The sequence below is a fragment of the Thalia democratica genome, chromosome 2, assembly GCF_965202585.1.
Source record: "Thalia democratica chromosome 2, ktThaDemo2.hap1.1, whole genome shotgun sequence".
Lineage (NCBI taxonomy): Eukaryota > Metazoa > Chordata > Thaliacea > Salpida > Salpidae > Thalia > Thalia democratica.
Genome location: NC_139166.1, coordinates 86,771,062 through 86,843,150, shown reverse-complemented (window position 1 = coordinate 86,843,150; position 72,089 = coordinate 86,771,062). Strand labels below are relative to the sequence as shown.

Sequence of the window (72,089 nt, the reverse complement as noted above, 5' to 3'; positions counted from 1 at the left end):
TTTAATTTGACAAAAAAATCTATCATATATTTAGGATTTTTTGTCATCATCAAAAATTTTTTTATTAAGAAACACATTTAAAGTAACTTTGCAGTATCTTTTCAATAGTTTTAAACCATTTAACACAGTTTCTTAAATAGAAATTAACTTAAAACTAAAAATAGACCTAAAAATGTGTACTTTTAAAAACCTGAAAGAAATTTGGAAAACATGGGAAAAAATTTGAAAAAACGAGTGGCAACCCTGTATAATCATTGTTAAATTGCATATAGTGTATATATCAGGGTTGCCACTTTACCTGGAAACCTGGAATTTGACAATTTAGGAAAAAATACCTGGACTTTGACAAATTTAGAAAAAATCCTGGAATTTCAGCAGTTTTTACATGTTTAGTAATAAAATTTTGATTTGACTCAAAATATCTATCATATAAGTAAAATAATTTTGTCATCATCAAACATATTTTTATTAAAAAACTCATTTAAAGTAGCTTTACAGTATCTTTTCAATGTTTTTATAGTATTTAACACAGTGTCTTACCTTTTACTTAACTCTAAACTATAAATAGACCCAAAAATGTGTACTTTCAAAAACCTGGAAGAAATTTGGAAAACCTGGAAAAATTTTTGAATAAACAAGTGGTTACCCTGTACAAGGTTTAAAATAATGTAATTATCTTTTACATTTGGTGGTGTTTTTAGGAATTTTTGAAATACTTTTTATGGACTAAACTAAAATCATCTTTCATGGTAACATTATCAATTTCCCTTCTTGTTTATTATTGAATAATATTTTTGTGTTATTTTTTTGTTTGCACTTGTAGAAAAGGCAACTAAAAATGTGATCGTAAAAGTTTAAATATAAGGGAGGAAGCAGTGTTGTGGCCATTAGGGTGCATCTATTGCTCTTCAAAAATCACATTTTTAGAATTTTGCTTAGTCAATTTTTTTGTAGGTATGAAATCACATTAATAGAAATCAAAAAAAAAATGTGTAGCTTTTACCTTAATCACGATATTTATATTTTCTGAAAACAACCCCTATGTAAGTTGTATGGAACCTTAAAACTTCAACCTTCAAGTTTTTGGCTGAGTTTTTTTTACATGTAGCAATCATTCCAAAAAACACATTCTTCACACTTATAGACCATTTGAAGAAATTTTAATTAAAATATTTTTATATTTTCTGTATTTTTTTATTATTTTTGGTCATTTTTTAGTTTTTTTGAAGAAACCAAGAAATTCCTCCAAGAAACTTTCTTAAAATTGTGAAATACCTAGAATGTGTTTTTGTGATGATTTCAGTAAAATGTAAATAGCGTGACGTTTGTAAAATCTAGAAAGCTTTTTTTATTTGTTTTTTGTAAGTGATTTGCCACACACAAAAAGTTAGACTAAGCTTAACTCTAAGTTTGGGGCAACAAATGCACCCTAGTGCCAATATTACTTCTTAGTCTATATGGTCAATATTGACTATAATAGGTTTAAATTTATACCATTTGCCATTTTTTATTTCAAAATTATAATAAAGTTTTTCAAATACGTTTATAGTATTTATGTTCATTTGTTTAATTGATGTATAAATTAATAATGCTCAAAAGAATGTTTACAAAGTTTAATAGTCTGTAAGTGCATGGTTAAAAGGTCTTTCTCCATACCAATCAATTGACCATAGTTGTGAAAGTTCGTATTTTCTTTTTTGGCTTAAATAATTAGTAAATATTGACAATGGGTTAACCTATAGTGGTTGTTTTTATATTGTTTAATTGTTGGTAAGCACTTGCTTTGGTTTTTGATCTTCATGACCTCCCCACACTTTGTGATTTTTAACATTAGAATTAAAACTTTGTGAGTGTTTTCCAAATGACTAGCCACCAATATTTTTACTTTTTAAATATTATTTTTGTTTATTGGATAATTTAGAGCATCAGAGATGCCACAAGCTCTGGATACTCAGGATATTCAGATTTTTTTAAATCTCAATATGACTCCTGATACTCAGGACATTTAAGTTTTATTTATTAAATCAGGATAGTTTTTGTTTTTTTGATAAAAACAGATCAGATTTTTTCTAGATTTAAATTAGATCTAGTTTATACACTTTCAATATAATTTGTTTTTTAATTAATTTTGTAATTTTTAATAAGTTAGACCCCAGAGTACTTATGCTACTTTTCATAATTGTGTGTGCAGTAGGGTGTTTATAAAAATAAGAACCTTTTAACTTAAGATCAATAGTTTTGTATTTGGCAAATGCCACAAAGCCACCCTTTGGTATTTTTGGTGTTTTTGTAGTATTTGCCAAAATATAAAATTATTTGAGCTAAATACTTAAGTGGTGTTGTTTTTATAAGCACCATTTTGTGCAGTAGCTTAGGTTATTATTTAGGGAACACGTTCAAAATCCACCCACGATCAAAATCCACCCAATCAAAATCCATCCAGTCAATTTCAAGAACCACTTACCAAACGAGGGTTAGGGTAACAGTGATAGTAAAAAATAAATAAATAAAATGCAAAAAATATATAAAATAAATTAATAAATAAAGAAAGTATAAAAAAAAATGGGTGGATTTTGAACACAGTGGATTTAGAACTGAACTTTAACAGTCCTCTAAAAAGGCTTTCAAATTTTTTTTTATTAAGATTATATTTTTATAACTGAATGTTTAAATTGAGGTTTTAGTGAGTTAAGTTTAAAATAAAAAGGTATAATTTTAAAAAAATTTCCGAAATTCAAATATCCAACAAAATTTAATCCACAATAAGCTGCTTTAAATACATTTTTACAGAGTTTCTACTCTGCATTGTTATTTTTTAACTTTCAACAGTTATTGATAAGTTCTAATGTGATTTATATTTTTAAAAAATGTTAATATTTTAGCCTAGTCTAATAATATCTTTTCTAAGAAAATTTAGCCTGCTATTGCTTTTAAAAATTCTATAACCATCTGTTTTGGTTTAAGTCTTATATTTTTTTAATATTTAGATTAAACAGTACTTATTATGTATCAATATTCTTAACAATATTTTTAGTTTTGCTAAGGTCAAAAACAGTTGATGTTTTCATTTAACTTTTCACTAAACTAATATTGATCTCAATGTATACTAAGTATTACCCAAATTAATAAAACTATTCTTATAATCAGAAATTTTTTACAGTAACCTATTGCATCTTTACGCACTCTTGTTTAGTTACACATTGTAGAATTCTAAAAAAACTCAAAAAAAAAATTTTTAATATTGCACAAAGTAGGTTTATTGTACATTTTTAATTAAAAATATGTTTTTAAATGCTAACTTACCTCTCTATTTCTTTAGACTTTGTAAACTTATGTTTCTTGAATAGTTGATAAACATTTAGTTATACCTCAGTATATCAGAAATTTTGTTAATAATAACAGATTAATTTATATACTTTTGTTTAAAAGAAGAAATCCCATTACAGCACCAAATGCATATTTTTGTATAAGGCTATAGAAAGAAATTTTAATATAGACACTACACCATTTCTTAGTTGTAAACAAATGCTTAATTTCAAATTGAAATTGCTAAGTAGAATAGAATATAAATGTTAAATATCAAATAAGTCACATAAAAATAAAGATAAAGATAAAATCTACTTATTATTAAAATAATTAAAATTTTTCTACAAGTATTGTTGTTTTATATAAATTCAAATTTTTTTTTAAATATCTTCATAGTTTTATTTTTTGTTTTCATATTTATAAATAAAGTAAACAAATTGTTAAAAGTGAGAAAGTCCCCAGTTTTCTTTTAACTAGAAGCAATATCAAAAAACAGCCATTATAATTAGTATATTTGGTACTTCTTGTATCTTTACAATCTCTGGTATCTTTACGCACTTTTTCTGTGGACACAATGTGCGTAAATAAGCGAGAGGTTACTGCAGTTTGGCTCCATCTTTTTCCTTAAATTATGTGCTGGCATTATCATTCTATTTACTGGCACAAAGTGGCGTTTTTGATGATTAAAATTTTTAAGTATTATTTATTTGTTTTGAGCTGGGTTTCTTCTTTTTATCACTGTGTTTTTAGTTTTTCTATTAAGTTTTGTGAATTTAAACAAGTCTATGCTAAGTATTTATAGTCAATTTTTGTAATTTTTTGTATAAAAGCTACTTAAAATATTTTTTTTAATAATATTAAAGGTGTATTTTATTTATGAAATTTAAGGGTGTACACCTTTTTTGAGCTAAAAGTCCTAATTTTAACATTCCCATATTAGATTTTTGGCTTTAATGGGTATAACAAGGAAACTAAAACTGAGTTTTCAGAATATTATTTTGAGAGACTAAACTATTTAAAGGTTTTTGCAAACAATATTATGTTCTTTAGATTATTATGATAGTTTTTTCAATTTCTACAGCTTTTAGTTTTTAAGCAATCTATTTTGTTTTCAAATAGACACTATACCTTATTTAAGAAACAAATACTTACATGAGCTATAAATTGCTACTCAAGTGTATTTGTTTAGTTTTTACAAGCCTTTTTTTCACAAAACTATAAAAAACTTTAATGATTATTGAATTTACAAGTAGCAAAAACTTGTTGCTTTTGAATGTACACAGCTTCTAAAATATAAAAAAAAAATTAAAGTTAAAAATTCTAGTTTTATCCAACTAGGTGAAATACCTGGTTTTATTTTTCAGTCATTAAAAACATTTTTGTAGTAAAATTGCAGCCTTAACATTTTTTCAGCCCACTGTTTTGTAAGCATTGTAAATAGCATTTTTTAGTTTAGTTACATTTACTATAAAGTGTATTTGTGAAACACTGTAATGTTAAATTACATTTAAATTTTTATTTCAGTTGTTGTTTCTAGCTTAAACTAATTATAGAGCAATTATTTTTAATCACCTGATTTGAAATATTTTAATATATAAGGAAAAACTTCATAATAATTATTTTTTTTGTTCTTATTGATAGTTTAAACTATTAACATTCAACCAAAAAAGCAGAGATAAATTTTGATATTTTAACCTAATTAAATTTTATGTTGTTTTAATTTTATGTTGTACAAGTTTTGATTAACTTAATAAAACAGATAACAAGCAATAAAAAATCCAAGGTTCAAATCAAAAAATATATATTTTTATTGGTTATAGGAAAGTTAGTATTTGTTTTACAATAAAAATAAACCATGGATAAAATGTGTATAATAAATTTAAAACTATAAAAAATAGTGCTTAGTAAAAAAATTAACTTTATTGACTAAAAATTAATAAAATTATAATTTAATGAGTAACCTTACTTTTAACCAAATGATTAATAAAAAGTTATAATTTAGATTTTATTGTTAATGTTTTAAAAAAATTGAATCCTATCATATGGAAAGAATGAGACATGAGACTGAAGCTGATGAGAGTATGTTGTTAAACTAATAAATTATTTTTCAAGATTATCTAAGCTACCTACTATTATTGAAGTCATAAGAGCTTGAAAATTAAAAATGTATTGTATAGAAAATCAATGTCATGTAGTTAAATCAAATAAATTGTAAGATTAAGCACATTTATTATCTATTTGTTTCACAACTTATTTTAATAGATATGAACCAAGCTCATATGTTACTGTCTGGAATGAAGCATTTGATTGAAAAGCAAAATTCTGAAAAGTTACATCTTCAATCAGAAGTAACTAAGCTCAATAATACAAACGAATCGTTGATTAAAACAATTGTTGAATTATCTAGTAAAATTGAAGTTATTGAAAAGGAATTAAGATTAAGGTAGTTACTTAAGTTTTAAAAATACTGTAATTTTAATAGAAATACGTAATGTTAACTTAATTTAAAGTTGTAGAGAACTTTTCAAGTTTTATATAAGAATATTATTTAATTGAGCCATTAAATTTTAATGTAATGAACTCTGTTCTCTTTAATTATATTAAAATACATTAGCTATAACAAAAGTAGCTGTTTTACTAGCAATTGTCTTAATAAAGATAATTTATTTTTGTCCTGTTCAGGTATCAAATTAGAAAATTTGAAAAACAAAAGTTTAAATATAAATCTACAAAATTAACCTTAATTTGCACAGCACAAATTTGTATGCATATAAAATGTTGCAATGCATACTTTGTTTAAAAAGCACCAATCTAAAACATTAAATTTGAATATAGGATTTCATTAACCATTAAACTATTTAAGACCAGCAAGAAATAATACTTGTTCTATTGAAAAAGTAGACAAATCTACTCAGACAAACACGAGTACTATTGGATTAGTTGAAAGTAACGAAGCTTCAAGTTAGTTTTTGATTTAAATCATACATTCATGACTTTATTGTAGTAACAACAATCTTAGTAATATGTGTTTCAGGTATTGTTAGAAAATCATTGAAAAGGAAAAAACAACGTTCTACTAAAAATACTTCATCTAAAATAAGAAAACAACAAGAAGCACGCCCAACTACAAGTGAACAGACTAACACTCCGTTAAGTGGTTTGACTTTTAAATAACCATTTAGGTCCTAGTAAACCTGCAAAACTATATATATTTTCTAGTTTTTAAACATTGTTTTAAAATATTTTTAGATGGTAGAAAATTTCATACGAAAGTCATCAAAAAAGTTCTTAAGGGAAATAGTACAAAATGCTTAACAATTAACAAAGAAGTTGTTAACAATTATGGTACAATTGAAGTAAAAAGTCAGCCACTCGTTTGTTCAGGTCAGCTGTGATTAGTTTTAAATAATATTAAAATTTTATTCATTTTTAAAATAAATATTAGAAGTTTAGTAAACAGAAATTATTCGAAACATTAATTCTGTTAATGGTATAATTACACTCAAGCATTATAATGATTTAAGTTTACTTAATAACATTTTGTTTGGTGTGTATAATTTCTCAGTAAGACAAAATCAAATCAGTAAGTAAACTTACAGAGAAATTTTAATTCAGGGTACAAAAACAATGAAGCTCCTTTAAACAGTAGTTCTGCTAAAGTAAGAAAACAGTTAGAGTGTTGCTCCGTTGTAAATGATTCAGGATTTACTAACAGTCCTTCAAACGGTAATTTTTTTTTTAATCTGTGCTTTATAAAAAGTGGTAAATAAGGTTTTGTTTTGTTAAACTCTGTAGTCTGTTGTAAGATCTCATATTCAAAACTAGTTTTTGGTTTTAGTTTATTCAATTATTTTAGATAGTGAAAAAGTTCATAGAAAAATTGTGAAAAAGGCTGTGTATAAATCTACTGAGATTGAAGTCAAAACTGAACCTGTTGATTTAGGTAATTTTTGTTTGAATAAAAACATGCATAATTTCATGAGTAAGTTGTTTTAGAATGTGTGAAGAAAACATGGTTAGTTTAGTTGTGTGTTTTTTTATATAAAAGTTTTAATGCACAAGTTCTATGTTACTTAAAGTTTTTGTAATTTGTACTTAGTTTAATAAAAACTGTTATTAAAATATTTTATAAATTTTTAAAAATATTTTAGTTTCATGGCAATAACACTTTAATTCTCAATAAAAACATATTTAAAATAACTTTATATAACAGGACATGCAAGTAATCAGCTTAATTTTGGAGTTGAAAATCATAAAAATTGTGAAAAAGTCCAGGATCAAGCATCTACTCTAAAAGATAAAGGTGAGTTTTGTAAAGTTATAAATTTTTTCAAAATTACAATTTAAAATTCTTAAAAGTTTCATAATTTAAATTATTTATCATTTGAGAAAATGTAGAGTTTATTTTTTGTTTAGTACAACTGTCATTTCATTGCGAAAGCATGAATCATTGTTCCATTTTATTGTAACTGGTGTATGTTGCGAAGCATTAAACGGTTGCTAAGTTTTAAACTTTATAAAACTTTTGATTCTGTTATATATTGGCTCCCTATATAGTTGTATTTTTATCAACTGTTTTTTTCTACTTAATAGCATGCAGTTTTTCTCTATCTTAACAAAACTATATAAAAAATATCCAAATTAAAAACAGGTTTAAGTGTTAAAAGCATTGTATATATTTTACTTGACAAAAGTAGTTGGTCTTAGTTTTTTAATAAAAATTAAAATGTTAATAAATAAAAGTTATGAAAATAGCTGTATAGAATTAAGAAAAACTAATTTAAACAAAATTAGCTTTATTGTTTGTTTTGTATCATGAATTAGGGTTGCAAAAAACTGGAAACTTGGAATTTTACAGTTTAGACTTAAAAACTTGGAATTTGAGAAATTTTGAAAAAAAAACCTAGAATTTTTAACAATTCTAACATGTTCAGTAGTAAAATTTTAATTTGACACAAAAATCTATCATCATATAGATAACATATTTTGTCATCATCAAATTTTTTTCATTAAAAAACATATTTAAAGTAGCTTTACAGTATCTTTTCAATGTTTTTTATACTATCTAACACAGTTTCTTAACTTTTAACTAAAAATAGACCCAAAAATGTGCACTTTTGAAAACCTGGAGAAAATTTTGAAAACCTTAAGAAAGTTTGCCAAAAACGTTTGGCAACCCTGTATGTATGTAATTGTATAGTTATTAGTGTTTACTTCAATTACTTAAATTTGATGCAATGTTAACAGTCATAACTATATTATTTAGTTAAAAATCTGTGAAAACACTTAATGAAATATTTTGTGTTCTGAAATTTAATACGTAGTTATAACAAAAATGTAATCTGAAGTCATATAGATTAATAAAGTTTTTTGTAGCATTACAAACTAAATCTTAAAGTAAAGTTAAAATTTCAAAAGTAAATGAGACATTTAACTATTTTTTGAGTAATTCTTTACATTTTGTTAATATATTTGAATGATAAATTTTTTGATAGTTAAAATTTTTTTTTTTTATCGGTTCGATTTCAGTATGTAATCGTTTTAAAATAAAACATTTATAAGTTAAATAAACTGACAGCTTACCAAGATTCTTCTTTATTAAAGTTAATACCAACTACTTGCAGTTAATTACTAACTTAATAAATAACAGATGAAAAAAGTAGCCAAGATATCGGATCATTCAAAAATCGAATTTGCAGTAAAAGTCCTAAAGAAGTTACATCAAACCAAGTACCTTTTTCTAACACTCCAGGTAAACTATTTTTGTAAAGTGAATAAAATAGTTTGTCTATACTTTTACTACATTATGAGTTTTAGATATTATTGTTGTCGAAAATATATTTTTAAAACTATTAAGATGAGTAAAACTTGAACAAAAGTTGTGTTAACAGTTTTAAACAGCAAATTGTATTATAAATTTTGATAAGTTTTGGTTATATAAAGTTGATTTTACTTAAATTAAAAACGCCTAAAATCTGTCTAGTTTCGAATGGTTGTCAGTTATTACATTTTTTACTTAATTCAATATTTTGTAATTTTTATATAAAGGAAATAAAGTGGTTAATATATATTTTGTCCTTTAGTAAATATTATTTTACTTTAGCCAACATTGTCATTAAAGATTTTGAAGAAATATGTTACTTCAGATATTTAATACTCAGTATTTCTGGGTATAGTTTAAAAATATCATTTCAGAGTTATGAAAGTTTTGTACTTTTGAAAACAAGTTTGTGATTTAAGCTTTAATCTTAAGCTTTTACTTTTATTTTAAGCATATGAATATTTTCATTTTACATAAATTAAAGTTAGTTACAGATTTTGAGGATAAAGCTTGTATATAAAGTCAACAAAATTATTTATGCTACTTAATTTAAAATGCTGCTTGAATTAAGCTTGTTTAGTAGTTTGTTAGGGCTATAGAGGTAAAGTAAAGAAGTCATAAGGCTATAATCTGAAACTTTTACTAGATATTTCGGGGTAGATGATGAAAAGCAAACAAAAAGGATTTAGGCGTATTTAAAGTTTTTTTTTTTATGAGATCTTTTGTTGGATGAGGATCATTGCATTATTAGTGTTTTAAAGGTGACATTATGAAAAAAAAGTTGGAAATTCCCTGATCTAAGCCTTTTACATATCTACTTCAAAAAGATGCAACCATGTAATGTATAAATAATTTTATTCACACAGGATTATCCGGTTTGAAAGATGAGAGTTACCTGTCTTCCATTGACGATGTGGTTGTCGATGCGTGCATCAAAATTTCCAGCATGTGCAATCAAATTGATATTGGATCTGATATCGAGGTAGGTGGTAAATTTTACTTATGCTTTTAAGTGCATGGAAGAGTAAATCATTTTTTTTACAATTTTATTTTATTTTACTGAGTGAGCTACAAGTTGCTTTTTACATACTTAAAAAAATCAAAATAAATTTTGAGGTATAGCCAGTCAAAGTCGGAGACTACAATAGGTTCTTTAAGGGAGGCGCAAGCAAGAAAGGCAAAAAGACTTTTTCACTAAAAAATCTCTTCTCCTACGTGTTTTCAGATAACTACTTTTAACTTTAAGGAAGAATTCATTGCAATATTTAAAAAGTTCTGCTGGAACAAAGTTAAAAAATTTGTTTTTTGATTTTTTGTCATAGTGTTTTTATTTCAACGTTGTTCTGAGATAATTTTATAAATATTGCAAGGAACATATTCTTAAAGTTTGAGGTAATTGTCTCAAAAAATGTAGTATAAAGATTTTTAGTGATTTATAGTTTTTTACAATTTTAGTTTGCTCCCCCAATAAGGATCCTGTTGTATTTCGACCGGCTATAGCTCAAAAAGTATTTTGAATTTAAAAAATTAAAAAAATTAATCTTGTAGGTTAGTTAAAACTTAATAAAATAAGACTAAGTTGTGAAAAAATTATTTACTTTTCCCTATGTCCGTAAACCTTGAATGTATTTTTATCATATTATTATAATAAATACATCTTTGCCTCTGTTCTTTGACCGACATTATAATTCTCTGCGTGTATCAAAGTTTATGTGCAGTCAAAATAAAATTGAAACTGATTTTGAAGTAGGTGATACACTTCACTAATGTCAAGTTGGCCATTGAATCTTAAAAACTATGGAATTAATACTTTTAGCGCAACCCTAGAATTTAAGAAATTTTTTTTAAAATAATCATTGCAAATTCAGAAGTACTAAACTTAAAATAGTTTTTTTCAATGTCTTACATTGTTACTGTTATTATGTTTTATAACTGGGGGTTGGAAGTCTAAGTAATTTAAAAAATTAATGAAGATAAACCTACTTTAAAATAAAAAAACACACAAATATAGTTATTTATCACAAAGTATTTCTTGTTTTAACTTAAAATTTTTACAGAAGCGGAAAAAAAAAACTTTTCTTGAAAATAAAGTACTACATATAAAATATTTAAAAATAATTTCAGGGTTGCCACTTTACCTGGAAAAACCTGGAATTCGACAATTTAGGCAAAAATAAACTGGAAAAACCTGGAGTTTGAGAAATTGTGAAAAAAACCTGTTAAAACCTGGAATTTTGATCAAAAAACCTGGAAAAACCTGGAGTTTTTAATAAAATTAATATTTTCAGTAGTAAAACTTAGATTTGACACAAAAAATATGTCATATAAATATAATTTTTTGTCATCATCAAATTTATTTTTTAACATATTTAAAGTAACTTTACAATATCTTTTCAATGATTTTATACTATTTAACACAGTTTCTTATGTAGAAATTAACTTAAAACTAAAAATAGACCCAACAATGTGTACTTTTAAAAACCTGGAAGAAATTTGGAAAACCTGGAAAAGAAATTTTAAAAACAAGTGGCAACCGTGCAATTTGACCCAGACAACTTATTCTATTGTTTGTGTAGAGGTATAAAACAATAATGTTTATTTCTATAATAGAAAAATAGTATATAAAATATTAAATATGCATTGTTCCATTATTACATACTAACGTTTTTCCAATTAGAGTTATAAAACTAGTAAAATACTTTAAGGTAAATAAAAAAATAACAAAAAAAGTGAAGAAAGGGACTAGATCAAAAATTTATGAGAAAAAAAAAGAAACTTAAAAGGTTAATCCAAATTATAACTATGTAATATGACTACTAGTGTTACACCAGAGTTTTAAAGCAATCCCATAACCAAAATGATAATCACATGATTTAATAAACCCAAATAAAAACGTTGTACCAGCTTACAGTTGATTAGAACAAAGGTAAAGCTGCAATATAGTATATTTTAGTAGTTTTAAGCTTGTAGATCACATTTTAAAGCTAATGGAAACTTGGAATAAGTTCTAAAGTTATGAAAAAAATTCAAAAAATAAAGTGGCCACCATGTTATACCTTAGTCCAGTGGTTGTCAAGCTAATCAAATTCTGAGTACACCTGAGTACATCTGCAAAAAATACAATCGGTGCATCGCAAGATCTAATTTTAATAAACGCGGCTAGTTGTGGGACTACGTAAACACTTTTATTAGTTCATTTCTCCTTAAAAGTCATAACTCAGTTTGTATTTACATGCAAACCATTTAACAACTGAAGCTGAAATTTTTTAATTGACCTCTTTATTTGTTTTACCTTATTTTCACAATAATATTTTAGTTAAATGGCTTTGTCTTACATACTTATTAATTGAACACTTCTCCGCAATTACTACAAAATCCCTAGTTCAGTATACTTTAAACATTTTATTAAATATTAACTACATACTTAATCTAACTCTATATATTTTTGTGTAATCTAAAAATTTCATGCACCCCTAAATGAGTTTTATGTACCCTAAAAATTTCATGCACTGAAAAAAATGTTTAGTGTGCACCAGTGTACACCTTAACGACCACTGCCTTAGTCTATGAAATATATGTTAAATGTTTATTTTACTATAAAACTTTTGCTTACAGTAATTGTTATCAGGCAGCAACGTACAAGCTTTACAAGAGAGTTCACGAATCGAAACGGTTCAAGGGCCGCAGCAATGACAGCATAACTGCAGCTTGCCTTTACATAACATGCTTGCAAAATGGAAAAACACCGGATATTTTTTATGAGGTTTATCTATAGTTTTGTACTTTAATTTTTATTAATTAAAATTTCGACATAAATAAGCTTTAATAGTTGTACAATTAATTAAAATATAATTTTCTTAATAATAAAGCGTGGAGAATTTTTTTAGGTGTCGGCTAGATTTACTAGAAATAAAGCTTTTGTGGGCCAGACTTCTTAAAAAAGTTTTAGCTAACTGTGAAATTTGAAAAAGAAAGCCAAAAAAAAAGATAAATTTCATAAATAGTAAATTTTTAATGAAATGATAATTTAATAAGCACTAATGTTTACTAAAAAGATAGATTTAAAAAAAAGATTTTTTTATGTGTACAAGATGCTTTCAAGCTAAATCATATGTTGCGAAAAGGTATTGGTGCTTGGCAAGCCATACTTAGCTTCAAATATTTTTTGAAACTGTTTTTTTTAATAAAATTACTCCTAGCATTGATGCCACTTTTTTTCCAAAAATTTATAAGTTTAGTGTTTTAATGCAAAGTACTTGAATTTTTTTACTTCGGTGTTTTATATTTAGTGTTTCAATGAAAAATTATTAAATTTTTATCTAATTTTAGAAATACGTCACTCTTGACAAAGTAGATTGTTTCACTAATTAAAAAAAATATTTATGAAAAATCAAAATGCAACTTTTGTAATGATTTTTTAAGAAGAATAGTTTTAAACAAATCTTGATCTTAGATGTTAATAATTTAATAAAACAATTTAACGATTCTAAGTGAGCTAGAAAATTTCTTTATATTCAAAAATCAAATATTAAAACAATTACAAATTGTTCTATAAAAAAAATAGAAATATTTGGCATGGCAATGTTAAGGACTTTTTGAACAAAAAAGAACTTAATAACCTAAAATTGATATTTTATTTTGATCAATTAGAAAACAAGTTTGTAGAACTTTTTATAATTTGTCAACTCGTTAACAAAAATTTTTGAGAACAATTTAAAAATATTTATATAAAGAAAAATAAGTTGATTAATATCGACAGCAAGTACTTTCAGATAGTACTGATAATGTTAATCAATAAAAAAAAACTTTGAATTTGCTCAGAAACGAAAAATCAAAAATTTAAAGAGAATATTTTAGCTGGTAAACTTTAATAGTTTTTTATGACTAAAATTCTGTAAAACATTTTCTTTAATTCATACATGCTCTTATTGGACTGCCCGTGGTCTAAGTACTTCGGTTTCTAAAAACTGTTATCTTGGGTAGAAGTTATGAATTTTAGAAATTATGTAAAACAAGAAAACATTTGTAAGTATAATTTTTAGGATATCTTATTTTTAAAATCATGTTCTATTAGCTCCTAAAGATTAAGTTTTACACTTATTGCATTCTATAATAACAGTAGGTTTTAAAAAAAAAACTGTTTTTGTCAATAATTAGGTCTGCAAATTTTTTAAAATTTTTCTAACCACTGTTATAAGAAAGTAGATCAGTTGAATTTCCGTTCAGTAAATTGCAACATATTTTGTGTTTTTGGGTGTCAATTTCGTACTTATCAGTATTCATCTAGATGTAAAGGCTGTGATCTTAATGCTTTTAAACAGATTTCTACAGTTTCCAGTGTTAGAAGTCCTCGGCTTAAAAAACTAAGCAAATATATTAAGGACAAACTTCAAATCAACGTAGAACTGATTACAAAGCTAGGTATGGAAGATATACTCGTTAGTTAAGTTAAGTTTATGATCCGTTAATTGTAAACCTAAAATTCAATAGATATCTAGAAATTAATTTTTATGAAATGAAACAATTTTCAGAATATTTATTGCAACAAACTCGAGTTTTCAGATGAGTCAACTAAAATTGCAAAAACAATTGCAAGAAATATAACTGAAATGAAGTTGATCAACCAGCCAGAAAGGCCTATTGCCGCTGCTATTGTGTTCCTCATGTCAAAATCCACGGAGAACAAAAAGACTTTGAAAGGTTTCAATTTTACTGACCACTGAAAAGTGTTATAAGTTAAGCTGTATGAGCTCATTAGTAAAAGTCACACCTAAAGACTTAAAACTACAACTTTTTTGTATTACATAATTATGAGTGTTATATGTATGGATATTTTTGGTGTAACTCATTTACATATTTTACTTCATCAGAGTCGCGAAATTAGAATATATGTATTTATATAACTATTATCTATTCTATTATTACGTAATACCTAATTTTGTAAAACTTTATTGCTGTACTTACAAGTTTGCTTTTTATTGAATAAAACTTGGCTGAGGACGCGTATTAAACGCAGAAACAGCTGTCCCAAGCAAAAGTTTATTTTGTGTATTTTAGTTCTATATATATATATACAAACACTTAAAGTAATATTACGTGTTAATCTAATGTTGTATCTTATGAGACACTGTACTTTTTAAAATACAGTGCTTCCTCGCTAATCCGGTTCCTCGCTAATCCGGCCGGTTTTAGTCGAGAAGTCAACTTATTTACTTAAGCGTTAATTTCATTTTACTTTGAAAAAATATTCAATTTAAGTTTTGTAAGTATGCAAGCAATATATTATTACGTCATAATAAAGTATCATTTGTATAATCTTAAAGTTTACATTTGGTTTCGTCAGGAACGTGAAAAGGGTTGTACAATAACTGGCCCAATACAATAAAAGCCTCCGAGTTCCATCGTTTAATTTACGGTGAACACTCAAGGCCCTTTTCAGCAAGTACGGGGTTTCAATGGAGGTTTTCCAGGAGATTTGGCTTGCGTAATCTTAAGATATGTGGCGAAAAATTAAATGCAGATAGTTCAGCTGCTAATAAATTCATAAATGAGTTTTCTGTCATACCTGAGGGCTATTCTGAACACCAAATTTTTAACTGCGATGAAACTGGGTTATACTTCAGAATGTTGCCTGGTCATACATTAGCTTCAGTTAACGACCGGCCAGATGGGACGAAGAAAGCAAAGGATAGTGTAACAATAAATGCATGTGCTAATGCAAGTGGCACAATAAAGCTACCTTTATTGTTAATTGGAAAGGCTAAAAACCCGCGTTGTTTCCGTAACCTCAACAAGGAAGCGCTGCCAGTTGTCTATCGTAGTCAAAAAAATGGTTGGGTCGATCGTGAAATTGTTCGCGATTGGTTTTTTAATTGTTTTGTTCCCGAAACAAAACAAAGACTAAGTGAACTTGGCCAAGAAAAGAAGGCAATTTTGTTCCTTGACAATTGTTCTGCTCATCCTAGTGAAGACGAACTTGTATCAGCTGATGGAAAAATCACTGCAAAGTTTCTGCCTCCAAACGTTACTTCACTCGTACAACCAATGGATCAAGGGGTACTCGAGTCCATAAAAAGGGTTTATAGAAAGTCGATTCTTAGAGATCTTATATCGCAATCAACTTTCACAATTGAAGATTTTTTAAAAAGAATCGACATGACAAAAGTTGTCGACACCGTTTCATCTGCTTGGGGTATGGTAAAGCCTTCTTCCATTAGAAACCCATGGAAGAAATTAATGCCATTACAGCAAAGCTCTTCCATGCAAAACATAGACCCTTCAGAAAAAACTCAAGACAACGAGTTTGTACAGCAACTTGCGAGATTAAATATCACATTTACAGAAGATGATATTAAAAGATGGATGAGTTGCGATGGTCCTGGATATTAGCATATGGACGAGCAAGGAATTGTTGAACTGGTTACTGGGAATAACGAAAAAGAGGCTGTTGAAGTTGTTGAAGATGAAATTGGTGTTTCCCAGCCTTCTAAGTGTCCATTTTCTCATGCTGAAGCCATGCAGAAAATGGACGATTACTTAGCTTACTATCGTTGCCAACCAGAAGCCCTACCTGAAGATGTGTCAAAACTCATCCAATTTCGTGAGTTTTCTGCTAAGAAACGAGAAAGCACTGTAAAACAATCTTCCATTCTTTCTTTTTTCAAAAAAATTATTTTTTATAAAATTTTGTTTTGTTTAGTTTTGTCTGTTTTAATTCTTAATTCTTTGAATAAAGTAAAATAAATTAAATTAACAGAAATTTTATAGTACGTTTTGTTATATACATTCATAATATAACTAAGGTAGATATTTTGTAAAAAAAGCGATATTTTGTTCTTATCCGGCCAAAGGCAAATCCGGCCGTATTTCCAAAAAATCTTGCCCAACTTGGCCGGATTAGCGAGGAAGCACTGTATATGAATTTAATTTGATAGAATGCTATACAGTTATTTGTATTTACTAAATTCAGCTAAAATTTGGCTTACTACTTTTATGCAAATTATTTACGAGTTTTTCAAGCTGCCCGTTTTATTGAATGATTTGTAAAGCTTTGCTTTGCGTTTTGACTTTCCAAAAAAATCTATTACTTTAAAAGCCATTAGGCAAATATAGGGGTTTATTACAATTTTTAGTTTGCATTTGTAATTATATTTCATATACATTTGCTGTTGATTCAAATTATTTTTTATGTTAAAAGAGTTCTTCTATATGTAATTAATTCTAAACATTTTATCACAATAATTGATCTAATCCAAATGTTATTTACAGATGTAAACGCAAAGACTAAAGTATCTGAGAAAACGATAACCAAGATACTGCATGAGATTTTAAACAACTCTGAAAAACTTTTTCCCGAAGACTTTAAGCTCGGAAGTTTTCAAATTTATTAGAGTTGATTTTAAATAGTAACTATTAGCTGTAAATTTTTTATACTGTTACATTTTTTTCAAAAATTGCGCCTTATAAAGTTTTCTTTATTTAAACACACAGCTTTTTGCTACTTTTAGGACAGGTTTTTAAATTTTTATTTTTTTATATAATAGAATACTTATAGTAAATGTTTTATAACGTAAGGTTTTTCTGGTAGTAGATGTAAGATTCTTAAAAGTTTTTGATAAAATTTGTGTATTTTATTTCATGTAAACTTTGTTCTGTGTATGTGTTTTTATTTATAGTTTTTTTTTTTTTTGATGAAATTTGACAGAAACAAAATCTTTTAACAACCATTAATTTATTTTTGAACAACTTTTATTAAAATATGTACAGATAAAGCTAAATATAAAATATATGCTGTTAAAATAAATGTTATTTTTAATTTCTCTAAAATAGTTTAGTAAGTAATTATATTTTTGAATTTTTTTAAAGTTATAATTCACTATAAGTATTATGCTTATTCATTATGGTGTTTTGTTTTACTTTTTTTTTCAATTCAGTTTGAAATAAAGTAACAATAAAGTTTTTTATTTCGTTTTTATGCACTTTTATAATTATTTGTTGTTAATTTTAGAGGAAATTGATTGTTTGAAAGTGTTTAACTAATTAGATAAAATTAAGTAAAAAAAAAATCGTTAGGTTAAAATTTAATCTTTTTAGTAAATCTAATTTGCTGTTTGAATTATATCAAAAGATAGAAATTTCAAGGAGGAATTATATATTATTTGTTTTATTTGTCATTGAAAACTTAAAAAGATTAAATTAAAATCTGTATAAAAACTTCTTAAATCTAATTGTTTAGTGAAAAGTAGGAAATCTATACTACTTTTCATTTATAAATAGATTTAAATTATTTATTATAAATTTAGATATGTTTCATATTGAAGATTTTAAACTATGAACAACAATATAAAGTTTAATTCCAACATGGTTTCGCAAAGCAAATAATAAAAGACAAAAACTTTGTTTATTTACACTAAATATACTATAAAAAATGTTCTGGGTATTCTTTTAAACTAGTGTTTTTAATTCGTTCAATTTTCAATTTGTAAAAAGTAGTTCTAAATTCAAAACTTTTGGATTTGGCCGGATCCGAATCCAAGTCTTATTTTCAGATTCGGCAAAATCCGAATCTCAATTTTGAAATTTGGGTTCGGCCAAGTCCGAATATTTAAATAATTGGAATCCTAAATCTTTTAGCTGCTTGTAATTAAAATATAATACAAGTTAATAGATAATAAATACTTATTATATTATTACTTATTTAGTAAACTAAGTTCGAACATTATTTTTAACGTGGAAATAAATAACTACATGTTTAATTAAGATAGTAACAAAAAACAAATGTCTCGCTGAAAAAACAAGCTAAATACACATGAACTTTGTTTCAGTATTTCAATATTCGTGCTAGCAACATCAATAACTAACTCGTAGTTTTGTTATGCAAAATAAACAAATCATCGACTTTAATAAATGCTCACAGCACAAAACAAATCACAAAAAATGTTAAAACATTTTACGTATAATTTAAGAGTTTGTTTAGAACATAAACTTTTGCAAGTATTCATATCTATAAAACAAAGAGCAATTGAAAATACATGGAGCCGTAATGAAATAAATTATAAAACTAACTGTAGAAACGGCCTAAGAAAAAAAGAAAATACAGTTGTAACAAAAAGTTTTTAAATTCCCCTTATGATTACACTTTTACCATTACAAAAGAGAAATATAAATTAACCTTAGCACCTGTTTGAAAGTTTAAAACGAACTACAAATACAAAAGATGTCTTTTTTATACTACAAAAGACTATTCTTGTTTTTTCAAGTTGTGGTGGAAAAATAAAGTTTTTCGCTGGTCTTTGGAAGCAATCACTTACGCCTTCCTGGTACAAATTACCATGTTCAGAAAATAGTTCTTCAGAATACACATAATAGGATAGTGCAGCAAAATATTCTTTTCTAAAGTTGGCAAGATGTGGGTATTTTGTATTGTTCAAATTCAACCAGTTTATTACTTTATCCTCTTCAGTTTCTGCATTTAAAGTCTCTGTAATAAAAAATATCTTTGTTTCTGCTTTAATTTCTTCATCAATAGAACCCTGTTACTCGTCCTCCTGCGTAGCTGTTTGATTCTATTTTAAACAAAGTAAAGTAAGTTAAAGCTTTTTCGGATCGACATTTACAGAGGGTTGTGGTTTTGGTTTCTCTGGTAGGAATATATGAGAATCAGCTTTTTGATCAGCCTCGAAAGTTAGCCTTTTTTAAAATTAAATTGTAGCTGCTCTTTAATATCATTTTTGAAGTAAGAAAGGAAAGCGGAAAGTCGATATCGTGGATCGAAAGCTGTTGTGACTAGTAGTAATTTGTTGTCATTCATGTTTAAGTTGTTGTTATTTGTAAGAATAGGGGTGGGCAATCTGCGGCCCGATCCGGCCCAAGGAGTTAAAATGGTCGGCCCACGACCGTTTTTTGAATTACAATTGAATTTGGCCCGCAGATGAAAATGACCGGTCCGCAATAAAATTTTCCAGCCCGCAAAGTTCGGGCCAAATCCGAAACTTTTATTTAATTTAGAATCCGACGGTATCTGGATCTCGATTTAAAATTAGTATCCAATCAGATCCGGATAATATTTCTAAACTAGGATCCGGCCGGACTCGGATTTTAAAAGGCATTATTCGGATTCTGAATCTGGTAAATCACTAATTCGAAATGCTCCGGCCTGCCTAAGTCAAAAAAATCCGGATCTTGCCCGACCTAAAACGTTTCCCACCCGTTGTATAGAATCTTCTTTCGCAAGCCTCTCTTACATTTTCGGCTAAAGTTTTACAAACATTTGATAGTTCTTCTGAAATTTTATTAGTGCTAACAAACTTCGTCAGTGATTATGCATGCTTGAGAGCAATGCATTGTTTCTACTACACTCCTTTGTTACACAAAAAAATGTTCGAGCAGTAGAACAATGTGATTAACCAGTTGCCATTCTTTAGCTGTAATAACCGAACCTATAGTTATCCACATAGTACCTGACAACTGATTTTACCTTTTCAGTTTCTCTAGTATAAGATACGTTGAGTTACACAAGTTGTATCTTGAAAAAGAAGGAAGGCCTTTTGTTTTGTTTGTGCTTTTTAATGTTTCTTGCAAGTTCTCACAAAAAAACGTGAACATGATCCAAGGTAAAATATAATTACTAAACATATCCTGAGTGTAATTAAAAATGTTTTGGCCAGATTGCTCACCCTCCATTTGCCCCGGCAATGCCAAACACGATGTTTTTGTTTTGCTGAAGAGAATGATATAACTTCAATTGTTTAAAGACTTTGTTTTTATAACAATCTTTCACTCCAAAATTAGAACACAAAAAAAAAAAATTAATAGAAATTAATTAAAATTTTGTTATTAGCAGTTTTTTTTACTTTAGAACATTGTTTTGAAAAAAAATTACAATGTTTGAAGTTATAAAATATACAACATAAATTTATATTATCAAATAAATATTTTAAAAAATTTTAACATAAAAGTATATAACTAAAAGTGTACAAGCATCTAATTTAATGTTACATATTTACGTTAGATTTTTTTTCTTTGTATAAATGGTTGACTTTATACGAAAAATCTCAAAAAAGAAAACATGTTTACAACTGAGAATTACTATTTTAAGTAACAGGCTCTCCAAAAAACAGGAAAAAAAATAAAATAAAAAATTAAAGTCTAACAATCTTCTGTGCCACGAGTCATTTATGACACAATTAAATAAATAATCAATAACATCTAAATGGAGACTTGAAATCATGTTAACCAAACAAAAGATGCTTTAAGTAGTTGCATGGTCTTTGTAAACTAGACCTTCCTACTAAAAACTCCATAAATTTATCTATAAAATATTTGTCATAAGTTTTATGGTTAACCTTAATAGAGGTGTTTAGAAAAAAAATCCTGGTAAAGCCTGAGCTATGCAAATAAAATTTCACTTAACTGAGGTGACCTGAGGAACACCTTACTAAAATGAAATAAATTAATTTACGTACAAGTGTTTTTATTTTTTATATTCTCCTAATAGAAAAGCCAAAATTTTATTTGAACCGAAGTAGGTTCACGAGCAAATATAAAAAAACTAAACATATGGTCAATAAGTAAGAAAGGTTATCTAAAAAGCTGACATTACACATCCTAACCATGTACTTGATTTTATTTGAGAGTCTAAAAAAATTGTTTATCATAGCTTTTATACTGTGTGAAAAACTCTAAATAAAAGTTAAAAAAGCTTTTACAAGTTTGAAAAAGCACTCTTTTATTAAATCAAGCATGAAATCATTAGTAAGTTTTACATTTTATTTAACTTTTGACAAACAATAAATTAAAATTCAAAAAGCTTAAAGTGGTCCACTGAATCCGAATCTGAATCTTATTTTTAAATTAGGATTCGGCCGTATCCGAGTTCGAGTCTTATTTTTAAATTTAGGGTTTGGCCGGATCTGAATCCTAATCTCATTTTGAACATAGGATTCGGCCGAACCCAAGTCCGAGTCCGAAACTTGGATTCGGTAGATCACTGATAGAAACTTTAGTTTAAGCTAGATAATGCATAATGAAATTAAAAATATAAGGTTTAATAGATAATTTAAGTTTTAATTATATGTAAGTAAATTACTTACCAACAGTTACAGTCAAGATAGTTTAACTAAATATCAAATTTAAAGCAAAAATTATTTTTATTTTTGAAAACAAACTAAAAGCAGGCGTGAAAATTGTTTTTACAACTTGATGAAAATTTAAATTGTACAAATACAGTTTTTCTAATGTTTAAAAAAACAATTATATTATTTGTTCAAAAGTTTTCAAATTAATAAAGAATCCCATTGAATAATTAAATCAATAAAAAATAAGTATTGAAATTGCTTTTGATTTACTACTTTTGAACGAATTATTTTCTTTTTTAGTTGTGCTTCGTTCACAATTATAAAATATTTGTATAATGTATTCATTTTTTCTACAAAAGACTCACAGAACTACATCATTTAAAAAATAATTTCAAAAAGAATACGTTTTGCTATAGTTGAGATCAAAAAGTTAAATAATATGAATTTTCTGCACATAAACCGTTTTAAAAACCATATTCAATCGCTTTTTTATTACGTTTCTTCAAGTTTTTTTTCTTAGAGGTCGTACAGGGGAGAGAAAACCTGTCACAACACCTGCAACAAACGAAAAAGTTCTTATAGCTACAGCATGTGAAACATTTATACTGGTAAAACTACGTCTTGTTTAATTAAACAGGTTGACATCGACCGATGCTTTTAAAATGAGAAACAATAAACAATATTGATCAATATTTTTATTCACAAAAACAAAATTTACAAAAGGAAAACGCGTTTTAAGTCCTTTGGTCGAACAAATTTGTTTTTGAGCTAAAAAGTGAGCTATTCAGTCATTAGATTTTGGAAACCTTGGTATTAACAAGTGCATTTGAAAAATTAAATTGTATTTTTGGTAGTTAGTAATTAAGCAAAAGATAAAATTTTGATTAAAAATTAAATAAAATCTTGAATACTTTTATCTTAAATGTTCAATTTCTAAAGTACACTTTTATCTTTATTGTTCAATTTCTAAAGTACAGCTGCTATGCTGTGTGAAAGTACTAAGTTAGTACTTTCACAAGTTGTTACCATGTCTGTTACTAACTACTACTAGCTTATGATTTTACATTGTAAAGTCTTATGAGTCATAAGTTATGACTTTTCATATTTTTACCAAAACAGACAGTTTAATCAAATACAAAACTAAATCTAAAGTTTTATTGTAAAAATGTTTGTTACTTATTAGTTTAGCTAAATTGCTAATGAGTGATCTTATAAAATTATAAAAGTTGTTTTGACCTTGATATGCTTTTTTGTACCTGACAACTTGCTGTATTTATATTTTTGTTTTTTTGGTTTTACTCTATGAAACAAAACAAATAAATAGGAGTTTGGACAACTCCAGTTGCTTACAATAAACAGATGTATATTTTTCTATCTTTTTTATTAAAACAGGTATTTGCTACGATGCGAGCTGAGCATATCTCAAAATAAAGTTTCAAAGAAAAAATAAAAGAAGATGACGTCGCAATCATCTAACAAAAATTAATAAAAGTGGGGAACTATGTATGCATGTTATAAAATTATGCACTTTACATAAGGTTTTTTCTAGTAATTTTTTGATTTGACTTAAAGCTTATTTTCAATATTGAGTTAAGTGCATAATTTTATTGTATTTTCTTTAAACGAAATAGTTTTTTATATAAATAATAATGCAAATATAGCTTTTTTTTTGAATATTTTTAATTCATAGAATGACAAAGTACTTGGTCCTATGACCTGGTGCACGAAAAACCATTTGTTTATTGAGCAGCACACGTCTTGGATACCTTTTAACGTCACGGAAATAAAAATCCATATAGCTATAATTAGTACTAAAATAGATATTTCTATTAAAAACAAATCTATGAAAGCTATAACGCGTTGTAAAATGAGTAAATATTCTAAAATTGTAAGGTATTTTGATATCACAAGGTATGTTGCGCACCTTATTGATGTCTCTAATGAGATCAAGGTTAATATAACCAAACAATTTTTTTGTACTTTGTGTTTACAGTAATTACTTATTATATCTGGAAAAAAACAATAATAAGTTTGTTTAACTTTAAAGCTACTTAAACAACCACATCTTTGTCGACTAAAAGCTTACTTTTTGACAACACTTTATAGGTTGAATGAAGAAAAAAAAAGTTTTAATAGTAAAAAAAAAACAAATTTATATTTTTTAAGTTTTTTATGAATATGTACTTAGCATACACAATATAGAACCGAAGCAAATGATGTAGAATTTTTACAAATTTAAAGTAAAGCTACAAGTATTAACTTCAAATTTAGTGGAATAACCTACATTTTCATTTCTAAAATTTTAGCTGTACATTTAATTGTGCACAATTTTATAACAGTTTTTACTACGGGAAATATATAATTTTGAACAAATTTTTTTCTAAAAATCTAGACATGGAATCATAAACAAGCTTGAGAATTTTAAAATTCTTGTCAGTTTTATACATATGCAATATCTACTTAAGTTTTAGAAAAATAACCAAAAAAAGGTGCAAGTATAGAATGGAACAAAATAAACATGGGACTCAGGCCAATGAAAGTATGTTGTTTAACTTATAATTACTAATAAATTAGTTTTATGCACAACTTTGTTCATTGATAAACTAATTTACAACTGTAAAATTAAACAGTTGCTTTTTTTTGAACATAAAAGTTTATAAAATACCATTTATAGCCTTTTAGTTTTCAACTAAACAACTTGACCATTTATTTATATATTTTTTGTTATTGCTTTTATAGATATGGACCGAGCTGATGTGTTATTGTCTGGAATGAAGCAATTAATTGAAAAGCAAAATTCAGAAAATTTAGAACTACAATCTGAAGTTACTAAATATAGAGGGACAAATGAATTGTTGATTAAAACAATTGTTGAACTCTCTAACAAAATTAAATATATGGAAAAAGAATATAGAATCAAGTAGTTGCTTGCAATGTATACTTATTAAAATATCGTATAATTAAAGATTACACAGGATTGTAAAAAACTCGGTAAACCTGACATAACATAAATTTGACAGTTTAAGCAAAAAATTCTGGAACTTTAGAAAGTTAAAAGAAAAAAATTAAACAAAAACTACTCAAATTCTAGAGTTTTAAACAATAATTATAAATATACAAACAAATTGTACTTATTAAATTATGAAATATAGATTAGATACCAAAAGTGTGTTACTTAAAATATTTTTTTTGTATTATTTATAATTTTAGTTATTATAAAACACATTAAAAGTAGTATTACAGTGAGTTATAATTTTTTTTTTACATACTCTTTCTATAGTTTGGTTTTGGTACTGGTTTTAACTAAAAAACTTAAACATAAGTCACTCATTTTGAAAAGGTTAATTAATTAATTTTAATAGCTCATCATCAGAATAAGCTTGCCAAAAACTGATAATATTATAGTGTAAATTTAATTATAAATAGTAATTTTGAAATAGCTAGCTAAAAATTGTTTCGTCATAAAGCATAAAAGTCTGTTTAAAATGTCTAAATTAGAGTTGAATTATGCTTGTAAATTTGAAGTTGTTTGTAAAAAAAAGTTGTTAAAACCATAACATTAAAATAGTAGAAATTTTACCTGAAAAGAAATTAAATAAAAAGTACATTACAAAAATACAACAACAATAACACTGAAAACACGCTATTTATAAAGTTTTAAATTGTAAAAATCTATTTGTTTGCAAGTTTTTGCTCAGTTCTAATAAACAACACATACACAACAAAACAAGTACACAACACATAGCAAAACACTATTAAAGGTGGATTTTACAGCTAATAAAGCTTGCTTAGCCAGTCTTATTGAGTTTTCACCCATATAAGGAAGGCGGAGGTAGACTGGGAAAGGATGTGGGCCGAAAGAGGGTAAGCAGCTCATTTTGAACTGAGTTGCCTTAATTGTCTTCGTGATGACTGTTTTGGGGTAACCTAATGAGAGAAAAGTTTTGTAAATGTTGTCAAGTTCTAGAACCAAACAGTCGGCTGTGCAAACTTTAATAGCTCTGTTGGTTACCATTGTATGATCTTTAATTTTTGTTTGGTGGGGCAAAACGAATTCCAGGAAATGTAGTGTGGACTAAAATTTTCTTTTCTGTACACAGAAGTAGAAAAGGTGTTGTTGCTGTTTCTAGTAATGTTAATGTCTAAAAAGTGAATTTTACAAAAACTCTTCATTGACGGTAAAAACTATGCATGTGTGCATCTTATTTAACAAAGTAAACTTTGTAAAAGTAAATAAAAGTTACTTTCTCTTTAATTTTGTATTAAAAATAGACAAAAACCTTGTTTTTTTAAAAAGCTGGAAGAAACTCGGAAAGCCTGGAAAATTTTTCAAAAAATCTTTAGCAACCCTGACTATAAAAAGCAGTATAAGTTTATTAAATACAATATAATACTAAAACTGCAAATGCTATCTAAACTTTTATTTTGTTAAAATTATACCAAGCTTTTGAAAAAGTTAATGTTTAATTATTAAGAATAGTTTGCAAAGCGTTTTAGTTGTTATTAATTGGTATCCAATATTTTTATCTTTTTTAAAAATGATAGTTTAGACAAAATTGTGCACACTTGATAGTTTGATTTGTAATTATTTTAAGAAAATTTAATTTCATTATAGTTTAATGTGTTGATAAACTGTTATGATAACTGATAAAAATAAAAGTCAACTTAAACTTACTCAAATATATTTAAAAAAAACTAGCAACTTTATTTACATTGCATAACATATTAAGATCCTAAAAAGTTTTAATTTTATTGAATCACTGATACAAGCAATAACTTCTTAAAAAAAAATCATTGTGAATGTTTAGGCAACCTAGGAACAAGGCTTCTACTTCTTATGATATATCTATTGATGATTTGACTAATATGGTAATAGACAAATGTAAGGAATCTTTAAGAAGGCTCAAAGGTTAGATGTTGTTTTATTATTTTTTTCAAACCTAGACATTATGATAATAACTTATTTCAGAAGATGATAAACAATCATTGAAAAGGAAAAGCGAAGGTCCTTTAAACAATGACTCAGCTAAAATGAGAAAGCAGCCAGTATCTTTTCCCATTTCAAATGTAAAAATGCATACTGAAGATTCATTAAATGGTTTGTTATATAGTTTCAATACTATGTGCTTTACATAAAAACAGCATCAGTATAATTTAGTTGTATAGAGAAAATAGTTTTTACTATTGGTAATACCTGAGTTTAAACCTAATTTTAAGGGTATTTAAATGTTTTCAGATGACGGAGAGATTTATTCAAAAGCTAAAGAAAAGGCTGCTCTCAAAAATAATAAAATTGAAGTGAAATCTGAACCTGTTGATTTAGGTAAGTTTAGTTTAAGTATAGTTATAATTATACATAGGTAATGTAGATTTACTAACAAATTATATTTTTAAACATAAGTTAATTAGGTCAAAAGTTTTAAGCTATAAGTTTTTCAATACTTTAGTTTTTTCATTTTGTTTTGCTTATTTATGTTTTTCGATTTTTTTTTAATACCTTCCATTTATTTGATCAAAAACTTTTTTCAGAATGTTAAGGCTACTGATGATCTCTTATATTTAATAATATAAGAGTGAAACATTGTTTTGTTTATCATAAACTGTGAAAATAAAGTGTAGATAATGTATGCATAAGTATAAATAAATGTAAAATTTATTTTTATATTTTACCTATCAAAAAAATACAGATTCAGTTTTAGAGATAGTTTTTGTAATACAACTTGAATTGATTTATTTTTTCTTGATTGTAAAACTAGACACATCAAAATAAAAATCTTTCAGTATATAGCAGTAATTGTGTAAAGTATACAATTGAATTTTTCTAATTAAATTTATATATAGGATTTGGAAGAAATCAAATTAATAATGAGGTGGAAAGTCATAAAAAGAGTAAAAGTTATGAAATAGGTCCATTAAACAAAGTATCTACTAGTAAGTATAAAGGTACGTTTCTTACTAGTAATATCTTATTGATAATTAAACACAATCAAATGTTATATATAGTTTTTTCTAGTACTAAATGTTATTTTTATTTGGCATAATTACTATTACTTGTTTTAATTGTATCTTGTTTTTAGTAAACTTTTTTGAAAAATCCAAAAATATTAAGTTTCAGTCTTATAAACATTATATACTAAAGCAGGGTTGCCACAAATCTTAAACTTAACAATTTAAAAACCTGTAAAAACTAAATAGAAATAAATCTACAAAATGATATATAATTAAAGTAACACCCCTCTATGGCACTACAAAATACTTAGTTTTAAAAATATAAGGCTTAATAATAAATTGTCGTATAGAAATATTTTATTTTATAAGTATTTAATGTTTAGTAATTTCACAAAAAGCGGTTTAAACTACAAGACTTTGTTCAAATTGAATTACTTTTTCAAAAAAAACAAGTTCCATAAAATTTTACTTAAACTTTTATTCTTTTTAATTCCATGGCTTAACATGATTTTCCAAAATCTTCTTAGCTTAAGTTGTTATTTAATTTTGATTTTATGTTATCAAGTCAGCGAAAATTAACATTAACATCTGTGCTCAATTAACCTCTCTTTTTGTATTATACTTTATTGTTTATGCTTTCTAATTTTAACTAAAACAAGGTTTTGAAGTAGTGTATATTTTGACAAATAGTTTAAATTACTCTTAAATGATATCTAATAAGCTAACTAAATAGCAGGTAATCTATCAAACAGTGAAACAGAAAGACAAAATAAGAGTGAAGTTTCTAAAGCCGTTTCTACAAGCCTAACACCTACTTCTAATAGTCAAAGTAAGTTTGCATTTTAAGTCGAAAATCTTTAAAAAAATGTTTTTACTTGATTTTCATAACATGTAGGTGTTGTTTAAATAAAAAATCATAAATTAAGTTTTGAAATATCTTTGTTTTTAACTTTTTTAAATTTTACGTTCATTCTTCTAAAAGTTTTATTTTGTTAGCACAACTACAAAATGTTAGATTACTTAACTTTGTTTTGAACTATATCTATCAAAGGTCTTTCCTCAAACCTTTCTATGCAATAAATTTGATAATAACTGATGCTCCTTTTTTTCTTTAAATTCGTTAACTACCTTGACAACATGTGCTATGATAAAAAAAATGACAATTAAGAAATAACACCAGATGTGCTGAAGATGCTGAGAAAAATTCTCAGCAAAGACGATGTAGTTGAAGTTAAACCTGAGCCGCCACTCACTTCTGGTCAGTTGCGTTGTGTTTATAAAAAAATTAACAATTAGCTTGAAGTGAAGGTAAACAAATTGTTACAAATGATAAATTTAAAAAGTTAAAAAAAAAAAATCCATTATGAGTTGGTTTTCAGTTAAAGTGCTATATTTTAAACTTTATAACATTAGCTATAATAGAAAAGTAAGATATGTTTAACTTGCTAATTAAAAAAAGTTATGTAGTAAGTCATAAATGTTTTAAACGGATAATAATTTAAAACAGAAAATAAAAATAATGTAACTAATGCTCAACTTAATCCCAAAAAAATGATTCCTAAAAAAGTTGTGTCATATCAATCACCTACTTCCAATGCTCAAGGTAATTTAGTTGACAAAGTCTATGTACAAAAAAAATATAATCTGTATATACTTTTATTAGGTTTTATACTTAATAATTTAGTTAGATTTGTATCTGATTTATTTTGATAAATTATTTGAATTTTAATTCTGAAACTTTTAAATTAAATTACACTTTGTTTATAAAAGTAAAAATTTTGTTTAAAGTTTTTTAAACTAAAGACTTTATACTATTTTCCTTAAGTTTATTTAATATAATGATGTTTTAATGCTGTTGAAAGTCTAAAACAGTATTACTGAATTATCTTTAGAAAACAGATATTTGAACAACCATTTATTAATAACTTTAAAATGTTGCACTTTGTAATCTTATCTTTCTAAAATGACTTTATGGAATAATTTTAAAAACAATACAGAAGATAAGAATACTGAAGATAGTACTCTCGCAAACCGTCAAAAAGCTTTTATCAACGATAAAAAAGTTCCTTTACACCAATCTCCAACTTCTAAAGTTCAAGGTAATTAAATTTACCAAGTCCATATAAAAAATAAACAGGGTGGCCACAAAGCCTGGAGTCCTGGAAAAACCTGAAAACACCTGGAATTTTGTACAAATATTGTAAAAATACCTGGATGTTTATTAAATTTTAGTTTTTTAACATTTTTGTTTAACAAAATCTATATTTTATCATTTTTAGACTTCAAGAACAGTATACTACAGGTTTTCAATTGGTAACTGACAAATTGCTAGTTTAGTTATTAAACGTTTTTTGAATGTCATGTAAACTCAGTTAACAAGAACCTATTTCTGACTGATGCAACTTAATAGAGTTTAGATTTAGAGAAGACTAAGAGCATGAGAAAATTAAAAGCAAAAGCAAAATAAGAGCAGAGCCAAATAAAAATGTCTGATGCAATTTTTTATTCCTATGTATTTATAGCAGCTCTAAAAGTCATAACTTTATAGTATAAGTTATAAGTCATTAGTTGTGGCTAGTTCATTTAAAGTAGCTATAGTATAGTAAGTATCATTTAGTTTTTTTTTAACTATGGTCAGTAGTTTGGGTTTAGACCTTGATTTCCCAGGGTGGTCCAAAACTGAAATTTAGGGGGCCATAAGAAGCAAAGAGGCGAAAGGGGGGGGGGGGGGCATAAACAGTAAATGAGCCACAGTAGGTAATGAGGTCATAGTTTTAAACTTACACTAGACTTTCTGAAGTTAATGAGGAAGAGCAAAAAAATACTTACTTAGGTATTTTCAATAGTAGTGTTGAAACTTATACTAGATATTATGGAAAAGTTTTAGGAAATTTAGGGGGCCATAAGCTGTAAAAGAGGGAGCCACTAGGCCAGGATTTTCAAAAGTGGGGGCGATTTTAGTAAGTTGGGGGGCAATAATTAGTAAAGGGGCAAAGGAGGGCCATTTAAAATTTTAGAAAATTACACTAAATTCTTTAGTTGCAGATGAAGACGAAAAAAAAGGTCTTAGGTGTTTTAAGGCCATAGGGAAGTAAACACTTTTTTTACAAAAATTAACTTTTGCTTTTATATGAAAGCTTTAAGTACAAACTATAAGCTAGTTTTTATAGAATTCAAAAATATCATTTAACTTTTGAGATATTTTATTTTTTGTAAAAAGTTTCCGATACAAATGTATGGACCACAATATTTTAGGGTCAATTTTCTCGGAAATTTTAAAAATCACTAAAAATCTATCTCCTCCTTCATTTTTCAAGCAATCTTCTTCAAATTTTCAGGAAATGTTCCTTACATTATAAGAAAAAAAACATTACTTATGAATATTGATAATTAAAAAAAAATAAATTTTTATGACAAAAATTTAAAAAAAAATTTTTTTTTTCAAAAAAAAAAAAATTTTACTTAAATTTTTTTAAATTCACAAGAAACGTTTTTTTGTCATTGTATAAAAACTAGACTGTGAAAGTTTGAAGAAGATTGGTTAAAAATGTAGGAGGAGATAGATTTTTAACAAAATAGTCTTTTTTTGCTGTTTTAGTTTTCCCATCCCATAGGGAACCTAATATGCGGCCTCACTTTGACTGGTCATATCTCAAAAAAATTTAAAACTATAAATATCTCAAATAATTCGAATTTTTTAAAACGATAAAAAGTATTTTAAAGCTTAGAAAAAACTCTATAAAATAAGACTAACTTGTAAAAAACATGGCTACCTCCCCTATGGCTTTAAATGATAGATTTTGGAGTAGGGGGCAATAGCCTTTTTCATTTCTTTAAAGCGGCCATTTGAAAAAATTTTGAGAAATCCTGCACTATGCCATATTTTTAAACTTACACTAGATACTCTAGAGTTGATGAGGAGGAGAAAAAAAGGTCTTAAGTGTTTTTAATGGTAGTTTTTTAATAAATCTTGTTGGAGGTGGCCATAGCTTTTTGTAGTTTTTTTAAAGGGGGCCTATTGAAAAAAAGTTTTGGAAACCCTGATTTACACTGTTACAAAACTTACTTTCTTTTTAGATCTAAATAATCTAATATCTCTGTGTGGTTATAACGCTCTTTGATTAATTGTCTTTGTTGGATAGTTTAACTTTTTAGCTTCATGTCACATTACAGCTTAAGGTTTTGTTGTTTTCTTCTTTATTTTTTAATATTATTAGTTCAGCTAAAAACTGTAAATTAAAAAATATACATCTTAAGTTTATCAATGATAAAACTAGAAACATTTTTCATGTTTAATTTTTTTTTAAGGATTTTGAACGATCATATGAGCAGAATTAAAAAAAGATGTTTATAATAAAAGTTCATTTTGCAATAGTATAAAACAAAAATTAAGTATCATTAATAATGTATCGTTTAAGTAGAAACTCTTATTTGTTTAAAATTTTGTAGATTTTTAGTAACTTACTCAGATTTGTATCTGATTTGTTTTGATATATTATTAAAATTTTATTTCTGGAACTTCTATATAAAATTACACTTTGTTGGTAAAAGTCAAAATTTTGTTTAATGTTTTTTTAAACTTTATGTTTTGATGTACTTGTTAAAGTCTAAACAGTATTGAATTATTTTTATTAACAAATATTTGAACAATCGTTTATAAATAATTTTAAAGTGTTGCACTTTGTAATTTTTTCTTTCTAAAATGACTTATGGAATAATTTTAAAAACAATATATACACAGAATATAAGAATACTGAAGATAGTACTCTAGTAAACCGTCAAAAAGCTTTTATCAACGATAAAAAAGTTTCTTCACACCAATTTCCTACTTCTAAAGTTCAAGGTAATTAAATTTACTAAGACCATATGAAAGTTATTTTTGTCCGTTTTGAAATTTTAAATATACATTTAAATTTATTACCTATTGGTTTTCTATAAGTGTTCTACTCACAATACAATTGTTAAATTTGCACAGTACATCAATCGTCTACTTCAAACATTCATGACAGCATAATAAACAGCCCAAAGCCTCAGTTGAACTCAGAACAACCTCCAAGCTTTCCATCTTATCCGCCGCCTGCTTTCAATGCTCAAGGTAACATGATCATGTAGTAGTTTTCATAGTCGGTTTGTATTTCTTACATGCCTCCTTAAAAACTGGTATAAATTTTTGGTTGATCGATTTTATTTTTTAATTGAAGGAATTAGAAATTTTTTTCTTGCAGGTAACAACATTGGAAAAAACAACCCAATTCCTCTGTTGAACTTTAACCAACCCCCGCCAGACCTTAAAAATGGTATCAACTTACCAAATCTCCAAGCAAACTTCAATTCACCAAACCCTCAAGTTAATTTCAACCCACCAAGTCCTCGAATGAACTTCAATCCACCAAATCCCCAAGCTAATTTTAATTCGCCAAGTTTTCGAGCGAATTTTGTTCCTCCAAATTTTCGAGCAAATTTCAATTTACCGAATCCTCAAGCTAATTTCAATCCGCCAAATCCTCGAATGAATTTCAACTCACCAAACCCCCAAGTCAATTTCTATCCGCCAAATTCTCGAGCAAACTTCAACCCGCCAAATCCCCATGTAAATTTCAATCCGCCAAATCTTGCCTGTTTCAAAAATGACCTGTTTCTTGGTGAGTTTATAAATACTATTGGTTGACTAAATGGTAAATTGATTATTATTTTTAATAAAAATGTTGCAATACAATTAGGTAGATAATATTAATTTCTATCTGTGTTTTGTTTCTATTTGTCTATACAGTTTTAAATTTGATATAAGTTTAATTTTGGTGTAACTTAAAAGCATAAGTTACTCATGTTCAATTGCCTAACGAAATAATATAATTTACTTTATTTTTAGTTTTTCTTTAAATAGTTTACTATGCTTTCTAATTACCAGGTTTGAATAGAGGTTCACCAAATATTCCTAACAATAACCAAAATAATAGTGTGATTTCTAAAACAGTTTCTTCAAACCGAACATTTACTTCTGACAGTACAGGTAAATATGTTTCTTAGACCAGTTTCATTCCTTAAAAATATATCGTAAAGATAAGTATTGTCAGGGTTGCTAAAAATCCTGGAAAACTTGGAATTTAAAAATCTGGCAAAAAACTCTGAAAATACCTTGGGTTTGAGATATTTCAAAAAAAACCTGGTTTTGAACAAAAGTCACTAAAAAATCTGGAATTTCTAACTATTTTTACATGTAAAATTTCGATTATATACAAAAATACAAATATGTAGTATTATTTTTTTATATAAGAAGACACATTTAAAATAGCTTAACAGTAATTTTTAAATGTTGTTATACTATTCAAGTCATTTATTTTGACTTAAGTTTAATTTTATAATAAAAATGAACTAAAATTGTCTTAAAAAAAACTGGAAGAATTTAAAAAACCTCTGCCAACCCTGTATTATAAAATTAGTTCAACTAACAAAGTCTAAAAAAAGTATTAAGACATTGACCAAAAATAAATGTATAGTAATTATTAATATAAAAATTCTTAAACATTAAATAGATTAAATTTGACCAGAATTTACTTTAAATTGTTTTTACAAGTACATTTTGTTTGTTGTTGTTGAAGTTTTTATACTAGTGCGAAAATACTATCTTAGATATTAGCCTGACATAGCTCATGGTTTTAACACACATAGTTTTACTTGCAAAACGATATGTGTTGTGATCTGTATATTAACAGTTTACTAACAAATGCATACAACATATTTGATACTGTGTTAGCTACATAACTCTACTGAGTGATTTATAATCTGATACAAAGTTATTATGAAATAAATTCTAGAAGTAATATATTTTTATTGCAACTAGATCACAAATGTAATACTTATTTTTGTCTTTTATTATTAAAATTAAATAAGAGATTAGGAATAATATTTATTTGAAGTTAAAAGTGTGCCTTATTGTTCATCTAACATTCTAGTTTACTTTATTTTTAGTTGGTAGCTAAATAGTTTTACTAAGCTTACTTATTTCCAGGTTTTAACAGCAATCTAACATATATTGCACCCAATAGCATAAAAATAAACAATGAAATTTCTATAACAAAATCTAAACTAGTTTCGACAAACAAATCATCTACTTCTAATAGTCCAGGTAAATTTGTTTTTAGGTCAATAAATTTGTTGAAAATATAATATTTTTGTCCAATATTACTTTTATTTTTATGATGTTGTAATTGTACCATTAATAAAGAATAGGTATTGAAATAAAATCAGTTAAAAACAATTTGGACTACACTCTTATAATTTAGCAAAAAAAGTGAGTTTTGAACCTAATAAATTTTTTTTTTTTTTCAAAATAAAGATTTTAGTTGCTGCAATGGAAAATTTAATAATTGTACATTGCAACCAAAAGACATCCTATTAGCCATTTTGGCCTGGAGGGCTCTAAAATTGTTTCACTTAGTTACCAATATTTCCGCTTAATGTTTAAATGAATAAGACATAAAATCCCTAAAATAATAATCAGGGTTGCCACTCGGTCAGGAAAAGTCAGGAAATCAGGAAAAGTCAGGAAAAATTTTAAAAAATGACAAAAGTCAGGAAAAAATTGGGGATTTTGAAAAAAAAGTCAGGAAACTTTATAAAATTTAAAAAAAGTCTGATTTTGTCAGTTTAAATTTACAAAATTCCTTGTTTTCCAAAGCCACTAAATGGTAAAAATTAATTAAAAGTCCTTTAAAAGCAAAAAAAAATTCCAAAATTTTCCTAGAAATTTACAAAAATATTTAATGTTATTTCCAATGCCTTCACCTGGTATAAATTAATAAAGTATCCTTAATAAATCTGCAAAAATTTTCTATTAACATATTGAATAAGTACCCTACTTCAACAAGCAGATTTTGTAAGCTTTTTAGTATTGATGATCTGTAGCAAGGACACTTCCATAGTGAAACTAGGATATATACTCAAAAGTTTATCCAGCATAATTTTAGAATCAAAGTGTTTTTTGTTTAAATAATTGAGTTCTTTATAACTAAGCACTTAGTTAAGTATTTTATGTAACAAGTTAATGTGTATACTTTACCTCTTTATAATTTTTTCAAAGTTGTTTAAATTTATAAATTAAATAATAAGAGAGGTATATGCCAAGATTAAATTTACTTATTATTTGTATTTTTTGTAGAGTAACTTAAGTTTTTAAAGAAAATAAGAGTATATTTATTTGTTACAAATTTTATACTAAAAGATAAGAGAAAATATTTAATACAACAGATATATAGTTTACTTTTTATGTCTTTTTTTTACAGTTACTTAAGTATATTCTTTTTTTATTGATATTTAATTTAAGGATTTTATATTAAATAGTTTAAGAACTGTTTTATTAAACCAAGTAAACAATTTATATAAGTAAAACTGATTTAGAAAAGTCAGGAAAATTTTGGTAAAAAGTCAGGAAATTTTTCTCAGCTTGATCAGTGGCAACCATGAATACTACTGCTAAGCCCCTAGTTACTAGTTTAATTTATTTCCAACTATTGCAACTAACTCTGTATAACAGCCCGAACAACGGCAGCTGGTTTTCATTTTTTTGTAAAAATACCATACATATAAACTGTAAAGCCATAAACAAGTTTCTGAAAATGCAATCTAAAGCTATATAACTAAAATTAAGAAAGAAAAAAATTAGAGACTACAAGAACTTAATGTAAAAAGTATGGTAAGAAAAAAAAGTTTTTTAGCAAAAAAGTATTTTTTAAATTTTCAAAAAGCAGCTATGTAACAGACAATAAATAAGTTGTCTATGTTTGATCTGCAGTTTGGTTTGGTTTGTACTTATCAGGGTTGCCACAGGGTCAGGAAATCAGGAAAAACTAAAAAAAATACAAAAGTCAGGAAGTTTGACAAAGTTAAAAAAATTCCTTATTTTCCAAAGCCTTCAAATGGTAAAAAGTTAATTAAAAATCCTTTAAAGTCAGACTAAAATTGCAAAATTTTCCTCGAAATTTACAAAATTAATTAATTTCCAATGTCTTCATCTGGTATAAATTAAAATATCTTTTATAAAACTGCAACATTTTATTATTAACATATTGAACAACTACTCTACTTTTAACAAGCAGTTTTTATAAGCTTTTTAGTACTGATGATCTGTAGCAAGGACACTTCCATAGTGAAACTCTGATATATACACAAAAAATTATCTAGCATAATTTAAGAATTAAAGTTTTTTTTATTTAAGTAAATATTTGAGGCAGCAAAGTTGGAGGTAAAAATAAATGAGTACAAAAAGAAAAGAAATGAAGCCCACAAGTTGTGGCTAGATTTAGAGAAAAGATTCTCTTCAACAAGTGTAAGGGCAGCAGATGAGAACAATTTAAATAAAATAAGGCAAATAAATGGTTTTAACTGCCGAGAAAATGAAGCGTGATGCAGACCAGAAGAAGAAAGCCATATCTTCATTAGACGAAGAGGTTGAAGTGCTAATAAAGTATTAGAGAAAATACATTTTATTACTTATAAAAAAAACTGCGTTTGATTAAGTTCTTTATTCTTTTAAGGTTTTAATTGTAAAAGTTCGTTATTGTTTTATGATTTTAGTTGTGAAAAATCGTTATTAAGGGCATGGGGGGGGGGGGGGGGTAAACATCTTTTTTGGTTTTTGATTATATCCTATATAGTTTTTACTAAGCTACAAGATGCTTTTTACAGTTTTAAAAATTCAAAATAATTTTTGAGATATAGCCGGTCAAAGTCGGAAGCAACAATAAGTTCCTTATGGGAGGCGCAACCTAAAACAGCAAATAACTAGAAATCACTAAAAATCTATCTCCTCCTACGTTTTTTGAGATAACTACATCAATTTTTTAGGAAATGTTCCTTGCAATATTTTAAAAATTCTGTCGGAACATAATTTGAAAAAATTAAAATTTTATAACAAAAAAAAAAAAAGTTTTTTTGTTTATTTTTTATATAAAATTTTTGTTTTTTTAAATTTTTAAAATTTCTTTCCGACATAATTTTCTAAATATATCAAGGAACATATCCTAAAAATTTGAGGTAGTTATCAAAAAAAATGTAGGAGAAGATAGATTTTTAGTGAAATAGTATATTTTTGCTGTTTTAGTTTGCGCCTCCCATAAGAAACCTATTGTTGCCTCCAAATTTGACCGGCTATATCTAAAAAAATATTTTGAATTTTTAAATCTGTAAAAAGCATTTTGTAGCTTAGTAAAAACTATATAAAATAAGATCAAAAATCAAAAAAGGGTGTTTACCCCCCCCCCCCTATGCCCTTAATTTAAAGTTATAGTTGTAAAAGCTCCTTATATGCCGTTTCGTTTATTTAGATAAATTTATGTTAGGAAATGCTAGAAAATTGTGACTTTTTTCAGACAAGCTTTGTTTCTAAGGTAGTAATACAAGTATTTAGCTGATAGGGCTGTTAATTGCAAATACATCAATCATACACAGATGGTTCAAATGATGTAATGGAAGTTAGATGATTAAATTCAGCAAAAAAAACTGTTGTTTTAACCTGTTTTAAAACGAAATTGAAAGCTTTATATAGTTTCAAGTGTAAGATTATGTATTTTAGAATAAGTTTAAATAAAGAGTTTGATTTAGAAAAGTCAGGAAAATTTAAATAAAAGTCAGGAAAAAATCAGGAAATTTTTGTCAGCCTGGTCTGTGGCAACCCTGACCTCTGCTCTAGATTGTAAATTTTAGCATGGTAGCAGCAGTTCATTTTAGTCTTCAAAAACTTGCATTGCTTGCATCATAGGATATTAGAGTCTTTAAGGCTACTATAAGTTTAAAGCTGGGAAATAGCTAGTTTTTTATTTGTTTTGAATGCAACAATTTTATTCGATAGTAGTTTGCATAATTTTTAAACTGTTTTTAATTGTAGGTATAGTTTAACAAAAAAATAAAACAGTTATACTAAGTGTTGAATAATTTAAATAGCTATGAAGTATTAATTCTCATTTGAGATCATTATTTTGGCGCATTAAAATATGCAAAAAAAAAAACATTTTATTAAGAGATATATAAAAACTATGAAATAAATACATTTTTATAGTTATTCTTAGTCTTGTAGTTTAATTATAACAAAGTTAATTTTTTTTCACACTTAGTGAACAAAGTTTTATTGTTAAAATATTAATAGATTATAAACTCTGAAAAACAACTTCTTGTTTTAAAACATAAAATTTTACTTATCAGCTAACAAAGTTTAACCCATCAACATACTTTATAATGAACTACAAAACTCTACGTTTTATTTTCTGATAATAAGTTTCTTTTTTTTTTATACAATTTCTTTTAATTTAGGTTTTCAAACTAAATAAGTTAACATTTTTATTAAGAGTTAAAAGCATGTTTAATAGCTCAATAAAATACTTTAGTTTAGTTTTTATTTAGTTGGTATCTAATCAGTTTTACTAAGCTTACTAATTAACAGGTTTCAATAGCAATCTAACATATATCGCACCAAATAGTCAAAAAAACAGTGGAATTTCTAAGTCAGTTTCTAAGCCAGTTTCTAATCCAGTTCCTGAACCAGTGTCTAAACTACTTTCTACAAACCAAAATTCTACTTTTAACAGTCCAGGTAAATTTTTTTATTTAATTATTTTAATTTATTTCTATTAAATCATAAAAGTTTGTGTCACATAAAAATATAAATAAACAAATTAGTTCAGTAAAAAACAAATAGATAGTAAATCTAAAATGATGCTTAATATGTTTTACATTTTTCCAGCTTTGGCAGAGTTGTCAGAATTTTTGAGTTCATACATGTTTCTACGTGTATAATAAAAATACATGTACCTTCTTATCTCAAATTTGGCAACTATGTCTTGTAATAATGTGCTTTGTATTATTTATTCGATTGTGAAAGTGGTTTGGAATTCGAGTCTTAACAAAATTAAGTTTTACAGAAAATTGTTTTATTTTGTTGCAAACCTATCAAATGTTAAGACCATTAGCGGATAAACAGTTTATTTATTTATGTTTAAGATATACGAAAGATTAAAGTATGAATTAAGAATCAGTTTTTGAATAACTTAAACATTTCAATTGCTTTTTGAGTTATTTTAAGTCTTGTAAAAAGTATCAATAAAATCTTATAAATTGTAATTTTTCAACTGCATTGTCGTTTTTCTTGAAAATTTATAATTTTTTTGTGCTTTCCACTTTATGTTTTGGGAAACGTTCATTAATTTTCTTACAAGATTTCTAGTGTTGTAATTGGAAAAATATCGAAAAAATAGAATTTTAAACAAGAAAATACAATCAAATGAGGTTGTTTGAAAACAAATATCATTTTCAAAATTATTATATAAAATATTATATTTTACTCTAGCCAGGGTTGCCACGAAACCTGGAATCCTTGAAAAACCTTGAGTTTGACAATTAAGTCTGAAAGATCCTGGAACAACCTGAATTAAAAAAAAACCTGGAATTTTGTACAAAAATTGCTAGATAGTTTATACATGTTAAGTAGTAAAATTTCGATTTGACACAAAAACATATCATAGAGATAAAAAATATTTTCATCATCAAATTTTTTTTATTAAAATACACATTTAATGTAGCTTTATACTATCTTTTTAATATTTTTATACTATTTAACGCAGTTTTTTACCTTAAACTAAATTCTTAACTATAAATGGACCCAAAAACATGTACTTTCAAAAAATAAGGAAATTCAAAAGACCTGGAAGAAATTTTCCTGAAACAAGTGGCAACCTTAACTAGAAACTATGCCCAGTCAAAAACGTTAATCTGAATTAAGATATTTTCTTACAAACCAAAAATACTTACAGTTTGTTTTTATGTTGCCACTTCGGACCGATATTACAATTTTTTATCTTTACTCCTATATAATCAAAATCTTCCCCAAGGGGCGAAATTGCTTATTTGCTCTTCCCCGTACCAACTTTTTTCAAGGTCGTTGTTTTGGTGTGAAAAAAAGTAAATAAAAAGTTGTGTACGTTTTATTAACAGTTATATAAAACTTTGAACCACAAACACTTTTTTGAATGCTCTTGATTTTTTATTTTTGTGCTAAACTGATATTTTGACACTTACAAATTAAAGTTGTAATGTCCTGTGGAAATACGAGTGACGCGTTTAGTCTGTTTTTACACGTATAGTCTTACTTGTAACGACCTTTAAAACTATACATGTGTAACAGGTCTAAATATTGTATGCAATATATATTGTACCATATGGGCTGCATAACTCTTTATAGTCCTATATAATCTGATACAAAGTTTTGAAAGTTCAATATTTTTATCTAATACATTACTACTTTGTGTCTTTTATTTTCCAAGTTAAACTAGAGATTACTCGAGTTTTAATCTAAAAATATGCTTAGGTGTTCAACAAAAATATATTTTTAGCTGATATATTGACAGTTTTATTAAACTAACTAATTACCAGGTTTTAAAAGCAATACACCAAATGTTCCAGCCCATAATAAAATAAACAGTGGGACTTCTAAAACAGCTCCTGCAAACCAAACATCTACAGGTAAATTGTTTTTTAGATCAATTTAAGTTTTTAAATCACATGTTTAGTGAAGATAATAAGTCCTTGCATTAACACATAGTTTTACTTTAAAGCAATGAATGTTTTCAAATAATAACATTTGAAAACAGATACAATATGTGTAATACTACAATGAATTGCAAAATTTTATGCGATAAATGTTTATACAAGTTTCCTGTGTAAATATTTTTGAGTTTCTAATAAGTATATAATTATCCAAATAAAACTTCAAATATTTAGTTAAAGCTAAAAGAATGTTTAACTATTCAACAAAATATTATAGTTTAATTGTTCTTGGTTGATTTTTAAACAGTTTATGTATGCCTATCAACTAACAGGTTTAAAAAGCAGTCGACCAAATATTCCAGCCAATAATAAAATAAACAGTGGAGTATCTAAACCAATTTCAAAGCAAGCTCCTAAACTAATTTCAAAGCCAGCTCCTAAACCAATTTCAACTAATAAACCGATTTCAAAGCCAGCTCCTAAACCAATTTCAAAGCAAGCTCCTAAACAAATTTCAAAGCCAGCTAATAAACCGATTTCAAAGCAAGCTCCAATGCCAAATTCAAAGCAAGCTCCGACACCGATTTCAAAGCCGTTTTCTAAAAACCAAGCCTCTACTTATAGCAGTCCTGGTAAATTGGTTTTTTAAGTCAACTAAAAGTACAATTTTTTTATTGTCAAATCCAACTTAAAGTATTTAATTTACCTTTAATTAAAATATTACAAATATTACAATTAAAGGTAATAAAAACAACTGGGACTACAACCATTTTTAGTTGTTATTTTTATTAAAATCGCAGATATATTTAATTATTCAACAAAATAGTGTAGTTTGCTTGACTTTTGGTTGATGTTGAAACGATTTGTTTAAGCTTAACTACTCACCAGGTATTCAAAACAGTCAACCGATCAATCCAGGCAATAGCAAAACAAACGCTGGAGTTTCCACAGCAGTGACTAAGCCAGTTGCTAAGAAAGCTTCTGCTCCTAATGTTCAAAGTAAGTTGGTTTTTGGGTCAATTAGATCAGTGCTTCTGAAATGGGGTTCCACGGAACCCTAGGGTTCCGCGACGCCTCTCAGGGGTTCCGCTAAACCTTTCGAAATTAAAAAAATTATGTAAAAACTATTTACATTTTATGTAAAATTAAAATTAGGGGTTCCGCGGAAAAGTTGAACTTTGGAAAAGGGTTCCGCCACTAGAAAAAGGTTCAGAAGCACTGAATTAGATCATTGAAATATTTTTACAACATCTTTAAAATTTGTAGCTGTTGTTTAAAACATATGTATGCAAAACAAGTTGTAAGAACTTTTAAGATGTTTCTACAGCATCTGTAAAGTTTAAGTGCAAATTTTTTAACTTTTGTTGCAATCAAAAAATATAATTTTAAACTAGTAGTTTATATAATTGAAAAATAACATTACAAAAATGCAAGTTAACATTCACTCATTAAAAATTATTAATGCTATCAAAATAGCAATGTTTGATTTTTTAGTAAAAACTGATCGTATAACAATTTTTTGAGAACCCTAGAATCTTTTTATATAAGCAAGAAGTCTGGTACCAACTGTCTTTTTTTAGTTTGAAAAAACATTATATCCGACTGCATGTCAAAGATATAGATGCTAACATACTTAGTTGGTTATATGTCTATGTTTAGACTTACAATTTGTGTATTATACACACGCACTATCAATCTGTTATTTATCCTATTGATTATGAAGCACTTTTTAAAGCGTTTTTTGTTCATTCTTTGTTTTTTTATATTAATTTAGAAGTTTTGTAAACTTTAAGCCTTTTTGTTTGTTGAAAACTATATGAAGTAATTTTTACATCTTCGTTGTTTAAAAAATTTTTTCATACCTTGAAAGTTTTTATACTTTACAAAGTTTAATTACGAAAATTTTAAGCCTATCTTAAGCTAGTTAATATTTTTTTTAATAAAAAATAAATAATTTAAGTAAGACTTTTGACTCCTTTGTTTTATTGTTTGTAATATATTGAATTTTGTTTTTTGCTATTAGAAATTAAAAAAGTTAGTACGTTTAATTTGTTGTTTTTATGCCGTTCGATGAAATAGGCAAGTTATGTACATTCAAGCCTATATGTATATTATGTCACTGTATTTTAAAGACATTTCCATAACTTAAAGTTACTCACAGTATTTTTGAATAAACATTTACATAAATACTGGAATTTTATATAACTTTAGATATCATACTTGCCTAACAGTTTGTCAAAGTACATTTATTTTCATAAAACCGTGCTCTTTTACAACCCATTGTTCCACCAAAGATTTTGTTTTCAGATGCGGAATTCGGACCCGACACGCATCCCAAGCTCTTGGAAGTTTACTCGAAAATATCCAGGATGTGCAAGATAGTTCCGATTAGGAGCGAAGTTGAGGTGAACAAAGTTTTCACCAAACTGATTGTTTTAACTTTTAATTTTTTTTAGCTGTTAATCTATCAGAGGCAAATCTTCCTCAATTCCAGCTTTATTAAGAAAAATTTATTTCTTTAAAAATGGAAACGCGGAAGTTGTTTGCGATGCGTCACAAAAACCAAAATAATTGAAATTTATTAATAACCAATTTAAATGTGGTTAACAAATGCAGGTGGAAGCGCAGAAGCTGTTCGAGAGATGCCACGTGGAAAACCGGTTCAGGCAGCGGCCTGCCGAGTACATGGCGGCCGCCTGCCTCTACCTGGCCTGCTTAATGAAGGAGAGAAGCCCGCAGGTGTTCGACAAGCTCCAACGAGTGGTTTGTTTTGAAGTTTTGTGAGTTTAGTACTTGATAAGCTTGTTAGAAAAACGAAATGGTTGAATGGTTTTCATCTAAAATATTTTTTTTAATGGATTATTATTCACACTGCCATGATGAAAAGATGCAGGTGTGTTTGCAAGCATTATGAAATGTGGTTTGTTTCGGATAAATTTTGCAAATAAGTTGATTTATCAGTCTAAGTTTTGAAATGAAGACAAGCGGTCGAGTGGCTTTGAATGCGAGTTGGTCAGTTTGAGTTTTACACAAAATGGCTGTGAAAATTCGTACTGCGCTACGCGTGTTTTTTGATATAGAATTAAATGTATAAAAATAAACAATGCGTTTGTCTAATTGTTTTTTAATTCAAGTAATAAATATTTAATTGTGTTTGCTAAGTAAATGTGAAAGTAGAGATGCTCTCTACAAGGAGTCCTAGTTCCTTTTACACAGGTTTGCTAGACAACCTGGAATTTGAAAATTTAGGCTAACAACTTGGAAAAACCTGGAATTTGAGAAATTTTGAAAAAAAAAGAATTTTTAACAATTTTTACATGTTCAATAGTAAAAGTTCAATTTGACACAAAAAATATATCATATAGATCAGGGTTTCCTAAACTTTTTTTTTAAATGACACCTTTTAAAGAAATTTATAAAGCTATGGCCCCCTTGTACCAAGATTAATCCTAAAGTATAATAATAAACAGATCTTTTTTTTTGCTCTCCATCGGCAACTCAAGAATAAATAGTGTAAGTTTCAAAACTATCATAAAAAACACCTGAAACCTTTTTTTCTGCTCTTCATCGGCAACTCCAGAATATCCAGTACAAGTTTCAAATTATGACTACATGGCCCTGTGGCTCAAAGACTGCTCATGCCCCCTGAGTATCTGTCATTGCCCACTTTGGGAAACCCTGGTATAGATAAAAAAAATTTGTCATTATCAAAAACTTTTATTAAAAAAAACATATTTGACGTAGCTTTACAGTATCTTTTCAATGTTTTTATACTACTTTATAGAGTTTCTTACCTTAAACTTAACTTTAAACTAAAAACAGACCCAAAAATGTTTACTTTTAAAAATCTGGAGGAAATTTTAAAAACCTGGAGAAAATTTGCCAAAAACATTTAGCAACCCTGAGAACAATGAACTAACGAAACTATTTAGTAGGAGAGGGAAACAATTGTGTTAACACCCATAATGTTGTTTAATATTGTTACATGTATGGTAACTGTTTTACTATTTTTGTACGCAAATTAAATGCAACTAATCAGTTTCGTTAAATGTTGTTTAATATTGTTAACTATTTCACTATTTATATATATATAAATTATATGCATTTAATCAATTTAGTTTAAAAAATAGTAGCCGAGTAATTTCTATATAAATAAAAATTATTTAGAGGCTGTTTGCATTCAATGACTTGAACCTAAGCGTTGCATGCGACGGACTGAAATTTGCTCGACCATTTTAGTTTTAGTACTTATGAAAATTTTAACCAGCGCTCTGTTTCGGAGAAACTTTATCAACTATGCCGTATGAAGGTAATATTTTTGCACAAACATGAATTTTTCGAACAGATGTCCTACCAGGTCAGCATACGTAAGGGCACGCTGAACAAGCTGTGCCTGGTCATCAAAAGCGCCCTGGACATAACTGTGAAGCTCGACGGCCTCCTGGACAGTTTTGTCGTTAGTATTTACAACGCCCTGTTGATTAGAAACTCTGTGAATTTGATATTTTATACTATTATTTAGTTGCCAGGGTTTTTTCAGAAAGTTTTATTAAAACTATCAAGCTTGGCATTTAAATTATTTTCAAGAATAAAAAACGACATTTAAATTTTGTGACATGAGTGGATTCTGAACAAATTTATACTCTCAAGTGTCTTAAAATGTTCTACTTTTTAATTAAATTTAAAATTTACTGCATTGGTTATGAACTGAAACAGTATTTCAAGTTGTCATTAAACAATTACAACACCTAAATCTATCTAACTTTGCTTAAACAAATTTACACACTTGAATGTCTTGAAGTATTGACTTTTCAAACATGTCAGTATCCATCGAACTCTTATTTATCATACATATTGAAAATAAAATTCCAGCACCGGTTCGGCGAGCTGCTGAAGATGTCCAACGGGCTGATCATGATGTCGAAGAAGATAGCCAGGAACGTGCTCGTGACCAGGCTGGACGGCTTGTACGCGCAGGAGGACGAGCACATCGCCGCCGCCGTCGTCTACCTCGTGTCGCAGACCACCGAGTGCAAGAAGACTCAGTTCGGTTGGTTGCTGGAGTTTGCGTTTTATTTTATATTGTTTGTTGTCGAAAAATATACGCACATATTGTGCATAAGAGTCAATGCATAAAAATATCAATATTGTGCTGATACAAGTAATTGTACAAGTAATACATATATTGTTCCAATATAAATATTAAAAAATATATATTGTTTAGCAATAGTTGTTGCAGAAATCACGGAAGTGACCGACGTGGCGCAGGAGAAAATAAACGAAATATACCAGGAGATAAGAAAGCACAGGGACGTGATTATTCCCGAAAACTTCGACTACGCGGTCGTGGAGCCCAAAAAACAGAGCATACTCGACAGGTACTTTTGTTGAAATTTTTTGTTTCAACATGGATTGACAAGTGATTTGCTTTTGTGTTGGCGAAACGGTTCTGAAATAGTTTTGTTTTGCTGCTTTTGTTATAGTAAGACTTGAATGAATCATTCAAGTTTGTTTTTGATAAACATTACCACGTGTTGAAAATCATAGCTAGGTAATGAAAGTTTTAGAGTTGTTTGACACTTTAAAGTTAAAAACATCATATGATATTTTTTAAAGTGTAGACTGACAAGTGATTTAAATGTGTTAACATTTAGCGTGTACTAAGTTTTATTGTTTTTGTGCACATAAAGTTTGGTTTTGATGAAAATTTGCGTTAGTTGAATTTATAACACGTGTTTTTAAACTATTGTTTGTTTGAAAATCGAGTGTGCTGAGTAAGTTTTAACTTTTTCTTTAAATAAGTTGTTTCTTTTGAAATGTTTAATTCCGCTGTATAGGTTATTTTTCTAGACAAATTTAAGTATTTAATAAATATGATTTTTAAACATACATACTGATAATAAAATAGTTTTTATTAGTTATAATTTTTATAGTAAGTTTTATTTGTTCAAATTATTTCAAATATATGTAAAGTTGAATGTAGCTAAAAGAAAACTTTAAAACTTTTTTTTATTTGAGTTTATTTCATATAACATTTTTACAATGAAGTTATTGTTAATAGTTTTGAGCAGGAATACTTCAGCACTATATGGTGATAACTAGTCAAAACGAAAATATTCAAGTTTTTTTGCGTGTTAGAATTGATTTTTGACATTTTTTAGTTTAATTATTCTTTGTTAGAAATTTACAATAGTTTTGTTTACTAAATAACATATTGTAAAGGTATAAATGCAATCTTTTTATAAATTTTTATTTAAATGCTTGTAGAGTAAAGTCTTAATGTTGAAATTTAGTTAATTTTTATAGATTAAAAAATTTTCAATTAGTTTTCAGTTAATTCAATCTTTTTTTGATATTTGTTTTAATTTATAATTAAAAAAGTAAGGTTGAGTAATTATAATTATAATTTTTTATGATAGTCTTGTTTGTTTGGGTTTTATGAGTTTATTCAATTTAAGTTTTTATTTTTCGATTATTTCTATTTGAATGTGTGAACTATTTTCTAACCTGCATATATTTCGATTTACATTAGTATTGTTATAAAACTACACTAGACTTTGCAGAACTAAAGTTTATATTTAAACATTTTTTTTTATCAAAGCTAAACAACCTTAAATGTTAATTAAAATTGTCGATGTGATACATTTATGTAACTTATTTTATCATTTAAAATCTAGCTATTTTTCGCACTTCGTTTTGTTCTTTTAATAAACACTTTTATCAAAGCTTGAATGACTGTTATAAAACTGATTTAACTCTCGAAGTTAATGTTCTACTGTTCGATTTCAATTTGAAAATTTATGTAAACTTTTCAAACGTGAAACACTTGTTTTTTTGGATTTCAAACGTTTGTAAATCATGGTGGCCACTAAACCTTGAATCCTTGAAAAACATGAAATTTGACAATTTAGGCTAAAAAACCTTGAATTTGAAAAAAAACCTGGAATTTTGAACAAAATTCACTAAAAAAATCTGGAATTTTAAACAGTTTTTAAATGTTAAGTAATGAAGTTTTGATTTGACACGAAAAGTCCAAAAGTTTCGTGCACCCCAAAATAAATTTCGTGTGCACCAATGTACCTTTTGAAAATCACTTGACTATAGATAAACAAATGTGTCATCATCAATTTTTTTATTAATTAAAAACCCATTTAAAGTAGCTTTACAGTATCTTTTCAATGTTGTTATACTATGAACACAATTTCTTACCTTAAACTTAACTTTTAACTAAAAATAGACCAAATTCTTAAAGAAATTCAGAAATCCAGTGGGCACCCTGATAAATGGTACAAGTGTTAAATGAGGAATTGTAAACAATCTGACGAAGGACAACATGCTCCACAAGCATGTTATTTTTTAGGTTTTACCACTTATGTAATAACCTATAAATATATTAACAAAATTGAAAAGAATACTCTGTTTATTTGCCAGTTAAGATTAAACTGATAAAGCCTCAAAGCGATTGCTAAAAGATTGCAAGAGAAGATAAAATTTTAATGAAGTTGTTTTACTTACGTCCTTTATAAGGAAGTATTTTTGAGATAAAACTGGTTGAAGTCAGAGACTACAATAGTAATAATCAAGACCCTCCAATACCTAAAATGACTTCTAAAAGGGGTTTTCCTTACTTTGAAAAAAATGTCAGGCTAAATTGGTCTCAGTCAGGCTAAATAAAAAAAAATCTCGAACAAACCCTGTAATATATATTAAGTTTTTACACTAGTAATTGATTAGATATAACACTTATTTTAAAACTTATCACTGAAATTTTTATGTTAAGGGCATAGGGGGGGTCAATCACCTTTTTCACAATTTAGTCTTAATTTTTTGAGTTGTAACTAAGCTATGAGTTGCTTTTTGCAGATTTTTAAAGCTCAAAATATTTTTGAGATGAAGCTAGTTGAAGTCGGAGACTACAATAGTACTAATTAAGAGCTTCTAATATCTAAAATGACTTCTAAAGGGGATTTTCCTTACTTTGAAAAAATGTCAGGCTAAATTGGTCCCAGTCAGGCTAAATTAAAAAAATTTCGCGCACGAACCCTGTTAACATTTTTCGAATCTATAAAAACAAATTTGAGAGAATTATTTTTTTGATAGGTCGTAAATTGTGAATTTCATTCTTAATAAGCGTTTCGCTTTGTAGATTATATGTCAAGTATATATGCTTGAAAAATTTTTAAATTTAAGATTTTTTTAAGTAGATATTACTAACTTCCTAATCAATGTGCTTTTCATTGTACGCGTAAAATATTTTCTAGATAAGTACTTTAAATTAGAATATATTTATTAGTAAGAAAAAGAATCATAAATTAACTGTATCAGTTTTGGTGTAGTTAAAGTAATTAAAACGACAGTGAAAAAAAAAGATAACCGAAAGGTTTTTTGTGCACCATATCCTAGGACCAAATATTTTGAGCTTCTTTTTTTTTGTTCAATAATCTGTATATATATTATATATATATATATAAAAGAATAAATTAGCTACCACTCTTAAATAAAACATTAATTAAGTCTGTATCAGCTGCATAATAACTAAAGTTCCAAAAACTAACAATTTTATGATAACCTCCAAAGGGTTACATGACAATTCAAATTCAAATTCCGACAACTCAAATTCCGACAAATCAAATTCTTAAAAAAATAATTAGAAGACTATATCTCAAAAAATAATTGAAATTTGAGAAAAAAAAAAATGCTTATGTAGACCTTATTAATATCTACAAGCCACTTTTTAATTTTTGCAAAATCTTAAATACTTTTTAAGATATTTTAAAACTACTAAAAATAACTATGTTTATTACTTTATTTAAACCATATACCAAAAAGTATTCAATGTTTTGCAAAAAGAAAAAAATTGCTTGAAGATATTAATAGGACTTACATATGTATTTTTTATATTTGACAAATATACATTACTTTTTTAGTTGTGGCCCTTTCAATTTTTTTTTTTAATTTGAATTGTCGGAATTTGAATCGTCCGAATTTGAATAGTCGTGCACCCCCTCCAAAGCCATATCTAACTGTATATTTAGAAAAAAAAATAAAAAATGTACTGAAAAGCTTTTGTCTAAGCTACGCAGTAAATAATGATTTAGTAATTTACGTCTTTTCATGTGTATGGTAATTAACTGGGCGCCGACCACTAAATACTAAAAAAAATGTCAGCCTAAACTGAGCAATGTAAGTCTAGAATCGCAAAAATTTTCGTACAATGCTTTAATTATTAATGCTGAAACTAGTTCTAACTTATATAAAATCTTAGTTTTTGCTTGAAGAACTAATATTTTGTTTAATAGCTTTACACGTTGGAACATTCTTAAAAAAATTACTGTATACATATCTGCTATATTTAAAATTAAAAATACTGTTTAATTCTAAGCAGCTATCCACTAAGTTACAAAAAAACAGCTTCCATCCATAGTGGTAAATTTTGTTAATGTATACTTTATAGCTAATTCAAATTTGTTGCAAAAACCTTCAAACTTTCTTTTATTGAAATATGTTTTGATTAATGTACAATTCACATTTACTTAACTTATGCATACTACTTAGTTGTTTCAAAGTTGTTGTATACAATTGAAGCAAACATTACTTTTACAAGTTTAATATTACTTATTTTTAAAATATTGTTTACGTCAACTTGTGCTCATGTGGGGCGTTGTGTGAGTTAAACTGTGTTTTGTGAACTTTATATAAAGCATAGTTCTGAAAAATGTAAATTTAGAAGTATGATTTAATTAATGTGCATATTAACTAAACCTTTAAAAGTTTCATTTATTTCAAGCTTCATTCTTCATTTTATTAGAAGGCAAAGCCTTAATTTTTTACTATAAGATTGATTTAACGAAGTATGATGAAGTTTATTTTATTTAAAAAACTAGTTTACATGTTTAAGCTTTTATTTTTCAAACATTTTTTAAATACCATTAAAACGTTTAACTTTTCTATTAAATTAGCCATTAAGTAAATAGTGAAAACAAAATTAAAAGAGTGTTCAAAAATTTTACTATTTTATAAACATATAAAATACTAAAACAATTTAAAAGTTGTTAGCTCATTAGACATAACTTCATTAGTCTAATATATATTATAATAAGTTAATACAAAAACACAAAACCAATATAGTATTTTATTATAAAAAAAACTGTAAAATGTTTTCTGAATATATGTTATCACTGTTCTGTATATTAAAACCATAACAAAAAGTTAGAATAAATAAACACAGAATATATTAATAAGTTATTGTGATTTCAAAAAAAATTGCAAAATTTGAATTGCGAAACACTCAAATGGTATCGAATCCTGAGAAATAAGTTAGAAGATTATTGAGTTACTTAATTTAGTAGTCGCATTTATAGATAAAAAATAACATTTAACGCAATAAGTCAGTTAAAATGTTTTTGTAGCACAAAAAAATTGGGTGCTTAAAAAAAAAATATTTTTTAATTATACCAACATACTGAAAACTACATAAATTTGCTTAACTAAGAAAACTTTATTTATTTTTCATTTAAGCAAAAATTCATAAGTATATTTTGATTTTACAAATACAATGTTTTAGTATATGCTACAACTAGAACTTTAAGTTTTTATTTATTAAACTATATTTATAAAACTTTTACTAATATGCTTAAAGTTTTCTTATGTAAATACACAACATAAACAAATAAAATATATGCACTATTTTTACTAGAAACTACTACTTTGCTTCACTGCTAGTTTCAACTAAGCCTAGTTACTTGAAGATAATAATTCATGTAAAGGAGGTTTATAATTATTTTAATTAAATAGCAATTTAAAGTTGAGTTACACTAAATCAAATTCACTCACATCTTTACTATAATACTTTTATTTAATTTTTTAAACATTATGGTTAGGTAGAAATTTAAAGGTTTAGCTAGAAGTTTAAAGTTTTAGGCAGAAGTTAAAAAAATTAGGTAGAAGTTTAAAGATTTAGGTAGAAGTTTAAAGGCTTAGGTAGAAGTTTAATCTTTATTTTAACTACTCAACCACGTATTAATAAAATAGATTTTCAACATTTTCCTTAAAATGCCATTTAACAAAATATTTTATGTTGTTTTATTTTCAAAAGATACTTTAGTTTTGGTACTATAGTTAAGTGCCAAGATATTTTTTGTGGTTGTATTTCAACTAACGTAGAATAAATTAGTTATAGCTGAATAATTAAAATAGTTGGCTTAAACCAATGGTTTAACCAGCTGGGTTGTAGAGTTCAACAAAAAAATCTACTTCTCCTCAAATATAACCTTTAGCTCAACCAAAGATATACCCATTTATTTACTTAAAAACCTACTTTTGTTCAATTTATTTGTAATTAATTGTCATGAACTGTTCTTTTGAAAAGGTATTTAAAACATTAATTCCAAAATAAAAAATAAGTCTGTTCAGTAACTAAATTTATAACAAATTTCTTAATTTATATCTAGTTTGGACAGTTAGTTAGTTGCAGTCTTGCACAAGTGTATTTTTTACAATCAAATATCAAGTTAAATAAAAGAAACAAAACCTTGTTTAAAAGTATATTAATAAATTTACTTTAAAAAACATTTCAAATAAAGTTGAGCTAATATGATTCAACAACAGTTGGTTTTGAAGCAAAAATTAGTTGACAGTCATAACAGTTAAAAGATTCACATAAATAAAAAGTAGTAATTAATTGATATAAACTTTATAAAAACATACTCTTATTTATGGAATACAAATGCTAAATCACACAAGTAGACATCACTTGTCTTCCTAAGCTGTTTTGAGGAAACTACTAAAAAAATCATTATTCGACCAGTAAAGTATGCGCCACCCTATAAAAAAAAGCCTAGACACCGGTCCCTGAAACAAAAATTAGCTTCACATCCAAGAGAAACCTCTATATATATATGAATACATATCCTTGAAGTAGTTAATTTTAACATCACATAATTACGTATGGCTAGTTAGCTGGAAGTATAGCACCACGTTGATTTTATAAATAACCGAAACTAGTTACCTTGTGTAACGATGAAACAATGTTTAATTCTGTTTATTTAAAGATAACTTTTTTAATTTTGATACAACTTAAAATTTTGCTTCCTTATATTTTATAGTCATCAGAGTTCTCATTACCCACGGTCGCATTACAACTTTATCAATTTTCAAGGCAGAGTTGCCAAAGTTTCAAAAAAAAAAAAGAATTATGATTTAAGAATAAATGTTATCATTAACAATTTAAAATTACATGCATAAGTAGTTGTATGGGGACTTTCTGATACATATCTGGCAACTATTCTTAAAACAAATAGTTTTTTGAAGCACGTCATTCGACAAACGATCACATTCTAAATTATTTTCTTTTTTAATCAACTGAGTTTAGAACAGCCAATTTAGCTAATGACAATTTAACTCTAGATTTACTGAATAATTTGATGTTTGTTGAAAATTAAACTAAACATGTTTTTGTTTCCGTATACTTGTTTTAGTAAAAAATTTTATAAACTTGTTTCAAATACATATCATTTAAATAAAAAAAGAGTTTTAGTTTAGTGCTAATTTACCAACCTTGTTTATAACTATAGAAACATTAGCTAAAGTTTCAATAATAATCAAATAAAAAATAAACTATGTTTTAAATACAAAAATAGCAAGCATTGGAAAATCATCAAATAAAAATTTTTGAAGACAGAATATCTAAAATGAATTAACTTTTATTCCAATATAAAAATTGTATTTAAACAAAACTTTCTAATTATTTTATTGTTTAACTCTTTAAACATTAAAATGTTACAGTAGTAAGTCCTACAAAACTAAAATAAAAAAGTAAAAAATAACAACACTTTGTTTTTCAATCTTTATTTCCAGCCGTTATATTTTCAGTCAAGGCAAAAACGTATATAAAATCATAGATACACTCAGTCAAAATATTAAAACTAATAGGTTTTGAGTAAAATAAAACAAAATAACTAGATCATAATGGCAACCTTGCTTTCAAAACTTTTTTTTTTATAAAAATATACTACTGTTTACAAAAATATAATATGTAAAAAAATATACTATTAAATAAAAACAAATTGAAAAAATTGAAACAAAATAAAGACCAAATTTAAAAATTTTGAGAAAATGCAACAAGTAACTTATCGATTGTTAAACAGTAAATAAATAAAAATATCTAAAGACAAAACACAAAAGTAGGAATTTTTATAACTTTAAAGAACAAACTAAAACTCACATTCAATCTCAGTTTTCTTATAAAAGTTTTAACAGCAACAATAAAAAAAAATCGCTAAAAAATAGAATTTTTTTTAATTGGTCAAAAACAACATAAAATACAAATGTCATTTTGTTTATTAATAAAGTATTTTCAAAACTTATAAACTCAAATACCAGAAGCAAGCATCATAAAAATAAATACAAACAATGGAACAGAAAAACCCAACTTGCTACTTTAATTCTTCTACGACTAAATTTCCTATTTACAAAACCCTCTTTAAACCAGTTATGATGCAAACAATCTTACAATCAAATTTCAAATACTAGTGGCGTGTTGCAAGCAGTTATCACTGAAAAACTTGTGCTAATCTTGCAATCAAATTTCAAATACTAGTGGCGTGTTGCAAGCAGTTATCGCTGAAAAACTTGTGCTAATCTTACAACTAAATTTCAAATACTAGTGGCGTGTTGCAAGCAGTTATCGCTGAAAAACTTGTGCTAATCTTACAACTAAATTTCAAATACTAGTGGCGTGTTGCAAGCAGTTATCGCTGAAAAACTTGTGCTAATCTTACAACTAAATTTCAAATACTAGTGGCGTGTTGCAAGCAGTTATCACTGAAAAACTTGTGCTAATCTTGCAATCAAATTTCAAATACTAGTGGCGTGTTGCAAGCAGTTATCGCTGAAAAACTTGTGCTAATCTTACAACTAAATTTCAAATACTAGTGGCGTGTTGCAAGCAGTTATCGCTGAAAAACTTGTGCTAATCTTACAACTAAATTTCAAATACTAGTGGCGTGTTGCAAGCAGTTATCGCTGAAAAACTTGTGCTAATCTTACAACTAAATTTCAAATACTAGTGGCGTGTTGCAAGCAGTTATCGCTGAAAAACTTGTGCTAATCTTACAACTAAATTTCAAATACTAGTGGCGTGTTGCAAGCAGTTATCGCTGAAAAACTTGTGCTAATCTTACAATCAAATTTCAAATACTAGTGGCGTGTTGCAAACAGTTATCGCTGAAAAACTTGTGCTGCTTCTTCAGCTTGTTCAACTTTCCCTGCTCCTGATCGGCCGCCACCTGCGCGAAGAAGCTCATCATCTTCTGTTTCTTGTCGGGAACTTTTTCTTCCTCCTCCTCCTCCGATTCGTCATCCTCCCACGTGACTTTAACCCCCTCCTCGTCCAGCAACTTCTCAACTGAGGGGAATTTTTTGTTTAGTTTGTTGATTAAATAAAAATTTTATATATTTTGATTTTTTTAACCAAGTAGGTTTTTTTTGGATTTTATTAACTTACAGTGTATTTTATTTTTAAAAATTCAGTGTTCGGACATTTAGACAGTTCAGTGTATTTTATATCTTAAAAAGCTGTAGTAATATACGAAATTGTGGAAAATATTGCTTATTTTGTAATCCAGTTTGACTTTTTATATTAAATGTTAAAATCAATTTAACTGCAGGAAATATGACTGGCCATATAATGTACGACAACTGAAAAACCTTTAAATTTAAGGCTTTTTAATGGGTGTTGCTAAATATTTATATCTAGATAACATCCAAGTCTTTTTTCTAAATTTGATTACTACTCAGTTAATAAATAAATGTAACTTTCTTTTTTGATTTAGATATTTCAGAAAAAAATCATCAAAAACCATGCAACAAGCGGCAATTCACTATCGGAAATTAATCTTCAACTACATATTGAAATTTCAAAAAAAAAAAGCAAAATCAGTCAGGTTTTCCTAGAGCTTGTGGTTCAATAGTTCGAAAATTAAGGTCAAGACTTATATTATGTTAAGTAAATCATGAGATTATAAAGCAAACAAGCTGAACGGGCTGACAAACCAACCTTAAACGACGACATATATTTAATACTCCACACATCAAATTGTAATAAAAGTTGAAACTAACCGGTCTTCCAGCTGAAGCGCACGAAATGCGGGTAGCCGAATACAGGGTCCACCACTTTCCTTATCCACTTCTTTGTAGTAGGATCTTTTTGTTTAATATCATAATTGCACATGCTTATTAATTTGACGACAAAAAAGTTATAAAAGATTAGTTAGCATTTGAATTTGGTATTCTAGTTGTATATATGTAGAAACACTTTACTAGCTTAGAAAATGTTGAAATATTAAAACAGCTTAGAGTATAAAACTAAACTGAAGTTAAAAATATATCTTTAATAGCATAACAACATTAAAAACTACTGTAAAAATAATTTAAATACGTTTTTTTATGAAAAAAAAAACTAAATAACACATCTTTTTTTACTTTATGACAGACTTTTCGTATTTAATCCGATACCTAACAACTAGTGTACCAATTAATAACGTAAATAAAATAGGTTGTCTAAAATAAAAAATAGGAGGGATACTTGAGCTTTTGAAATCCGTAGTTGTAATTTGTAATGTGTAATATATAAATGTTTGTATATATTCTAAAACATAATCTCTCTGATATATATAGTTGTTTTTTAACACTAACTTTTAGTCATTTTGCACAGTTTTGCTTTTGACAATGACTGAGGAAAAGTCGAAACGGCGTCAACATGAAATAAACTATGAATTTGTAACTGTTTGAAATGGTTCTTAAAATAGGTTGTGTCAAACAATTTTGGAACTTTAAAATTAAACCTCTTTCTTAATAGATATTCTGATTTTAGTTCCAGTAGTTAATTCTTAATTTAACTATACATTCTTATAGCACATTTCTGTTAGATTTAATTATTTTGTAAAAGTTTCGACCACACTTAGAGTATTTTCAAAAGTATGACGATTTAACTTTTAACTGTTTAAAATGTTTTTTAACATAAAACATAACCACCAAAAGTCATGCCTAGTTCATATAAGTAGTATAGAAAAAGGAAAAAGTACAAACCAGAGGTGTAGCCGCTCCCGTACGCGCGATCGAGGTCGGGAATTTCGTCGAACTTCCACTCGTCCATGATCTGGTCCCTGGCGTGTTTGGCGCATATTGACGCGGCCGACACTATCTTGTAGTTGGCGTCCGCCCTCGCTTCCACCGTGATCTCGGTGTTCGGGTACTTGCTCTGTTCAGGTTGTTTTTATATTGTGCCTCGATTTTTAATAAAATATATATATATGACTAACTCAATTGTGAGTTTGATATATCTGAATGCAAAACAAGTACATCAAATATATGAAGGATTTCAGTGGAAGCAAAAATATTTAACAAAAAAAAAGGATTTAAACAAAAAAAATTAATAAAAACTTGCTAGCTTTAATTTCAAATACTTCCTTTCAAAACTTCTTTTAAGACCTGTAAAATTTCAAAATTTTAAAATTGGTTTCACTTTATAAGATAAAAATGCATTATAAGATAAAAATAAAATACCTTTAACATTTCCTGGTATTTGTAAGGGCATCCGACTGTGTCAACAAAAATCTTCTTCACTTTGATGCCCGAATCCATGAACTCTCTGATGAGTTGCACCGCGGTATCGTGAGACATGCTGTTCAGATTGTACTTTATCCTGTGAAAACATATTATTTGTTCATACTGTATTTTATCCTGTGAAAATGTATTTTGTTCAGATTGTACTTTATCCTGTGAAAACATATTATTTGTTCATACTGTATTGTATCATGTGAAAATGTATTTTGTTCAGATTGTACTTTATCCTGTGAAAACATATTATTTGTTCATACTGTATTGTATCATGTGAAAATGTATTTTGTTCAGATTGTACTTTATCCTGTGAAAACATATTATTTGTTCATACTGTATTGTTTCATGTGAAAATGTATTTTGTTCAGATTGTACTTTATCCTGTGAAAACATATCATTTGTTCATACTGTATTGTATCATGTGAAAATGTATTTTGTTCAGATTGTACTTTATCCTGTGAAAACATATTATTTGTTCATGTGAAAATGTATTTTGTTCAGATTGTACTTTATCCTGTGAAAACATATTATTTGTTCATACTGTATTTTATCCTGTGAAAATGTATTTTCATGGTTGCCACTGATCAAGCTGAGAAAAATTTCCTGACTTTTCCTGACTTTTTCCTGACTTTTTACCAAAGTTTTCCTGACTTTTCTAAATAATACTCTTAAATTAAACTTATTGTAAATTACATAATCTAACACTTGAAACTATATAAAGCTTTCAATCTTATTTTAATACAGGTTAAAAACAACAGTTTTTTGCTGAATTCTATCAAACTTTCAGTACACCACTTAAACCATGTATGATTCATGTTTGTAATAAACAGTTCTATCAGCAAAATACTTGTATTATCACCTTATAAACACAGCTTGTCTGAAAAAGGACACAATTTTTTAGCATTTCCTAGCATAAATGTATCTAGATAAACAAATGACATATAAGGAACTTTTACAATTTTTGTGTATATATCACAGTTTCACTATGGAAGTGTCCTTGCTACAGATCATCAATACTAAAAAGCTTACAAAATCTGCTTGTTCAAGTAGGGTACTTGTTCAATATGTTAATAGAAACTGTTTGCAGTTGTATAAAGGATATTTTACTAATTTATACCAGGTGAAGGCATTGGAAATTAAATTAAATATTTTGTAAATTTCCAGGAAAATATTGGATTTTTTTTCTGACTTTAAAGGACTTTTAATAAATTTTTACCGTTTGAAGGCTTTGGCAAACAAAGAATTTTGTAAATTAAAACTGACAAAATATGATTTTTTTTTATAAAATTTCCTGACTTTTCCTGACTTTTTTTCAAAACCCCCCATTTTTACCTGACTTTTCCTGACTTTTGTAATTTTTTTAAATTTTTCCTGACTTTTCCTGATTTCCTGACCGAGTGGCAACCCTGGTATTTTGTTCAGATTGTACTTTATCCTGTGAAAACACTATTTGTTCATACTGTATTGTATCATGTGAAAATGTATTTTGTTCAGATTGTACTTTATCCTGTGAAAACATATTATTTGTTCATACTGTATTGTATCATGTGAAAATGTATTTTGTTCAGATTGTACTTTATCCTGTGAAAACATATTATTTGTTCATACTGTATTGTATCATGTGAAAATGTATTTTGTTCAGATTGTACTTTATCCTGTGAAAACATATTATTTGTTCATACTGTATTGTATCATGTGAAAACGTATTTTGTTCAGATTGTACTTTATCTTGTAAAAACATATTATTTGTTCATACTGTATTTTATCCTGTGAAAATGTATTTTGTTCAGATTGTACTTTATCTTGTAAAAACACTATTTGTTCAGATTATACTTTATTCTGTTAAATCATACATTTTGTTAAGACTGTACTTTATCCTGTGAAATATATTATTTGTTCAGACTGTACTTTTCCCATAAAAACTGATTATTTTTTCAGATTGTACTTTATCCTGTTAAAATATATATTTTATTCAGATTGTACTTAATCCTGTAAAAATATTAATTGTTCAGATTGTAGTTTATTCTGTGAAATTATGTTTTGTTCAGCTTGTATTTCATCCTATAATTTGTGTTTTATGTTTGAAGCAGAAAAATTGTTTTCACAGGTCTCAGGGGAGTTTTCAAAAAGTAATAAAAATATGTTACACTAAAATGTTGTTAGTTTACAAGACACTCCTAAAAACAAACAAGACTAAATTGTAATTAAGAATTCATTGAAGAGCTTTGTTTGGTTTTAACAAATTTAACTACTAATGTACCATAATAAAGCATTATTTATTTGTTTATTCTTTAAACCTCATCAATATTTTGTATATCTAACAACAAACACTTATATAACAACAAACACTATTACTTAATGATAGTAGTTAAAGTTCCTTGCTGAGTTGTTTTGAAACACACAACAACCAAAACTGCGTGTGTAGCTTGTTTTTTTAATGATATTTAATGTATATAACCTTCTTAATAAGTTTTAATTTTCAACTAGTATCAAACTAAATACTTTCCAAAAATTTTATGTTAAAACGTGTGTTAAAAAATGAAACATTTGTAAAAGAGGGTTTTCGGACTTTTAAGACCTAAGGGCTGGTAGTAAAAATCCTAATGCTGTCCCTTTAAGTAAATATGAATGCTCATTAAGTTACAATAAAATCTCAGAACAGAAATATTCCAACAAAATTTTTTTAAACTGATTATTTTTCTTATGCTAACTGTTATCTTTAAACATTTTTTCCCATTAACTATGTAATTTTCTAAAAATAATTTTTAAAATTCATAAGGTTAAAAAAAAAAAAAAACTAAATATAAGCTCATTTTAATGTTTTTTAACGAAATATTAAATTTATAAGCAAAATTAAACTGTTTAAATTAACCTGACACTAACTCTTATTTAACAACACCAACTAGCTTTATCAAAATTTTCCCAGGCATCTCATGGGGTGATATTATCAAAAAAAAGTTCAAATTATATATTTTTAAATGTAATCATCTTTATCTAACAGTCAAAATCTAAGACATTTTTTCTTATTCGTCATTCTACAATCACACCAATCAACTCACTTTCTCAACATACTGCCTGATATATCATGCGGGGATATAACCCTGCACGCCCACCCGAAGAAGTCCTCGCTCGCCTCCTTCAGCTTACCCATCATCTTTGTCCGCTCCTTGTGGGTCAATTTCTTGCTGTCATCGCACCCTAGAGCTTCCAGCTGGGCTTCGTGGGTCACAGGAACCACTGCTGCAGCGTACACCATTGGGCCTGAAGTATAAGTTAGATTAAAAAAGTTAGTACTTGTGAACAATTTGTGGTACAATTTAGCTAATCATTTTGCATTTTTTTTTAGTTTCAAGTGTTCCATGTTTGTAAAACGCAGTGAAAAAAAAGGCTAGCTTGAAAAATTACATAATTTTACAAAAACTGCAGCATAAACCATTTGATCCGAATTTTGTTAAAATAAATAATTTAGTTTTCAGTCAATGGTCTAAAACTAAAAACTTATAATTATTATGTTTTATAACAAGGTATTCTACAGAGTGCGCATAAAACTTAGACCAAAAGTTAGAATGATGTTAAGTTTTTTATTCTGTATTTTCTTAGTATCAGAGAGGCTAAAAGATTTTTTTTTCTTTTAATTTTAAGAATTAAAGTTAAAACTGAAAATCTAAAATTGATTTACTTTTTATCTGCAATAAGTGCAACTGAATGTAAAGAAATTTTTTATTTTAAAATCTTTAAAGATTTCAAATTTAAAGAGTACCATGTTTCCTAAATATAATTGAAGAATAGCAAGCTAAAAACAAAATATTATATTTTACAACAGCAGTCACATACACTGTTTGACCATAAAAAATTTTACTTGTGAATAAATTAATGATCAAAAATGTCTTGAGAAAAATAGACAATTAAAAACAGCACTTATTCTTTCATCTAATGTTTATTTAAGATTTGTTCATATTTTTGGGCACGTTGTTTGAAACAATAATTGCTGTACAAAGATAAACACACTACCGGGATAGGTTAAAATTAAATAAAAAATTATGAATAAACTTTGAAGTTACAACAGTACTTCAAGTGAAAAACATAAAAAAAGACTATGAGGTACTGCTGTTTATATATTTTTTTAATTTTAGATTTCTCAATATGATTTTATCTCAACACTGACGAGGTCTTTGACCAAAGCTTAGCTTGTAAAATAAATTCTTGAAAGAATAAATTCATTTCTCAATATGATTTAGATTTGTTACTATCAACTTAAATACAACAAAAGTTATTGTTTAAAATAAGCAATTTATTTAGCATTAAAAGTTATTTTAAGGGCATAGGGGGGGTAAACACCCCTTTTTGGTTTTTGATCTTATTTTATATAGTTTTTACTAAGCTACAAGATGCTTTTTACAGATTTAAAAAATTCAAAATAATTTTTGAGATATAGCCGGTCAAAGTCGGAGGCAACAATAGGATCCTTATGGGAGGCGCAAACTAAAACGGCAAATAACTAGAAATCACTAAAAATCTATCTTCTCCTACGTTTTTTGAGATAACTACCTCAAACTTTCAGGAAATGTTCCTTGCAGTATTTAGAAAATTCTGTCGGAACAGAATTTAAAAAAATTAAAAAATAAAAATTTTATAACAAAAAAACAAAAAAAAAACTGTTTTTTTTGTTTATTTTTTATATAAAATTTCTATTTTTTATTTTTTTCAAAATTCCTTCCGACAGAATTTTCTAAATATATCAAGGAACATTTCCTGAAAGTTTGAGGTAGTTATCTCAAAAAACGTAGGAGAAGATAGATTTTTAGTAAAATAGTCTATTTTTGCCGTTTTAGTTTGCGCCTCCCATAAGGAACCTATTGTTGACTCCGACTTTGACCGGCTATATCTCAAAAATTATTTTGAATTTTTTAAATCTGTAAAAAGCATCTTGTAGCTTAGTAAAAACTATATAAAATAAGAACAAAAACCAAAAAAGGGTGTTTACCCCCCCCTATGCCCTTAATTTTGTAGTACTCATAAAACATATATACTAGAAGAATTACTATTTTTTAGGTAAGCTGCATTTAATAAATCACCATTTCTGTAGACAAACAAAAAAACTTATTCAAATACAACTTAATTTTTATTTTGTAATAACTTGAAAACTGCTGCATTTATTGGAAAACATAACTTGAATAAAATATACATATAAACCTTAACTATAAAAAAAGCTCTTGAATTGCAATATTATAAAAATATACAATATTATAATTGTCTTTTCTAACAAACAATATAATCGAACCTAGAACAGGGCCCCTTCCGGCTTCGTCAATACCAAGAATGCATTCCTTGCCTTTCAAAAACTCGCTCAATTCTGACTTGAGCCACATGCTTTTCTTTGGGTTCTTTGTGTAAATACCTGTATCCATTTTGCTGCTTATGTGTGTCAATCCAGTTAAGTAATCAAGTACAAAAGTTTTACAAATCCTAAAACAATACAATACTTGAACGTTTTAAACTAGTAAATGTTTATAAATTCATAAGTTTAAAATATTTTTCAGAACAAAAGAATCAACTTACCAATAAAAACAAAAAATCATCTAGAGTCTACAAAGCCTTAGCTTATAACTAAAACTCACAAAACAGAGTAAATTATTTTATAAGTATTATTTAAAGCAAAAAAGTAGTCTAATTGTTTAATTATTGAGATTTAATGTACTAAAATAACATAAAATTTCTTTGACTTTTTGTGAAAATACCTGTATGCATTATAATTCTTATGTGTCAAAATAATTAAATATTCAAGTACCAAGGTTTTACCAGTGCTAAATAAATATGTTTCATTTTTTTACAAGTACCTAATCTTACAATTGTATCAGTTTCAAATAAAATTTCAGAAAACAAAATTAGTTTGACACAATTTAGAAGAACAATATTCCTGAGTCAACAAAAGGTCTTGGTTTATAACTAAAGATCAAAATTAAAAAGAAAAATTTATAGAGAAGCAAATCCAAACTAAACAAACAACTAATTAGTACTTAAAGTACTAGTAGAAGAAATAATAATACTGTAATAACTAAATTAAGGCATTAAAATTACAAAAAATTAAGTTACAAAATTGAAATTATATCACATAACATCATTATTAATATAACTACCCAAAAATCTTAAAACAAACATGAAAATGTGTATACATTAAAAATCTATACTTGATAGTTAAGTAAACTTAGTTAGTTTTTTTATTTTCAATTCTCAAACTAGTTCAAACAAGCCTGAATTAGCAGCATCCATATAATTGCAACACTTTTTATAGTTTACTTTATAGTAAAAAGTGTTATAAATTCCTCACATAACACCTTTTTTAGCCAATTATTGTATTAGTTCACATACTAACACAGTTCATTTGAACTGTGTTAGTAGTAAACACAGTTCAATGTACATCTAACCTCGATAATTCAAGACAAGAAAAGTTTAGAAACTTCTTATGAAAAAACATAACCAATAAACATTAATAATTTAGATTCAAAAAACTATTTTTTTATTATTCAAATACATAGCATGGATCAAGCAATTATTGGAAAAAACAACTAAGGATCTTGTATAAAATATGTCTCTAAATGGACATCACAAGCTTTTCCTATTAAAATACAAGTCCAAACTTTGGTTATTTCTCTAAAAACAAGTTTATAAAACTTTGACGATCAATGTAAAATTTGTATAGAATTTTGAAATTTCAGAAGATTGATTCTGAAAATATTAACTTACACCATAAAACTTAAAATAAAACAACTAAAACTTTATTTTCAGTACAACCCTTAAAGTATGTATATTTATGTCTGTCTAATAATAAAAAATGCTGTTTGTTTTTTTTTTTTAATAAATGGTTTTAAACATCTTTGTGCTGTTTAACTACAAATTAGTTAATATTTAATAAAGCAATATTTTAAGAAAATGATATGAAAAGAAATAAGAAATATTTAAACTTAGGGTTGCCATACAAAATTTTGTAAATTTAGCCTAACTTTTCAAGATGTTGACCAATTTAGCCGGACTTTTATCTTCCTCTAAATACAAATTTTCAGTTAAATACGCATTTACACGTCATATTTAGATAAGTACGTATTTTGAGTACACATATCTTTTCCAGAATGTATTATAGCACGCACTTCTTATTTAGTATAAATTTTTGAACTGAAATTAAAACTTTCTGTCAGAATTCAAAACAGTTTGATTTTTAAGCTTTGCAAAATATTTAAAAATAAGTGTATGTATCAAAGTTTCACTATGGAAGTGTCCTTGCCATAGATCATCAATACTAAAAAGATTACTTACAACAACTACTTTTTCAAATAGGGAAATAATTATCTAGGAAATTTTTGCAATTAAAGTTTGACTTTATAGAGCTTTTTTATTTAATTTTACCAATTGAAGACTTTGAAATTTGAGGATTTTTTGTAAATAAATTCATAAAAAATTTTGCAATTTTAGCCTGACTTAAAAGGATTTTTGTTAGTTTTTTACCAACTTAAGGCTTTGAAAATTTAGGAATTTTGTAAATAAGAACTAAAAAATTCTGACATATAGCCATTTTGACCTAAAAAAACTGACTTTTGGTCATTTTAACCAAAAAAAAAAACTGACGTAGTCTGACTTTTTCCAACTCTTTAGAAAAAAATGTGGTGGACAAGACTTTAAACTTTATCCAAGTAGTGTACAACCCAATAACTCAAAGTTTTTTTCCTGCACTAGGTCCTAAGGACCAAAAGTTTTTTGGTTTCTTTTATTGTTGACCAATTAACTGTATTTTTTTACAATAATTTTTTAAGGTCAAGTTCAGATCGTTGTAAAACTTTTAAAACATTAGTTAAAATGATAAAAAACAAATGTATACCAAATTACACATTTAACAACAGGTTTACAAAATTTTAATTTTTTTTATAAAGAAACGTTTGTGTCAAGGGCATAGGGGGGTAAACACTGTTTTTTGGTTTTTGATCTTGTTTTATATATATTACGTATAAATTAAGTATAAGTTTTAAGTATAAGAAAAAACATATACTAAGCTACAAGATGCTTTTTACAGATTTAAAAATTCAAAATAACTTTTGAGATATAGCCAGTCAAAGTCAGAGGCAACAATAGGATCCTTATGGGAGGCGCAAACTAAAACTGCAAATAACTAGAAATCACTAAAAGCCTACTCCTCCTACGTTTTTTGAGATAACTACCTCAAGTTTTCAGGAAATGTTTCTTAATATATTTAGAAAATTCTGTTGGAAGGAATTTTTTTTTAATAAAAAAAATATAACAAAAAAATCTGTTTCTTTTGTTTATTTTTTAAATAATTTTTCATTTTTTAAAAGTTCCTTCCGACAGAATTTTCTAAATATATCAAGGAATATTTCTTAAAAATTTGAGGTAGTTATCTCAAAAAACGTAGGAGAAGATAGATTTTTAGTGAAATAGTCTATTTTTGCCGTTAAAGTTTGCGCCTCCCATAAGGAACCTATTGTTGCCTCTGACTTTGACCAGCTATATCTCAAAAATTATCTTGAATTTTTTAATCTGTAAAAAGCATTTTATAGCTTAGTAAAAACTATATAAAATAAGATCAAAAATCAAAAAAGGGTGTTTACCCCCCTTATGCCCTTAATACTATAAAAAAGCAAATAGAGGTGATTTTTATCTACCTGAGATTTTCTTCAAAATCTGAACTTCAAAATATCCTGATTTTCCCTGAGTGAGTGGTAACCCTGACATCATTTATAATTAGATTATAAATTCATTCTGCAACAGTTCTGGAAAATTTGAGTTGTTTTTATAAAGATTTGTTTGCACTTAAGATTAATTTATCCAGTAAAAAAACCAACTATGTCAGCTTAGTTTCAAGTTTAAAATAAAGAAAGTTACTTGAATTCTGTTTTTATACCAATTACATTTTTTTAAATATTTTTAACTTTAAAATTTTGAAATAAATAAAGTAATAATTTAATTAACAAGAGTATTTTCAGATTACCAATATTTTTTTAAATGATGTATGTTTTTAAATTGAAACTAAAATTCTCTCATTAAATTAAAACTTTAATAGTTAAAATATCATTAAAACTCCCATAACCATTCATAACTAAAAAGCTATCATTAGAACCTTACACTATCAAGCCACAGGTTACTGTTCTTAGAAGGATAAACTAGTCTGATGTGCATCAAGCTAGCCTTTGTCAATTTTATAATAAAAAAAAAGTTTTCAAAGCTTAAATCTTAGTAAACTTATCATTAATCAAGCTTAATAATTTACAACAACAACAACCAAAGAGTTCAATATTTTGCTGAAAAAACATATATTTAGCCTGAATGTTAGGCAACAATGAATAAAACAGTCATCAAAAAACATACATTGATTTTTTGAGGTATATTGTCATATAATGAGGTATATTGTCAAAAAAGTAAACAACAACAACCAAAGAGTTCAATATTTTGCTGAAAAAACATATTTATAGCCTGAATGTTAGGCAACCACAAATAAAACAGTTATCAAAAAACATACATTGAATTTATGAGGTATATTGTCATATAATGAGGTATATTGTCAAAAAAGTTTTTGCACACAATTATTTTCATTTCAATGACTGGTAATATATTTAAATAAACAAATTAGGGAAAGAAAAGATTTCAATGTCACAAAAGTTAGCCTGAGATTTAGGAAAAAAAACTGAAAAGTTTTAACTAGACTAAGTTAGTCTCAGTGTATGGTAAAACTGAAAAATATACAAAGTGAAACATAATGGAACAAATTATAAACAATAAAATTATGCAAGATTTAACTACATTAGTAAAAAAATGTTATCAGTTATAATTTAGAGATTAAAATCAGTATATAAATTTGTTTTTACTTTAAAGGTTGTGTTAGAAACTTTGTTTTGGTTCAAGTTAAAAACTGTAATCCAAAATTAAATTCATTGCTTCATAGACTAAATGTTAAAAAGAATAAATGCAAATAAAATAAGTTATATTTCGATAGAATGAGTAAATATTTACTCTCCACTTATCAATGATAAACATTATAGAAAGATGTTTAACTTTTGTATTAAGTAATGTCCATGTGTGGGTAATAACAAAGAAAAAATGTTACAAACTCTCTATAACATATAAAAAACCATAGTCACAATGTTAGATAAATAATAATGAAATTTCATGCAAAAATAGCCGTTCAACTTTTTTAATATAATCCCAACATTTTATGTGTAAGTAAAAATAAGTTTAAGTAATCTAATAATCATATGGTCACATATTATCACATTTGTTGGCATAAGTAACATCAGCAACATTAGATTATGAATTGAAAAGTCTACTTGAAACACACTTTTTTAGTTCTAATTATTAATTCACTAAACTTTTGCGCGAAAGAATTAAAACACTAAAGGCGCTACGTTTATGTAAAATTTTCTTTTTTTTTAAATTACTTTAACGTTAAAATTTTTTCTCTGTTACTGAAAACTGTAATAACTTAACAAAATAGTGTTTTTAATCGATTCTTTTTCAAATATTTACATTAATAAATAAACTAATGAAAAAATACATAACAAAATTTAAAATTTTATAGCTCTTAGAAAAAATCTAAAGTAACTGTTTTAGTAAAATTAAGCCTAGCTAGACAAGTGTTAAATAATAATTAAAGCACAACTAAATCTTAATGTATAAAAACAAAAAACAATAATCAAAAAATGTTTGTTTGCAAGATTTTGACTTGAACAAATAATAAATAACAATTAAGTTGTATCAAAACAAAAAATTAGTTCAAATTCTAAAAATGATAAGACTTGGTTCTCAATAAAATTTAGTACACGTTTGTTTCTTTAGTAAACTTACAGCTAATGATAATCTGTTAATATCGTTTAAATTTTTCGTGCTTACAGACTTTAGATGACAAATAGTCTGACTCTGAACTGAACATACTTAGAAAACAAATATTTTTAGTTCGCTTTAGATTCCCTTTCTAGCTTTTTTTAAACAACTCAGTATAAATAAGTTCCATTAAATTTAAAGTTTATAAAACGTCTTTTTTTTAAACGTTATATTGACATGACTAGACGCTTGACATCCTTAGTTAAAAAATAGAATAATACAAAATCACATATTTACAAACTCAAATCCTGGCAATAGTGGCTCGTAAAAAATTTTAAAACAATTTGTTATTGCTTTTAAACCTCTCGAGTTTGACCTTAAAAGCTGTTTGAATTTAACAATAATCTTTAAGTGTTTATTTAACACAACTGTTAGATTTGTTAAGTAAAAAGTCCATTTAGTGATCTACTGGTTCCGAATCTGGATCGTACTTTAAAATAAGCATTTGACTGGGACAGGATCCGAATCTCGTTTTGAAATTTGGATCCGGTCGGATCTTATGAACCTCTAAAATTTTTAAGTTAAATCCAATGTAAGTTTCAAAACTATCCTTAAATACACGTATACTTTTTTTTCTACTTGTCACAAACTGCAGAAGTCAAAAATATCTAGTGTAATTTTCTTTTTTATCGTTAAATCTAGTGCAGGGGTAGGCAAAATGCGGTTGCAAATGGTAAATCTAAAGTCCCCAAGCACGATTATTTTTGTAATGAAAAGAAAGATGAGCGTGTAAATGTGTCCCGCTGAACAAAACTATATTTTAAAGTTATTTAAAGTTAGTTAAAGTTGATTTTTAAATGTAGTAATCTTTGCAAGTACACAAATTCTAAGCAGAATGTACATCTTTGTGTTAGAATTATTTAAAACTTCTTGCAGACAATTGTTAAAAATTTTAAGAATAAAAAACAAACTTATAAAAACACATTTTAAGTTATAATATTTTCTTTTGTTAGTTGCTAGTTTTGAAGTACGTTATTGAATTGATGAGATTATTATAAAAACATTTGTATTGACTTTGTTTTTGTTTTACTCCAAACTAGTTTAATTTAAAACCTTAGTTTGTAAGTTAAGAAGAATTTAATTAAATTAATCTTGTAATCTTTCCTAATCAATAAATAAGACTTTTAACTTAATTCATTTTTTTGAAAACATGTTTCAAGTATTTACGAATAAGATAAATTTTGTTAAATAGTTGTAACTAAAAACATAAATTTAAAAAGTATATGTTTATATAAACATTATAAAACTTTGTAGTTTAACGTAAGTTCTGAGCGCTGCCGGAAAAAGGAATTTTTCTTTTTGTTTGTTTTATATACTTTATAACTGTTATAAATTAAATCACTGTAAATACCACTACAGCACTTACTGTGAATTTCACAACTTATGTTATAACAATAGTTGTACTCGTTATTCACATAAATGAATAAATTTTAATAAAAAAACAATTAACAAGCTCGTTTTAATAAAAAACAGTTTGTAATTGCTACTTAGTAAATGTAAGGTATGTTTGGTCATTTTAATGTAAGGTCATTTTTTCAAATTTGTTCTGTTTTGTTGCCGTGTAGTTATTAACATATTAAGGTCGTAATTTTCACTTATATGATTTTGAGTTCACAATATTTTAACTTTTTAAAGTTTGATTTAAACTGGTGTAATTATTATCGCTTGACTCAAATACAATAAGGTAATGAACAATTGTTTTACGTAACTGTTTTATATATATTTCTCCTACGTAACTTTATTTGAAAAAGTTAGACTAAAAACGTTAGGTCAAACATTTTCTTGATGACATAATACAATTTTTTTTTGAGTTACTTGATATATTATCGATAAAGCAAATAAAGAAATATTATTTGTAGAAAATCTTACTACGACATACAAAACTAAATACGCTCAAGTTAAAAATAAACTAAGTTATTTCTAGGGTTAACAAACTGCATACATAAGCTTTAGACTTATACACAGCTATAAAACTATAACGGGAAAATCTTTACATGATATTTTTTCCTAACTATTAGGCTTCAATAATAAAGAATAAATTTTGGAGGTATCAAGATTCTTATAAAATATGTATTAATTTTACTCTAATGCTATACGTTAATAAAAAAGTTGGTTTAGGTTGAAAAAAAAAGCGTTTTTAGTTTTATATAAAATCTACAACTTAATGTAAACTAGTCAATACTTTTTTTTTCAGTTTAAATAAGCAAAAAATAAACGTATAATAGAAAATTAGTTAGTATTAACTCAGAAACTTAGAAACTAAAAAAACATAAGTTTAATATAATAATATAATATATAATATAAAGAACAATAAGTAGTTTTTTTTTAAGTTTCTAAACTAAAGAATTATAAGACTCTTTAGTTAGGTGATTTTTTAAACGGTAATTTACAAAAAAATCAATAAATTTTTTTTTGATGAATAAAACATTTTTATGAAAATAACATTTTTAGTTTTAATTGGTTTTATAAAAAGTTTTTAAATTTGTTAAACGTAAAGAGCTAATGACTCAAACGAACTTATAGTTGTAAGTTTGTTTTTTCAACTAGAAGTGATATTTATATTAAAATACTGTAACGTTATATAAAGTATTTAGTTAAAAGCAAACAAATGAAATGTTATTTTACTATACCATAGTTTGTTCACTTTTACGTAAACTGTACCATTAAAAACGAAATTTTTGTGATCGTCAGGTGTTATTAAAATTCATACAAATATTTCGATAAAATAAGTTTAAGTTTGTCCACAACAATTTGTAGATTCTATAACACCATTAGGATTCGCCCCTGATAGATAGGTGAAAGTATTTCGGGGTCAAAAAGAAACTTATATTTTAATTTAGGAATTTTAATAACACAATTTAGTCCATCTGTTGTCTTAAAATTATGTGCTTTTGACCACTCTTCTT

General features: G+C 26.6%; 4 protein-coding genes across 5 annotated transcripts; 3 read left to right on the top strand and 1 right to left on the bottom strand.

The window, feature by feature from the left end:
- Nucleotides 1-5,306: 5,306 nt before the first annotated feature.
- Nucleotides 5,307-8,013, top strand: LOC145829067 (uncharacterized). The gene is made up of 8 exons (XM_082936805.1): nucleotides 5,307-5,385; nucleotides 5,569-5,749; nucleotides 6,170-6,267; nucleotides 6,341-6,463; nucleotides 6,556-6,690; nucleotides 6,922-7,032; nucleotides 7,520-7,609; nucleotides 7,958-8,013. Exons 1-8 carry the CDS (start codon nucleotides 5,349-5,351, stop codon nucleotides 8,011-8,013), a joined length of 831 nt encoding a protein of 276 aa, XP_082792931.1. The 5' UTR covers nucleotides 5,307-5,348.
- A 6,501-nt stretch (nucleotides 8,014-14,514) lies between these two features.
- LOC145830079 (uncharacterized) lies at nucleotides 14,515-17,619 on the top strand. Its single transcript, XM_082937968.1, has 3 exons — nucleotides 14,515-14,565; nucleotides 14,659-14,827; nucleotides 17,396-17,619. The coding sequence occupies exons 1-3, from the start codon at nucleotides 14,551-14,553 to the stop codon at nucleotides 17,515-17,517; spliced, it is 306 nt and encodes a 101-aa protein (XP_082794094.1). The 5' UTR covers nucleotides 14,515-14,550; the 3' UTR covers nucleotides 17,518-17,619.
- A 7,039-nt stretch (nucleotides 17,620-24,658) lies between these two features.
- Nucleotides 24,659-47,076, top strand: LOC145829066 (uncharacterized). Its single transcript, XM_082936804.1, has 23 exons — nucleotides 24,659-24,742; nucleotides 24,943-25,123; nucleotides 27,012-27,112; nucleotides 27,173-27,301; nucleotides 27,440-27,526; nucleotides 28,045-28,146; nucleotides 28,886-28,981; nucleotides 29,333-29,410; nucleotides 29,660-29,755; nucleotides 30,150-30,251; nucleotides 32,894-32,995; nucleotides 33,128-33,247; nucleotides 33,378-33,794; nucleotides 34,061-34,162; nucleotides 39,587-39,736; nucleotides 41,572-41,661; nucleotides 42,018-42,317; nucleotides 42,574-42,684; nucleotides 43,993-44,090; nucleotides 44,302-44,448; nucleotides 46,031-46,141; nucleotides 46,558-46,735; nucleotides 46,925-47,076. The coding sequence occupies exons 1-23, from the start codon at nucleotides 24,706-24,708 to the stop codon at nucleotides 47,074-47,076; spliced, it is 3,087 nt and encodes a 1,028-aa protein (XP_082792930.1). The 5' UTR covers nucleotides 24,659-24,705.
- A 7,714-nt stretch (nucleotides 47,077-54,790) lies between these two features.
- LOC145849989 (ribonuclease H2 subunit A-like) lies at nucleotides 54,791-63,756 on the bottom strand. Of its 2 annotated transcripts, XM_082955117.1 has the most exons (6): nucleotides 63,584-63,756; nucleotides 61,362-61,563; nucleotides 58,249-58,387; nucleotides 57,772-57,943; nucleotides 56,803-56,886; nucleotides 54,791-56,089 (listed from the first exon to the last, which is right to left on the bottom strand). In XM_082955117.1, the coding sequence occupies exons 1-6, from the start codon at nucleotides 63,708-63,710 to the stop codon at nucleotides 55,875-55,877; spliced, it is 939 nt and encodes a 312-aa protein (XP_082811243.1). In that variant the 5' UTR covers nucleotides 63,711-63,756; the 3' UTR covers nucleotides 54,791-55,874. The 2 variants fall into 2 exon arrangements, with proteins under 2 accessions (XP_082811243.1, XP_082811245.1); XM_082955119.1 differs by lacking the exon at nucleotides 56,803-56,886.
- Nucleotides 63,757-72,089: the final 8,333 nt, after the last annotated feature.

Coding starts and splice junctions, on each gene's coding strand:
- LOC145829067 (XM_082936805.1), top strand. CDS start 5,349: ATGGAAAGAATGAGACATGAGACTGAAGCTGATGAGA. Junction 6,464..6,555: donor GACTAACACTCCGTTAAGTG/GTTTGACTTTTA, acceptor AAATATTTTTAG/ATGGTAGAAAATTTCATACG. Junction 7,033..7,519: donor TACTAACAGTCCTTCAAACG/GTAATTTTTTTT, acceptor TTTATATAACAG/GACATGCAAGTAATCAGCTT.
- LOC145830079 (XM_082937968.1), top strand. Junction 14,828..17,395: donor GAACAAAAAGACTTTGAAAG/GTTTCAATTTTA, acceptor TGTTATTTACAG/ATGTAAACGCAAAGACTAAA.
- LOC145829066 (XM_082936804.1), top strand. CDS start 24,706: ATGGAACAAAATAAACATGGGACTCAGGCCAATGAAA. Junction 27,527..28,044: donor ATCTGAACCTGTTGATTTAG/GTAAGTTTAGTT, acceptor ATTTATATATAG/GATTTGGAAGAAATCAAATT. Junction 32,996..33,127: donor TCCTACTTCTAAAGTTCAAG/GTAATTAAATTT, acceptor AAATTTGCACAG/TACATCAATCGTCTACTTCA.
- LOC145849989 (XM_082955117.1), bottom strand. CDS start 63,710: ATGGATACAGGTATTTACACAAAGAACCCAAAGAAAAGCATGTGGCTC. Junction 61,564..63,583: donor CGGAAGGGGCCCTGTTCTAG/GTTCGATTATAT, acceptor CTTATACTTCAG/GCCCAATGGTGTACGCTGCA. Junction 58,388..61,361: donor TCAGGCAGTATGTTGAGAAA/GTGAGTTGATTG, acceptor ATGTTTTCACAG/GATAAAGTACAATCTGAACA.